Source organism: Agelaius tricolor, unplaced genomic scaffold (assembly GCF_023055355.1).
Source record: "Agelaius tricolor isolate 1412-34295 unplaced genomic scaffold, bAgeTri1.0.p SCAF_1, whole genome shotgun sequence".
NCBI classification, from domain to species: domain Eukaryota; kingdom Metazoa; phylum Chordata; class Aves; order Passeriformes; family Icteridae; genus Agelaius; species Agelaius tricolor.
In genome coordinates, this window is record NW_027269261.1 from 43,441,013 (window position 1) to 43,513,101 (window position 72,089).

General features: G+C 42.3%; 2 protein-coding genes across 2 annotated transcripts in view; one reads left to right on the plus strand and one right to left on the minus strand.

Annotated features, from left to right (window-relative positions):
* Positions 1 to 1,128: 1,128 nt before the first annotated feature.
* EGLN1 (egl-9 family hypoxia inducible factor 1) lies at positions 1,129 to 35,527 on the minus strand. The gene is made up of 5 exons (XM_071431746.1): positions 34,200 to 35,527; positions 9,275 to 9,394; positions 7,044 to 7,180; positions 5,637 to 5,704; positions 1,129 to 3,858 (listed from the first exon to the last, which is right to left on the minus strand). The coding sequence occupies exons 1-5, from the start codon at positions 35,118 to 35,120 to the stop codon at positions 3,794 to 3,796; spliced, it is 1,311 nt and encodes a 436-aa protein (XP_071287847.1). The 5' UTR covers positions 35,121 to 35,527; the 3' UTR covers positions 1,129 to 3,793.
* A 30,255-nt stretch (positions 35,528 to 65,782) lies between these two features.
* The window catches only part of TSNAX (translin associated factor X), a 23,735-nt gene continuing 17,428 nt past the window's right edge, over positions 65,783 to 72,089 (plus strand). Inside the window, exons 1-4 of the mRNA XM_071431759.1 lie at positions 65,783 to 65,866; positions 67,608 to 67,715; positions 69,766 to 69,880; positions 71,523 to 71,653. Of these exons, the coding sequence (XP_071287860.1) occupies positions 65,851 to 65,866; positions 67,608 to 67,715; positions 69,766 to 69,880; positions 71,523 to 71,653 (370 nt within the window). The 5' untranslated portion in view covers positions 65,783 to 65,850. The remainder of the gene's footprint in view (positions 65,867 to 67,607; positions 67,716 to 69,765; positions 69,881 to 71,522; positions 71,654 to 72,089) is intronic.

The window sequence follows — 72,089 nt, forward strand, 5'->3', positions numbered from 1 at the left end:
ACACTCAAGAGAAACACTTTATTTTCCCTGGTGCAGTGTTTAATTTACTATGCAAAACAACCCCCCTGCATATTGTGCTCAACCATGTGATAATTTAAAAAACAAAACAAAACCCAAACCAGGTCTACACAGGATGGTTGCAAGAAAGGCTTCTTCCTTGTTCAATGTAAAACTAGGATGGGGAAGAGGTACTTTCAAGAGAACTTGTAAGAAGTTATACAGCATTGAACATGAAAAAGCTTCAATGCACTTTGCCATCAGCTCAGTGCTGCTACATTTGTGTTTCAACCTAAGAAAATGCCAAGAACCATCACCTTAGAGCAGAAATGTGCACAACTGGCACCCAAGTGCCATGAAAGGTGCAGTAATGCTGGAGACTCATCTGAAGATGCAGGTAACTCTTTCTGAACTAGCTGAAGACAGACAAACACATGCAGGGGGCTTCACAAAAGCTAGAGTGATGTCAGAAGCCCAGCCAGACAGCTCCTTCCTCCACAACCACACAGCCAACACAAAGCTCATCAAAAGAGGAGGAATAGTGTGTGCTATCTTTTACAGTTCTGCACCTGCAGCCTCTACCATTCTTCGGTCCTCTCTCAAGGGCCTAAAATTAATTGGGAGCCATGTGAAACAGAGGACATCCCATTAAACCTTACACATCCTGTTTGAATGTGACTCATTCTGTACCTCACATACCTGTCAAAAATGGTGAAAAAACTAGAGCTGACTCTCCATCATAATCACTCTTCAGAAAGCCTAAAAAGGGTTCTGTTTTTGAGGGAGGAAATCATCAGGAAAATGGTGACCACACCCAGGTAACTGTAGGCAGTCTAAAGAAAAAAAAGTCCCAAATCCTTCTCCAGAGCACAAACAGCTCTGATTAAAAAAAAAAAAAAAAAAAACCAAAAAAACCAAACCAAACCAAAACACACCACCAAAAAAAAAAAAAAAAACAAACAAAACCCACCAAAAACAAAACAACAAAAAAAACCCAGTGCAAACAAAAATCCCAACCAAACACCCACAACAAAATAACCAAAATTCCACCTACCCCCTTTATCAGGAGGCATTCATAACTTTGTTGCTACAGAGTAGTTTTAAAAGTTAAAAAGATTACAAGTAACCACATAGTTTTCAAGAACCTTTATACATCATCTTTTTAATTAGATTAGCTTTACAAGCAACTTGAGGAGATGTTTCATAATGAACACTGCTTTTGAAATTACACAACTTTATAGGCAACCTGTAAATGAATCCTGAATTTCTTTGCCTGCTATAGATAAAGGTCTCATATTTCACAGCCAGCTAACATCATGAATAAAAATAGCATTATGAAGCTTTATTTTTAACCAGGACTAGACACATACAGATCATAAGACAGTTTAAAAAATAATTTTAAAACAAGGACCTGCTTGGTGATGCTCAAGACTGAATATTCAACCGACATGAAATGAACAGTTTCTAAAGGACATGGAAGAAATGGCTGACCTGATTTGTTGACCCTGTTGTAATGACTTACATGGAGTGAAAAATTAAGCACTTTTTAAACCTGTCTGGCAAGCACAAACCTACAGTGTGATTAGAATTTGATACGCTGTTTGACTGCAGCGGTTTGAATTACAGAGGGACTGAAATGAGTTTAAAGGCTTATGCTTACATTTCTAAAACAAAACCAAACTTCTGTTAAAGGAGTACTAATGAAGATGAAGTAGAAGAGGTGACTTTTTTGCTTGTTTCACTGGTAGCCTAAAAGCACTGCAGACCAGACAGTAATGAAGATTTGCACTCCTTGGCCAGGTTGGCAGAGGCACTTACAGTAAAGGTATCCTGTCTGTTTCTCTGGGAAGAAAAGAGGAAAGAGGAAGAGAACTGTACAGGGCAAGAACTTACTAAAAAAAGGAAAAGTGAAATCAAAACTAAGCTGGGATTTCTGTTGGTTCTCCTAAATGATATACCAATACTGAATTTTTCTCCCCTTCTGTCAGTTTGTTACTAAACAATTAGCTTTTTCATGTTTTACATGAACAATAGTAATGTTTTTAATAAAAAATTACTGAGCTTTCCATAGAAAGGGTCTTTAATTGAATACAAACTATACAGATGCTAAAATTGTCACAAGTTGTAATATATACAGAAATATTTCTGTACACTCACATTGTTTTGGCTAAGTAAGGAAATAAGGGACAGATAGAAAACTGCAGTGGGTAAGGTGAACAACCCCCAAACTCCTGTAAATATGAAAGCTGTCTTTGATAAGTTTGCTTTTGTTTTCTCAAGCTTTTAAAGCTCAGGAGAAAAAAAAGGAAAGAAGAAGAAGAAGAAAAAAAGTCTGTGTCCAAAACATCCATTTCTTAAAAATAAGAATATCACAGTTTCTGCATATCTCACTTTTATTCTGTGATATCCCATCTTCTGGATAAAACAAAAACAATGTAAAAGAAAGCAAATGTTTTCTTACTAAATATATACCTCACTATTGAACAAAAGGCAGTGCCTTTTTGGGGAAATCCTTCAGCAACAGTGAAAATTTAAAGATGTATTATTGCACAAGGAGCTTACAGAGTGATGCACTTCAGCTTCAGTGTGCTGACCACCTCCTTGATACTATATAATAGATCAAGGTGTCAACTTACAGACTGCATGGGACACCAACATTTGAAAAGGAAGTTTAAAAAAGTGAATTTTAGATATTCTATTAACTTATATACAAAGGAAAGGGGGGTGGCAAGTATCTTTTAGAAAACGGAGAAAGCTCAAAAATTTCTGTCAAGTAAGTAAGGAGGTTCTGGGTACCTCTAATAGCCTAGGAAAGCCCTTGTATATTCTTGTAACTCGATGGTATTTACTAGGTCCCCAAAGCCAATGACAGCAACTGATAGTGTCACGTTCACTTAGTGCCAGTCACTTAAAAAATAAAAAAAACAACCAAACATCCCCCCTCCAAAAATAAAAAAAAAAGAAACCAAAGAAAAAAGAAGAGAGACAGAAACTTCCCCTCTGTGGATTCAACATACAAAACCACAAACTGAATGTTACTAATAGCAAGATACTGATTTGCTTTTGTTAATAAGGTTCAAGAGAACACAGTCAAAAAAAAAAAAAAACCAATACAGCAGCAATCTTTAAAAGTTAAGATTAGTGTGAGATATGATATAAAACAATCAGATTTTTAGCTGGTAATTAAAGTGCTCCTTTTCTGAATTAAGTTGTAAAAAAAAATTAAAGTGATTATCAGTTACTGGCAACCCTTACATTAAATTAGGTCTTTCATGGCAGAGGAGAACAGTATGAACAGTTTTACAAAAATAGATCCATGTTATATTGGAGAATACTGTAATTTTTTTCCTTTTTATCAGTTTTTCATTTTTTTTAAGACTCAATTTTGATAAACTGTACCTGGTCATACAAAAATTACCCAAAATTCAAACTTTTACCATATAAAAAAAGGGAGAGATGAAATGGATTCAGCTGGATGACAGGTCTGGCAAAATATAAGGATGGACAAATTCTATGTAGGGCACTTATTTATGTCCAGATGCATATGGTGTTTCTTACTGATTGCTTATCTTCTTCACATAAGCAGTCACAGGCCTGGAGTCACAATCACATAGTACAATGCTTCAGCAGTCAAAGAACCTTCTTTTTGATGCAACATTGAAACACTGTTTGCTTCCGTATTAAGATGTTGGTTTGTTGTTGATTTTCCTTTATCTTGTTATTCACATTCAAAAGTTAATAGATAGCATCAAGATTTATCAGGGCGAACAGCAAGGGGAGTTGCTAAATCAAAGGCTTATAAAACATCTTTCCCAACTGAGTCAGAAGGTTTATTAAGTTCAACCCTCACACCTTTTTCACCTGCAGAAATATGAAAAGGAAAATGGTATTTTTCAGCATTTATCCAAGTACAGTCTAATAGTCTATATCACTTTCCAAAATAAAGTTTTACTATCAAAACACAATATCCCATAAGCAAGAAAAACTCACACATATTCTGCATGGCTTTACTTAGACTGACACTTATCCAAGAAATGAATAGGTTTCTATGTTATGACATTTCATTCTATAATTTCACGTATTATTGTCAGTAGAAAATAAATTGCATCTTGCACAATTCTTGCTGCAGATACAGAGCAAAGAACGCAATTTCAATTACAACTGGAAACTGAAACCAGAACAATATGGTAATTTAAACCCATTACAGAGAAAACCAATACTGAAGAAGGAAGAATTTCTTTATAGAAGGGGTGATTAAACATTGGACTGAGCTGCACAGGCAGGCAGTGGAGTCACCATCTCTGGCAGCACCATCTCAGTGCCATTGTCTAGTTCGTAGGGTGGTGTTCAGTCAGAGGTTGGATTTGATGACCTCAGAGGTCCGTTCCAACTTAAGTGGTTCTGTGATTCTGAGAAATTTAAGCAACTCAGCCTTCCTTCCTTAAGTGCCTGCAATGTGGGGACCCTGGAAAGGAAGGTGGGGAAGAAGGGGGAGCACCTTCCCTTCAGGCTTGAGCGCCCCCCAACCATTTCTCTGCAGTCCCTTTGAAAGGGCAGCAGCTGAAGCTGTGCAGAGGCTACAAAGCTCTGATCCAGCAAGGCTGACTCCAGGAGTTGCAGAGTTGCACACTTGTGACATGAAGGCTGGCTAAGAGATAGACAGGCTTCCTGGGGAGGCCAGGCAGGCTGACTGCCTGGGAAGTCACCTGTGCCTTGCCAGGAATGTGCCACCAAGCCCTGGGACAGCCTGCCTGGCTGGAGCTGAGGGGCTCCCTTGGAAAGCCAGGCAGGAGCTGCACTGCACTGCCCAAAATGCACGGTCACTGAGAGCACCAAGAGGGACTTGGCTGAACTGTACACAGCTCTGGGGCTGCTTAGGAGCTCCAGACAGCAATAAATGGAAGTCTCAGCTAGAAAGGACTGGCACACGTTTTCAACATCATTGGTTTCAGAGCTTTTGCCAAAGCCATGTTTGTGTGTGTGTGCACTTGCTGTACACCTGATTTTGGGTTACTTTTAAACTATTGTAATAAACACAAAATTGTGATGGCAATTACAAGCATGACAGAAGTCCTCGGCCATTTCTCCTTATAATGCTAATTTGAACAGGAAAATTAGATCAACTTCCTCTTGGGGGAGAAGCCAGAGAAGGAAAACAGATGCTAGATAGGTGAAATTGGAAATGAAGGAAGTAAGTCCATTCTTTAAATACAGATTTTAATTTTATGCTTCTGTTTTTCCAATATAAAAATTCTAGTCAAGTAAAGTTGTATTCACTTGTTGAATCCCTATATTCGATCGAAACTATTTCCAGAGCTCTCAGTTCTGCAGTGCCTTAGTCTCTGGTGTATTCATCCTCCACATATATTAGGGAGACAAGAGTAGGGAGAAACTGTATCCCCCATGTAAAAACACTGAGCAGCCTCAGGCCTCAGAGGAAGTATAAGCAGGACAGGCATTGACCTGGATTTCATGAATCACTGCCCAGGAGTTGAATCCCTGGGTCACCTTTCCTGTAAAACCTAACTCAAGTTATGCCACTTTCTCTCTCTTTTTGTGCAGAGGGTGGGCCAATGAGATGAGGCTACATTTAACTACTCTTCCACAAAAAAGTAACCATGATGTTAAGAAGAGCTTACCTGTTAGATATTTCACTTTAGCTCGTGCTCTTTCATCTGCATCAAAATACCACACTGTTATTGCGTACCTAAGGAAAGAGAAGAAAAAAGAACTCCTGAATTATGAAGCAAAATACCAGTGAAACACTTAACATGAAACACAATCTAAATTAGATGATACTTCCACAGTCTGACAGAGCAAAGTTTTCATAAACAAGCAGCAGGTTTGGGGTTTTTTACCTACTAGCAGGTATTATCTGAAAAGTCAGTGAAAGGGTGACACTGATACTCTAAGTTTATACTCTTTTTCCCAATCCTATTTATAGTTCTTGTCCAGAATAAAGTCTCTGCCCACATCACTTTGCCCTGTGACCTCATCTTTTTACTAGGTCAAGTTCATCACTGAGTCACACTGCAGTATCATTTTTTTTGGATATTTGCCACAAGGGACAATTAACTACCCCTTCTTACATGGCTCCTCTGGTTTTCCACTGCCCGTAGAGGTTTTAAATACAAAATGCCACCTATTGAGAAAAGACTTTAAGGAGCTTTAGTAAATGGCATTTCACCATGACTCTTCTGGGAGTAGAGAGGGGGAGGGGAAAGCGGTACAGCTTCTGGAAAAGCTGCAAGAGGATATGCTTCAAGTTTCAAGTTACTTCTTGCAAACCCAGCTGTGTTATCTCACAGCTCCAGTCAATGTTCAGTGCTCTGGCCATCCAAACATGTTAAAACATGGGCAACCGGAAGTCTGAATCAAATGATTTACCTATTGAGACTATCTGGAAATGTCACTTATCATGGGGGATGGGGGGAAGTCAGTGTGGGTACCTTTAGCATCAACCACTGCCCAGCACTGAGGGACAAAAGAGAGATCAAGTTCCCCCTGTGCTTCAGATTGGGAACAGCTCCTCTAATACTCCACAAAAATATTTGTGTATTGATGGTCGTTTCTGTTCCACAACCCTCACCTAATTCCCAAATTAGATATGGTAGCTCAGCTTGAAAATTATTATTTTCTCACAGCTCCCTGCCAACAAGAGGGAACATTAAACTGAAGCACCCAGTCAATCTTCCAGTAACACAGTAGGGTGGTAAGGACAAAGGCAAGTCAGAAGGGTATAAAGCCACTACAGAGAAATAATGAAGATGGCACCCTTTGGCTATGTTGGGGCCTGCTTATGGCTCTGTGTGCTCCCACAGAGTTCTGCCAAGCACATGCTCAGAAACTTCCCACCTACACACTCAGGAGGCTTTCTCCAAAATAAGAGATCAGGCAACACTACAAACTCAGCAACACAGTGGAAGCCTAATCACCCATTAGCAGAAACACTCTCCTTTTTGTCAGGAGCAACAATTCACAGTGTCCCTAATTTCTCACTTCTTGCTAAGAGAGGCACCATGCACTAGAGAGTCCATCACTCCTACCTTGTAGCAAATGCTGGCTGTACTTCATGAGGGTTGCGGCGGTCAGACCAGAAGAATAGCAGTCTATCAAATTTGGGTTCAATATCAGCAAATTGGGCTTTACCTTCTGGAAATATCCGAAGGATGCCTCCACTTACCTGCAAATGAAATATTTGCAAACAATGCTTGAGAGCCATGTCTCATTGTATTTAATAATTCTGAATATCACATTTGAAAATATCCCAGACACTTGGAACTGAAACAAAGGCATTTATCATGTTCTATAGAAATTATGAATCTATAGCTTTTCATTTAACAAAATGTTTAACACATTTTTCACTGTGATTTCAGAATGCTACACCCCTTCATGTTTAAGTAAAAGCTGTGAGTTAGATGGGGGGGGTTGATGCATTACTATTAGCAAAACAAAAATGGACAAGACTGATATTACAGATAATATTATACAGGTGGCTAAAAACACCCCAATATAGATGGGAGAAACATTTTATTTCACATCTGAGTTTCACCTTTCCCCATTAAAGAGATTATTTCTTTTAACTGCAGCACAAGTTTATGTGTAATTAAAATAAGGAAAGAGTAGGAAACTTCAAACTAAAGCTTGAATCTGTACTACTCATGGTCAATTTAGATCTCTTTCATGTTTTGAAAACAGTTGAACCTACCTATGTATGCCTAGAAATAAGCACAAGTAGGTGGGGTTAATTATATTTAAGTCACACTAACTTCTTCCTACTGATGGTGTGGATGTTGTTAAATCTAACTATAGATGGCCACCATAGACCCTCATGTCCTAACAGACATAACAATGCAAGTACTAACAAGGCAATTTGATATAAATGATGGGGCATCTGTGATCTAAGTCAGCAAACAAGTGACAATTTAGATCCATTTCTTCTCCTAAAAAAGTTTGAGATTCTTTTTTCAATAAACAATATACTTGGTAGTATATTAATTTGTAATTTGAAATAGACTTTGCAGGAAATAAATGCCTTTGTTCATAAATGAAATACCCGGCTCATAAATTTCTCACAATGATTGTGAAAATGCAATTTGCTTGACTCCTATACTCTGGCATGTATTCTTTTGGTTTGTTTTTTTTTTTTTCCAAGAGAGAAACCATAAATCAACTAAAAATCCCTAAAGCTGCACTTTAAGATGTTTAGTACAATCAATCCATTTACATGCAAAGATGCTATTATGGCAAAAAAATATTTTCTACCTGTAAGATTCAATTTGACATGTCAAAGAGCACATCAGAAACAGAAAGCTTAAAGTGCATCCATCTGACTCACCTTTCTGATCTATCAGTTTTATGCAATTATGTTATTAGGGAAAAAAGAAAAATAACTCTCATCTGCAATTTGTGTTATCCATATCTGGTGCATGCTATGCACAGAATCTGACTGCTCCCATTTACTCTTCCACATGCTACTCTCTTAGCACGATGAGGCATCAGTAATTTTATCCTGTTTTTTTTCCCCATATACTATAAGAATAAACTTGTCCATCATTAATGGCAGAGAAATCAAAGAATTAGCAAAGCTGTCTTTGCATTACTCTTTCATGATCTCAATACTGCCATTTAGCTACATCTGTTCTTCAAATCTATCTAGTCCCATCAAATCACTAGGAAAATCCTTATTAAAAATTCACTTTACTAGTAGCCACTAGTAGTAAATTTTTAGACTACTTGAACTGTGGTATAAATCTGTTGTACACCCTGTACCTACAGTGATACAAGATTTGTGCTGCTTTGAACTATACTGATGTAGCAATGACTGTACCACTTGGCTTATTTGAAAATGCTCCCAAGCTATAGCATCTTTCTTTTTAGAACCATACTCAAATAAGCAATCGACTTCCACAAAAAGCAAACTCAAGATTCAACAGGAATATAAGTAAAATTTAAAATAAGAATGTATGAAATTGCCTTTAATTTCTCTTTGTGTATAGGGAGGTATTTACCACTTTCCTCCATTCTTACTGTCAAGAAGATCCTGCTGACATCATGCAAAACCTTGAAAATAAATGGTTCATCTCTATCTGCTCTCACTAACAACAGAATTAGGGAGGCAAAGGACAACCACAGTTAACAAAACGTAAAACCACAACTAAGGCACAGAAATAAGGACATGAACAAAAACCTCAAGCAAAGGTGCAGTAACAAGTATATTTATATACATACATATATATGGAGGTAAAAAACATTTTAGAAAGAAATTATTGCATACCTTGGCATCCCAGTCCTTATTAAGATAGTATATACATGTAACACATCTTCCATCTCCATTTGGATTATCAACGTGGAGCACATAACCTGTTCCATTGCCTGGATAACAAGCCACCATAGCCTGGAGTCAAAGAATCAAATACAAGAATTACTTTTATCTCTGTGTGTGGGAAAAGTCTACATTTTATCTACATTAATTCTTAAGTAATTAATACATAAGCAATAGAAAAATTAAACAGAAGTAACGGTCAAAGAAATTTTTGGAATTTTTAGCTGTGCTTTCTTTCTAGTTAAAAACTGGTTTAGAACTCAAACAGAAGTTGACAACAAAGGCATGACAGACACTGAGAGGAACACTTGATTAAGGCATGGAAGGTGGGGCTACTCTCATGTTGTGACTAATCACTCAGACTTCCCTCCCCTGAATGACATGGAAGAGAGGAAGAATGTATTGTGTGTAATTTAATAGCTTCTCCTTGTGATAAGAAATCTTCCAGGCTCAAGTTCAGACAGCTATCTTTTCATCTTTTTTTTTTCCCCTGTGTTTCCAATGCAAAGAATTCCTTCTCAAAAAATGCTGTCAAACATCTATTTTTAGGAGACTTTTAGACAAAACCAGTAGCCCATGTTACTCGATCACTGCAAGAGCATTCTTGGGCTTGTGTTTTGTCCTGTACATAGGAGGTCTTTGAACCTTTGTTGAAACAAACCTACACGTACAACAAAAACATCCTTTTTAGACAAGAAGTGAGAAATGGAAAACAGACACCGAGCAGCAATCTGCAATAACCTTCTGACATCAAACGACTCCCAGTACAGCAGTGTATTAAACTTCCCATGCTGCACTTTGCTCACTGACTTGAAAGCCCCCTGGAAGGCGATTTCTGAGTCTTCAGACACACGGATGTGCGTGTGAAACAAAGTGGCCCTTGCTCCCAGATGGCCTGATTAGCTTGATTAGCTATCAGAGCACGTGGCTGGTTCGTTGCACAGCACATCTCTGTATCTTTATGCCTTTGCTAGAAATAATAATTATTTCACTTTTTTTGAAAGAGATCAGAACAAAGTTTTCCAAGTCAAGTCACCCACTGCCACGACAGTACTCACAGTGACAATATCCTACCTGCAAGAAATCGCAGCATGAATTAAAAAATTTAAAAAAACCAACCAAAATGTGAATTTCTACCAACAAACCAATATACTGCTAATCTCAATGACTGTCTGCTGTATGAAAAAAAGTAGAAAAAACTTATATAAACAAACATTCTTGTCTAGATTTAGCCTGGTTAAGTTAGAACTCCAAGTCAGAGCTCTGCACCGCAAACTCTTTCACCTCTAATGTAATACATAAAAAATATTTTTCCAATAAAGTGATTTTTTTGCTTTATACTGGTAAATTTAATTTCCTCCCCCTCCTTTTAAATGCTACAAATAAAGCTTTCCACGGTTTGTATTACTTGCAAGTGTTAAGGAATTCACTCAGTGCAGGTAACTGGATAAACTGTGCTTTGTGCAAACTGAGAAACAGTTTAAAGTACTTGCAGTTCAATCCATAAAATATTTGCATATCACATGTCAGCAGAATGGATTTTGCTATAGCAGCAGTCTTTTAAAAATCTTTATTTCCATATATACTCTACTAATGGAAGCAACAATTTTTAGTAGCTATATATAGGCAGAAATCAGAACACAGTACTTGCCAAGTTGTAAGCCTGTGATTTTAAAGAATCCTAAAAATAAAGCCAAACTTCATTCACATCATTTGGAAGTGATTACACTGCATGAAAAGTACTTAGAAATACAAAATCCTAATATATTTCTAATTTTCATTAGGCACTTCAGCTTCCTAGCCTCTTTACTGTAATCATAATGCCTTTATGATTACTGGCCTCATGTTATGAAAATGTTACACATATCAAGAATGTGATCTAATATTTGGCAAAGTCCTGACTTATCAGTTTTGCTTCAGGAAGATAAACCCACAGAAATCAAAACAGTGAGTTAAAGATACCAAATAATGTAATAGGGTTCTGTAATTTCCTTTCTTAGGAAAAAAAAAATAAAAGAAGAAGAAAACAAAAGCAAAGCTGGGCTGGAAGAGGAAGATATTTGGTTTTCACTGAAAGCCAACACTGTTGATAAAAAAGTCCCATGTACCACATAAACCGTACCAAGCTCTCATAGAGCATGAACAGTGCTGAAAGCAGATCCAGGTCCAACTCTGGAACAGTATTCCTAACAGCAGGAAAGTTTTAATTTAAGGAGCTTTGCTGAGACATATCATGCAAATTAAATCCTGACACTATCTGTTGCTCACTCTCTGTGTGAAAACAGCTACTAAAAATCTCTAAGAATGAGGTGAAATTTGAGATCAAGCAGCTGGAGCAATGTAAATTCTCACTTTGATAATTGGGAGTTAGACTCCAAGGCAACAAAGCAATATTTCCCACCGCACTGCTGAAGAAAAAGAGGACAAACAACACTTTTTGGAATGTCTGAGGAAACACCAGTTGTCACCAATTTCACATAAAGAGCAGCCATATTCATTTCATACAACCATTTGAGTCTAAAAATTTTTCAGTCTTTAAAAAGACCTCTTGTTTTTCACTTCAGAGTCTCAAACACCTCCTATCATCAACGCCAAGTGACAAGAAACAGTTTTGCTGCGATAACTTATCTAATATGTATTTGTTATAACACTGAGAATGAGTCAGCCCTCAGCAGCAAATTGGAAAGCAAATAAATTTGCAACTCAGCTGCTGTAGCATAATATACATTGCCCCTGCTGTGTCCTCAGTTAACCCATGATAAGGAAAGATACAAAATATAACAATTTATCAGGCATGGGACGTATATTGCTTTGTGCAACATTATGAAGTGAGTTCATGCCAAACTGTCATGTAGTGCAAAATTATCCATGTGGACAGGACAAAGAAGTGATCCACATAAATAGCAAAGCCTTTGTTGCCTTTTTTAACATTTTACAGTATAAATAAGAAAGCAAAGACATGTATATCACAAACTGAGAAAAATTTGTGTCTGTGGCAATTTTTTTTTTCCCAAACACTGTTAGTGGCAGTCAGTACAGCCAGGCATTTGAGACCTGAAAGTCCAAGATTCCCTAACATTTTGGGCTATGAACAATAAAGTTCCTAGCTTTCCAAAACAAAGAGACACCCAGTTGGGTGGCTCATCAGCTGTTCCATAGAAGCAATCAGTTAATTCAACTCAAGGTATTACTTGCATTTTCTTAACAGAAAAGGAGCCTCCTCTTTTGTCCTTTTTGGGCATTACTATTCTTAAGCATTCAGTGAACTTACTTTCTGCAAAAAAATGTACTTAAATCACACTGGATTTGTTCACTCGCAGGATTCATGTGCCAACACTTTTAATATTAACCTTCTTTAACCCAAGAGCATTCCATTTTAGGCTGAGCACTCGTGTCTAGCACATGAGCGCTGTCCTAAGATACCCCCTGGAATTCATGAGTAATCAAGAAAGCATGAAGGTGCCCTCCCCACACTGGAATCTGCCCAACTTATGTCTATCAAGTCTGAAGTACTCACATGCTAAAGGTCCTACTGATTCCTATTCGTATACAGATGTTCTGTGTGCAAATGTTCTAAGTCCGGAAAATAAGGCCATCAGCTCAAAAAGCAACATTAAGTTGTTAACAGAAGAACTAATTGAAACCACAGATTTTCTGCTAAGAATAGGCATCCTTAGTGTGTCAGGCATTATTCTAATTAACAATAAAATGCACAAAGGTAGCATCAGAGGGAATAAACCATAGTCCATATAGTTTTTTTACTATGTAAAGACATCAGCTAAGACAGCCTGGGAGGCACAGCATAACAGTGCAGCTGAAAACAGTGTTTTGTTTGGGACTAATCTCGGCCTCCTTTGACACGAATGTATGACAGCCTCTCCCATCTATAAAGAAGGAAGACTTGAAGGTAAACAAACTGAAGCTTTATCTTCTATCCTCTCCATTCCTCTCACTGCTGGATGCCTGAAAGCTTAGGTATCGCTCCTTAAAAAAAAAGGAAACATCAAAGCCAACTCTTAGGAAAGAGAGGAGAATACCAGTAACATGAGAACACAAAATTCTCTAAGGGGGGAAAACCCCCAAAACCACAAACATGTAATGGAGAGGATGTGTGTTCTATTAATTTATTAAAGAGATTAATATTTAAACTTTATTGTTAATCTCAGATTAAAGCTGCATCAGTCAAGGAGATGTCACTTTTGCTGTTCGCTGAAGGAACTGCAAATCTCAGTGAGCCAAACAAGATGTCTAAATGCAAGACCGATGACTTCCTACCAAAATTTATCAGATGTGCTTACAAAGACTTCACTGGAAATCCTTGGCATTGGACATATGACATATTATTCAAAGAAAAAAACTTCACACACCACTACAATGAAGAACCAAAGAAAAATAGAATTAAATTTAAAAATGACCCAACCCTGTTTGGCTTGTGATGTATTTCTATTTCAAAAATTTATTCATCCCTGACAAACAAGAGCTGTGAGGAAATATATTTCATTTTAAGCATGCATCAGGCTATGATTTTTCACAAGTTGAACAAAGAAACAGTCAAATCAAAAGAACAAAAGACTGGTTTAGTATCACTTTCTGTGAGGAGGATCAAGATTACTGACTTACGTATACTAGCATGGTACAACTTGGCTTGGATTCATAAGTGTCCTGGTTTAGGGCAAATTTAGGAGAGAAATCCTTCACAAGCATAGACAAAAAACTTGCAACTAGAAAGAAAATGTCAACAGGGAGAAATTCCTGTCAGCCTTACCCAAAATAGAGCAGTCTAAAAAAAGGTAAAATAAACCTGAGATACAGCTAATCTAAATATTTCTATACTAACTTCCATCCGAGTAAAATTTCCTGCTGTTATCCTCCATGGTTTAGTAAGCAATGCTAGAGAATCAAGTTTTCACACATGTCAAAAATGTGAAACTAGAAAAGCTGGAGAGAAATATCAGGCCCTGCAAAGATTTTTTATTAAAAATTCATGCCTTGCAGTCATCATCAACTGCAGAATATGCAAGGAAAAAGTAAACTGCTACTTAGCAGCTTAAAAATTAATCAAGGCATTACACATCCTCAAGAGAAGAGAGGAAACTCTAAGTTAGAAACTAAAATAAAGAAAAAAATTGACATGTTGCAGCAGCTTTGAATCACTGATCTTTAAGCCCTTTCTCCTAATATTGAATTACCACTACAGCTATTCAATTTGTCCATTAGCAAAGGAGTTAGGAATCATTCTTTTCTTCTGCATTTTTCTCTGCAGATATGGTAAACACCCAGCTGCAGAGTGAAGGCAAGAAAAACCCAAATACCGAAACAGAAACCAACAACCACCCAAACTAATAAGCCCTGACTGCAGCATACACCTGCTATTTGTGCCACCTTCTTGTAAGAACAGAGTAATCTGCTCTTTCAGGAAAAAACCCAAGCAACTGAAGGCAAGGATGACAAGCACAGGTCACCCTCTCTTGTATCCTGCCAAGTTTTAACAGCAAAGTTGGAAAGCTTGGCAAAGTGAAGGCAAACTGAACTCAGAACAGAGATGAAAAATGAACTCAGACAGGAAGGGAGAGAGGAAAAACTGAGAGTTGACATAGCTGCTTACACTATTAATAGAATCAGCACACAGCTATGTACATGGATTACATCTTCCATGACCTTCTAGGGAGTTCAGTAACCTGACCTACCCCCCTCCTTCCCAGGCTTTTCAATGCAGTGGCCAACACAAGATTTCTACTTGCTTTGGATAGAACCACATTTCATAAGCATACACAAGCAACATAACATACCATACCATCAAAAGTTTGGCACAACATATTAATACCTTTATACATTTCTTATTTCTAACTTGCCAATCAGATGCTGATTTCTCAGCCCAAATTTCAGAAAAAGCCTTGCCAACCAGCAGTTAATTCCTCTTCAAGTCATGGCCTTATTCCTGTCTTCATTCTTTTGTGACATTTACCTGCTCACGACATTCACTTCAAACATCCTAATAAAGTGACACAAGCCAGAAGGCAGCAGTTTCCATGCTGGTTCAGTGGCCACATTCAGCTGAGCTCTCTAGGGCCAGCAGAGCCACATGAAGTTTGGATCCAAACGGCTTGAATGTAACCATGGTGCCACGGAGAAAAAAACAGCTCGGGTATTTTTCCCTGTAGCAACAACTAGTTTGGTACTCTCCCTTTACCATTATATTCTAATTGTGCTCAACAGCAGGACCACACAAAGTTCATTTTCAAGTATCATTCCTTTAATCCATGCATGCCCATAGACTCCAAGAAATGCTCTTCAGCTCTTGAATTGCTGAAGAAACGTGCATACAAGTCTAGATGATTCATCAGTTCTTACACATGGCACAGGAAAAAACACAGAACTGCAGCAGCTTAAATCTGATATTCAGGAAATGACTGTGCACATGGGATGTGCTTAGGCTTTGATGAATACATCTAACAAATAAGAAATAGGATAGAGAAGCTTTTATGAAACTATCAAGCAAGAAGCACTAGCCAGGGAGAAATGCTATTGATTCTCAACATGGGGACAGCAGAAGGCATGTTCCTTGCATGGAGGCTTTGACTGAGCCCTGAGGAGAGTGTGGCAATTGGGGAAGCACATCTCCAAAGGTGAGCCCATGAGCAACTGAAACCAGTGCTAAAGACAGACATAACAGGAAGATCTAAAACACTTCCCAGCTGAAGTTCTGCAGCTCTCACTGCTACTAAACTGAGATAAAAGTGCATGAACATTAATGAGCTTTTCTGCTCTCCTATACCTCAGTTTGTAAAGCTGCAAGTCTCCAATCTCCAAAGGCAAAGAGAGGGCTGAGTCAGCTAACAAACAGCAAGGAAAAAGAAAGATTGTATCTTCTGTAACACAACACAGTGGCATTTTCCAGGCTGCTAGCCAGGTTAGGTGGGACGTGCCTATTCTCAAAATTGTGCCAGTTTAACAAAAAGGTGCTGTTTTAAAATTGAGTCAGTGAAGGCACTGCAAATACACCTGCAGTACTTCAATCTTATGAAGCCCTAGTTTCCATTAACTTAATCTAACTGCTTATCAGGAAAATAAAATGGAGTTCAAATCTAAAAATGTACACAGAGAGCTGTGCACTGACTTAAATAGAGTAATAATTAAAAAACCCAAAAGTTTCTCTAACATATCTCTAAATACAGACAATGTCATGAAGTCTAAACCACCTACATTCCCTAAAATAAAAAAAAAAAAAAAGAATCATTTATATAAGCACATCCAAGATATGTCAGAGCTTCAAAGCAGTAATAGCTTCCTCCTCTAAGGTTCAATATAACACAATCTGATAGTTTTGATATCAAAGTCTACTGCAAACTTAAAAAAAAAAAGGCCAACACAGAACACACAAACAAAAAAATCCCCCAGATATACTTAATTGAAGCTTCCCAAAGAAAGTAGATGAAAAGCACCGTCACCAGAGGCAGAAAGTTCTTTCTTAAAAGCTGAGGTGCAAACACAACACTTGGCTTTGCAGCTAGGAAGGGTCTAAAGCATACTTGATTTGTGTCGGTCTAAATCTGCCTAGAGTATGATTAAATAAGTTGACCAATACATTTCAGATTCAAACCACTGTTGAATAATATTAAATATGTTTGTAGAATTGGCAAGCCTCCATGGCTAATTCCCCGTTCTTTTCAAGAGAAGCAGACTCATGACTCACTGTTTTGGCGCTGTGTAAAAATTTGACAGAGAAGTAAGTCAGTCAACACAGATTTTAAGAGTCTGTTTTTAATTTAACACCATAATTGCTTTGACATGAATAAAACCATTTAGAAAATAAGTACTTTGAAACTTTTTTGCCCAACATGGGGCAGAGCTTTCTGCTCTCGCATAAGACTACTCAACTTCCTTGTTTCATCACTACCCATTCAAAAAGGGCACACAGCAACATCTTTAGGAACTAAAAATAACATATCACTAAAGCAAATTACAACAGTGCACTAAAACAGTATGAAGTTAAGTCTCATTCAGCTACATCACTTAAAATATATTCTGACAGCACTTTGTGCACACCAGATTTCCAGAGCCAACCAAGTGACATCAGCAGGCACACTGATGCACAGCACGCAAAAAAGCATGGTTACCTATTTTTAGATTATTACGTATTATCAGTGAATTTTTTCAGTTGTGTGAGATCTACTGGGTAAACAACAACTGGACTCAACCTTAAGGGGTCTTTTTCATCTTAATGATACTGTGACACACTACCTTAAAACTAAAGCGCACACATTAGCCTAAACACCAAGCCTGGGGACTTCTTAGCACCAGGAGAGGCTGGGAAAGAAGAAACACTAAGGATTAAGAGTGGGCAAGAGGTGGCTGCTTTTTGTTTTTCTTTTTGATCCAAACATTACTGTATTATCTGTGGAAGTAAATGGCTGAGAAATTTGCCATTTAAAGGACGTCACTCATCTCTGCCTTTCTCTCTTCAAAACTATACATACTGAGAAGCCTAGAATTTCTTTCCCCTAGAAGATAAACCATACACAATCATTTTGCTCACTGCTAGGAGGGAGATTCATTTCTTACTTAGAACTGCAATTTTGTTTCTGTTTTAGGGAATAAAATAGCCACATAAGTGAAATTTAGCTTGTAGGAAAAGTATCTTTATATAAATTTGAATGTTGCACAACTGCATGGGAACAGGATTGTGTGTTTAGTACTAAGCTCAGCCAGATACTTGGAAATATTTGTGCACTGCAAGTTCCTTAAGTTTAGCTAATGTTAATGTAGTTGCAGTAAAATGTCCAAATCTAGGCCTCAGGTACCTCTGGATTTTAACCACAGAAAGATTTACTGTCATAAACAGCATGCCGAGGAGAATGATTTTAAAGCAGGTTTTAAGGCTATTTTCAAGGGGATACACATGATTCAGCATGCCCAAACCTCACATTAAATGCTATAGCATTGACTCTTTAATATGAGAGTCCAGATAATCCTTTGAAATTATTTATATATTACAGAAAAAGAAGTAACTATGCACTGAAATGCTATTAGACATTTATTTATGGACAGATTTAATTTATATTAGTACTGCACAGAAGTCTGACTAAGGTTTAAAGCCAAACAGCAACAAGCAGCCTGTAATATGCTTTCAAGCCACCTACAATTTAAATGCAAGAAATGCTGACTCTGCCCATGCTACGTTTTATGGGTTTCACACATAAACTGTCTCCATCCAAGCTTTTCTTTACAATTCCACCACAGTCCAGTAATAGGGCCTCTTTCCCAGCTGGCATAAACAACACTTAGGGGTTTTGTTGTTTTAACCAGATCACCCAATGTATCCAGTTCAAATGCACGCAGGCATTAAACAAATCTACTGGTATTCCAGCTGTCTCAGCTCCCACCAGTCCTTGGGCAAAGCCTTGAGGAACAGCTGAGGCCACGCAGCACTACAGGCTGAACATAAACACCAGGAGCAGGACTGCTGATGTTGGCATGCCAAGTTGGAACAGTGACTCCCAAACCCAGTCCTTCTGTGTATGTCCCAGCAGAGCCAGCCGTGTCATTCCAGGTTATGGAGGCAATCTGCTGCAAACAGGGAGGCTGCACTGGCTCAGTGCAAGGAGAGCAGCTCAGGAATGCTATCTATTTGCTCTAAGAGCATGAGGCCTTGTGAGCATGGGAAAGATCTGAACGTACCCAACACTGACTCCAGGGAGGAAAAAACACCTGAGAAAACTGTCTGTGCTTGTCTGGCTGATACAAAAGCCCCACTGTCTTCTGCAATGCCAATTCAACTGACCATACAGTGAATTTATGTTCATGACAGCAACAAGATCATCTCTAGGTTAGGACCTCCTGCAGAGTTCCTTGGTGCTGCTTCAACAGGTTTTTTTCCCAGTTTCCCCATCAATCATAACCACTGGCCCAGGAGACCAATGTGATGGAAAAACACATCACTCTCATGCCTTGGAAAAAATAGAACATGCTGCATTATCAACAATAAATTGGTTAAAATGGACCCATCTGGTTTGTTCCAAGTCTGTTTATACTTGGCATTAGAAAGCTGCTATGAAGAAAACCAATCCAATAAAAAAATCTTTTCACCTTTGCCACTATTGCAGCAACAAAAATATTATTTATTAGTATATATATAAAATTATTCACCCTTCCTAAAAGGCAAGGCTTCTCCATAGATTAGTCCTTTCCTGTGAACAACAACTAAAAAGCCTGTTTATGTTAAGTGACAAGGCTTCTGTCAATCAAATTGGTTATGACTGTCTGTAACTCAACAAGTATTGTGGTTAGAAGTCACATGCTAACCTCAAACTCCACATTTGCCACTCTAAAAATCAGAAAGTGACAGAATCCAAGCTCCACACAAAGTGGTGATGTAAGCAAAAAGCCATAGTGTACAAAATCTGACAGGAACAAGAAAGCTTTGAAAGAAAAAGAACAACTTGTCACGGAGACTTCCCCCCCGCCCCCCCACCAAGGCATTCAGAAGAACACAGAACCAGGACCTCTCCCCTCAAATGCTCACAAAGAAAGTCAAAATTCTCAACATCAGCTGTTAGCATGCAGCCAGCACTTAGACACTCTTAAACCTTCTTAAAAACATTGTATTTAGTAAGAAAGAGAAATACACTATTCCACACCCCATCTAGAAATAACAGATTTCAAGACAGGATATGCACACCTCCTTTTTTTGTGTTTCTGCAGAAAGGTTTATCTGTATGTCCTTTAAAATCCAATCAGCAGAAACTTTCCTGGTAAACCAAAGGACAGCTAGGGCTTTGCAATCTACAGTACTCACTGGGGAGAGATTGTGGGGATTAGCAATAGTAGCCTAGATCAGAGGTGTCACGTCAGAACAAGAGGACTGTTCCACAGCACATATTTATGCAACCTACATGCAAGATCTGCAGAGCTTAAGTAAAGCCTGTTGCCAGCTTAATGTTGTGCCAATTAAAGAAGAAAAAAAAAGAGGCAAGAGCATAATGGATGACAAAGTGTTTGCCTCAGTCTGCAAATGACCCAAAACAACTCATACCCGAGGTATGAACTCATCATCAACTCAGGCAACAGCAGTGGAAATTACTGATGGACAGACAACATACAGTGACATGAAAGGAAGATGAAGGAAGCAGATACCAGAAGGACATCGTCAAAAGTCTGCATTATTGAAAGGGAGAAAGTAACACCAAGTACCACAAGAACTAAGGGAGGAACAGAAAAGCAGCCAATTCTAAAAATCTTAGATTCCAGATTTCTACACAGTCAACTTCCCCTTCAAGTCAGCAAGCAATCACTTCAGATTTCAGGATTGGCAGAAACAGTCTTTCAGGCAAAGACTGTATTTTGAAAGAAATTTTACACAAAATTGTTGAAAATAAATAACACATGTCCTAAATTTGTATCTAGTATTGCACACTAACACTGGGTAGCAGTTTCTAAATAGGAGACTGCACTTCAAGAAATTATCTGTGGGCAGCCAACTGATTTACTAATTTCTACAATGGGTAGTAAAGGGCCCTCTATCTTTATACCTAAGACACTACAGATGCCCAAACTTTTTTTTGTATTCTCTCAAAGTTACACTTGTCTGAAGATGGGCAATCAAGAGGAAAGCTGATTGTGAAGACAGAGAAAGGCTGTAGGGGAGAACAGGGAGGAAGGGGAGGAGTCGGCAAGGACCTGTGGACAGTGGATGCACTTGCCAACCTGTGCTGCAGTAACAAGGGGAGCAAGCCCCACAGCACGGGTTTTAATTGCCATTACCCTGCTACTAACCCCGCAAAATCAAGCTGCAAGCACTAAGGAATGAGATACCTCAGCAGGCCTCAGCTGTAATTGTTTTTGGGTGTCTTCCAGCCCCCTAATGAACCACACCACAAAACATCTTGGACATCGAAGGTTACTCTCAGCACAGAGATTTGCAACCAAAGATAAGAGAAAAGCTGCTGCTCCATGCACAGCACTGTGCTCACATCCACCCACTGTGTGCAGAAGGCTGCTCACAGCATCTGTACTCCAGGTAAAATGTTTGCATGGAGTGGCCTCACAAAAAGCTACTTACCTCTCTGAATGCCTGCTCTGCCCTCAAGCCTATTGATCAATTTATCCCCCCACTTGGAGCACATAAAAATCAGTAAAAAGATCGATATATTTTATTTCCAGGATCAATATAAGCAATGTGATATAGCTACCATGAAGACAACTGAGAGTTACTCCAGAAAACAAGAATTTACTTCCTCTGTAAAGACAACCCTTAATTAAGGGCTCCCAAACCAAGATAACCATTCCTTAAAAATGAAGGCTAGATGATGGGAAAAAAAGTGTACAGATTTTTCAAAGGAAAAAAAAATTCTCAAAGGGACTCCCTCTTCCTATCACTGGCAAATTCTGTTCCCTACTGAGCCCCTGAAGAATTCCATCACTCTCTCCAGAAAGCTGCTCCCAAAGGGAAGGGGTGCATTGGAATTTCTGCTCTTCAAAGGCAAGTTTTCTCTGGGGTTTTAATATGGAGCTATTCTAAGTTGAATTGCAGAACTCTAAGTCTCAATGGTGAGGAAGCATCATTTATTACTAGCTTTGTCTTTCAGTGGGTGTGTTCCTTCAAAGTAGCAGGATGTGAGTGTAGAAAGAGTAAAAGACACAGTAAAAACCAGAAATCTGCAAAATTCAAGTTGCTATATGAGACAATTAAACTGAAAATAAAGCTAGTCGATAGTATCTTCATCTACATTTCATGTCCTGCAGTGGAATATTATTTTCCATGTTTACAAGGTTCTTTATAAAGCTATAGGACTAAACAGGTAAAAATAATGTATGTTTATCTTATTACCTCTTACAATATAATTTTGGCATAGCCTTGGCTCATGAGTGAGACAACTCCCATTTTCTATTTTCACTAAGGAAAATGACAAAGTCAGGACTCCAGTATAGGAACTCCTGTGTTGTTCTTGAGTCTGTGCCAGGTGTTAGGAGGCCTTCAAGAGTCATTACATGTCATTTTGTCCAAGCTATAGCAGAGACTTAAAGCAAATTTACTCAACCCATTAATTTTAATGCAAACATTGAACATTTTTAAATATAAAGCACTTGAACCATGGATGTTACTTCCAAGGCATTTTGTAATAATGGAACAGGAAAAGTAAGACCAATAAAATAATGTAAATTCCAGTTGTAACTTCACTACCGCAAACTAGCCTCCTTTTAGTGAATAATGGGGTGTTACCAGAAGGATTCCCAGAGGACCTGTACTATTTCTATATGACCTGGGAAACAAGGGTGAAGGAGCAGAAGGATGGTGTTTACCTGTAATACCTAAATATACTGCAGTCCCTCCCAGCCCTGGCTGCAGAAAGGCACATGGAGGGGTCTAAAATGATACCAACTGCCTAAACAACAAAATGGGAGGTGAAATTCAGGAAAGATTCAGGAAAGCAAGTGCAAAGAAATACCCCTTGGGGGAAAAAAAAACCCTCAAACTTTCTTATACAGTGGTGTCTTCTAAACTGGATACCATCACTTTAGAAAAAAAATTCAGTAAATATAGGCTGTTCTCCCAAGAACTTCATGTCAGCACAGCAGAGGAAGCAACTTAAGTGTCATAAATCACTAAACAAGGAAAGGCAACACAGAATACATCACCCTGCCAGCATACAAAATCAGGATATATTTGTACATTGAATACTGTGCTTCTGCTTGCCTTACCTTGATCAGCATAACCAGAAAAGCTGCACAGAAGTGCAGCAGGAATAACTAGAATCATGAAACAGTACCAACTGGATAAACACAAAAAAAACTACAATTCTTCAATTTAGGAGGGAAAGCGTGTCAGCTGAAAAAAATGCATGCAAGCAAATGCCAGACTTTTTTTAAGAATATGACAAGTAAAACTTGTCATATTCTTAGTGAAATATACTGTGAGTATATTTCACTAAGAATAGTGAAGTGAGTTTTCACAATACAGTCTAGGAGACACTGAAATCACCGTCAGTGGGTTTTAAACAAAAGGAAGTTCCTTTTCCATCTAATCAAACTGCAGGACTCGCTGTTACAGGATGTTGCAGAGGCCAAAAGTACAAATGGCTTTTAAAACAAGATTACAAAAATTAATGGCAAATGTGTCCATCCATCTGCACGTATTACAGGCAGTGGCCTAGATACAACCTCTGTCTCAGAGCTCCTTGATTGCCAGAGGTAAGTGGTATATGAGAACATAATTTTATATATACTTTGAAGCTTTATATACAGAAGAATTATTGATTATTTACAACTACATAATAGTATAAACTAGATGGCAAATACTTGTGTGAAACAGACATTTGATAAGGGAGAACTCCCACTGAGCAAACACAAGAAGGCAGCCTGCTAGAACCTAAATCAAATTAGCCAGAATGCAAAAGTCTAAGTTTTGAGCAGGGTGGGTCTTCAGCATCTGAATGATAAGAACAAATGGCTTTAAATTTCAGGGTTTTTTTATAGTAAGACTGGGTAGTCCTCAAAAACACTTAGCTTTAACCTACAATTCATGACCTAGCATCTAGTTCATACAGAAGGTCACTTCAGATGAACACAACTCCATCTGGCTTCAATTTACCACTAGATAGGTGGTAGGGATGGCCAAGCTGACACTCCCGAGAGGCACATGGCTCTTATCTCCCTAACGCAGTCCTTGCGGAGGACAGGCCATTGACAGGGCGCCTGCAGCTGCTGTACCTGGCAGAGAGCAGCAACTGAGGCAAGCCTCGGCCTCTGCACCCTGCTGGGGCAGCCAGCCTCTCTCAGCACCTGCTCCTGCTCCCTCCCCTCTACCCCAACAGGACAGGAATGCACCACTGCACAACAAGGTCCCCAGGGAAGCACAGGCCGGATGGAAGCGGGCAGGAGCAGCAAGTTTGTGTGGGGAACACAGATGAAAGAAAATAACTAGAAAGTAGATGGAAGAGGTAAGGATCATTAACTTGAGAGCTGCAGGTTTTCTATTTATTCAACAGCCTGGCAAAATACATAAACCTGACTCTTACCAGTTTAAATGTTCCCTCCCCACACTTCTCTTTTTTAGTATGGAGTGGGTGGAATTTTTCATAAGTAAAATAAAACTGAAATGTACCAAAAATAATATTTGGCCAGATGTTTGTTACAAATAAAAAAAGTAAAAAAATGTGAAATATTAAAAGTAAAAGCACTTTCTGGTAGTTTGTGGCTTTCAAACAGTATATTTCATTTTTCTGTCTGTCTTGCAAGAAAAGGATAACTATGCATGCTGCACTATGCTCTCTCAGTACAGAAGAGGATTCAAGATCATATATAACTTTAAAATAGCTTAGGAGAGAAAGTATGAATCCCCTACAGGTAATTGACTTTCATTTCTTAAACATTTGCTTAAATCAGTCTCGTGGAGTGTACACATGCTTTGTATTAGCAAGCTTTGCTAGGAAAGGACTGTGCTATGAGCATGTGCACACATGAATGGAAAAACAGGCAACTTGGGAGATGAGAGGAAAGAGGCAGCAGCACAGACTTAGTACAAGTGACCACCTGGATGACCAAAAGGGATCCAAGGCAGGAATATTTCTAACAGTTACATTACTGGCATATTTGACCACAATGATCCTTTAGGGAGCAAATGACACTAGTAGGAAGACAGAGTCCTGGTAACTTCATTCAGAGATGCAATAAGCAGGACTTATACTGACAGTGCCATTGCTGGGAAAAAAAATTTTAACAGATTGCAAAATTTGGCTTGTTTTGTATCTTTTCCATTTCAAACTGCAGTATTTTTTTTCATGGGAGTGCTGAGGTTGGCAATCACCTCTGGGGATCACATGGTCCAGCCCACTGCTGAGAGGTGGGTCATCCAGAGCAAGCTGGGTGACCAGTAATCAGGTTTTGAGTATCTCCAAGGATAAAGACTCCACAACCTCTGTAGCAACCTGCTTCTTGATTCATCACAATGGAAAAACCATTTATTTCATTTTAATGGAATTTCTTGCATCTCAGCATACCCACTGCCTTGCCACTGAGCACTGCTGCCAGGAGTCTGGCTCCCTCTCCTTCACTCCTCCTCTCAAGTATCTGTAAACACTGGTACGGTCCCCTCACACCTTCTCTGCCACATAAACAGCCCCAGCTCTCTCAGCATCTCCCTGTATGACCTGAAAGACCAAATCCACCACTATGAACAGTGCTACTGCCTGGCTGATGCGCTGTCATAGAGGGGCTAAAGCACACACAAATAAAGTTAAGCCAAACAGAGGTACAATTCAGCCAGCATCTATTTCACTGGGCATCATCCAGTGTGCCAGCTGAAAAGGAGTCAGTTTAAGATGCCCTTATCAACTGGCCACAGTCTCCTTTCTCACAGCAGTAAGGCTGCATGCCAGCTGCCTGAACAACAATGCAGCAACCACTGAAACTGGAAGGGCCCAATGCCTTCAGCAGAGAACAGACCACACACTGTTCAAATACAGCAGAAGCTGTTGAGGGATCTTGGCACGCATGGCAAGGTTTAGCTGCTTGAACAGATGCTTGAACAGGACAGAGAGCGGCAACAAGAGAGATATGTTATTAGCCAATGATAAACTACTTTGGAAACCTTACACATGTTGCATCCCTGGACTTTTTCACAGTATGGAAAACTTAGGAGGATTGCTGCCTCAAAGTTGGGACATGTTTTTAATCTATAGCAATTTAAATTCCACATTATCACAACTGTCAGTTAAACTACTATTGAAACACTTTTGTTTCATTTGACTAGAATGTCAAGACTGTTATAAACTATATAACTGCAGCTGACTGACCTGCTCAAGCAGGAAGATAACAGACCCTGGCATACCAGAAGGGCAGCAAACCACAGCAAGACTATGCCCAGCAGAGAATCCTATAGCCTCTGCCAACTCACCAAGAATTTCAAGCTATCAACGGAACAAATTGATGTGAATTGATAATACAAGCTCTTCCTGGAAATGGATTTAAAATATCTTCATACAAAAAGACAAATCAAACAAAACAAACAAAACCCAGGAAAAATAAACCAAACCAAGCAAACACATATAAGGCCCTAATGTCTTCAGCATTTAGTACATTTTTTAACTTGACAGTCAATGCAACAATTCCTCTACCCTGCTAGGACCAAAAAAAAAAAAACAAAACCCAACAATTCCCTCACTGCATTCATCTTTGTATCATTTTCAACCTCATGTTTGTTTTTGCTGAAACAAAGCAAGGCAGTCTCAGGCTCTTCTCCTCAAAGGTGTGTATAATTTCTACAATGCAGAATGCCTTCACGATCAAACTGTGTGCTCTGAGCTGGTCTGAGCCTATATTAATGCACAAAATTAATCCTTGTGTATTAAATAACCTTTTTCTTTAGGCCTCATTAGCTACCCTACAGGTATGGACTTCATCTCTTTATCAGAGCACTACACACACAAGATATCGATAACCACCCTACCTCCACACACTACCTCTGCCCAGACGTGCAGGCACGCACATTTCTACCCCATTCCTATTTATAACATGTGCTAACAAAAATACTCTCAAGCAGTTTTAAGTGAAATACCAAAGAACAAGAAAGTCTTCAAGTGTAAGCAGCTGTTACGTGCATAAAAGCATTGCTCTATTTTTGACAGACACTGCCCTGGAACAGCGAGTGGATTTTGACCTGAAGCTTACAACTGCCACTTACCAGCTAATTCTGGCACAAGCCTGCACTGGAAATATGCCTGACCACCCATGTTAACCAACAACCTTCAGAACCTCAAAGGAGTTTACAAGGATTTCATCAGCACCAAATGACTTTCCCAAAAGCCTCAAAGACTAGCATTAGTCCTCCTTCTGAAGGGTCTAAGTAAGTCACAAATGTAGAAGACAAAAAGGGTACATAAATAACGATTATTTCACTCAGTAATAACTGCAAAGTCAAATAACTCTACTGTTCTATTCACTAAAAATACTGCTTTCAAAATACTGCTGTCTTAGTGGAGTGTAAAAAACATGCCAATGAATAAAGAACTTGAATTGATATAATCTGAATATGCTGATTTCCAAAAAACACTTGTACAGTCCTTGCATTGTCTGCAGTCACTCCCCCACTGCAAAGTAACAAAATACAGCTGCACAAGAGTCAGGGAACCCCACGAGTGTCCTACTGAAGAATTCACTAACCAACCCACTCACAACAGTCCCAAAATTAATTTATGAACTGAAAAAAGCGTTGCCTTTGTACAAGAGCTCTCTAAGGAGCCTAAAGAGAAACGATTTAGTCTCCGGATAGGCAAGAAGAAATTTTTGCTTTATATAGAGTATCCGTTTCCCTTTTATAACAAGTTTCCTTTCTGCAGCAGGAGAAAGCCTTCATTTAAATTCCAAGGACAGTATGTACATACCTAGAGGTACAAACATATGTGGTAGCACCCAGTACAGAACAACACAGAAGCGACTAGAAAGAGAGCATCCTGCAAAAGTCCAATAGCATCCTAGCCTGTTCAAGCCAAGAACCATCAGATATTAATCAAGACAGGCTATCCAACTGAATTACAAATCTAATGAACATGGTAAACAGTATAGAAGAGAATAATATGCTGCCAATTTATTTTTTCAGCAAATAGCCAGCAGCCTATTCAGAAATTAAGTACCATTTAGAAAAAAGGAAAACATCTCTCAACCAACCAGTCAAGGTTACTGATACAACTAACCCAGAGATCTGAGAATTGCTGTTCAGACAGTCCTATGACTTGGCAGGACATCACTTGCAAAGAATTTCAGTCCAAGAGGCCACAGGGAAGGGAAGACAGCTCTTCCTCTCAAGCTGTACAGCTATGATGAGAAGCATCCCACTTGATTCTTAGGCAATATTAAATGAGCCCATTCTGTGCAGAAGAGACAGCATAGAACATCAAAGTAGCAACACGGTCAAAAAGTCATTGATATCACTGACAGGAAAAAACTAATTATCCACAGGGTACCAAAATCACTGATGAGCACAAACTACAATGCCACAGGTTCCTCATCTCCAGAACAGTAACAAACAAAAACGTGAACTCTAGTTACAGACAAAAATGGCTTGGAAAAGCAAGAAGAACAAGCACTGGAGCTGGCACAAGGGGATGGGGCTGAGCAGGAACCCTCCTTACCAGCAGCAAACAGAAGCAAGCTGCAGCACACTATGGCAAATGACACCAATCCAGCTCTCTCTTGAAACAGAGGTCAAGAACATCTTTGATGCTAATAAAACTCTAGAATAAGGGATAGGAACAGCCAATAAAGCTTAAGAGCAGGTTGATTTTGAAGCTGGGAGCATGGGGGAAATCAGTTTTCATTTGGAGAAAATATATGTTTCCACTGTACATGCTATATGGGATCACCTGGTGGGTAGACGAGCAAAGTTTCTGTATAAAATTGTTGTAAGAAAGATTCTTGGAGGACAGAAGTATGTGTTTCTGATGGCAAGAACCAAGTCTCACACTGAACACAGAAGAGCAAAAAGAGAGAAGTTAAGAAAAAAAATACATAGCTAGCAAAGATTTCTTAAACTATGTTTGAATTTTCAAGGGCAAATTTTGGGAGAATCAGACTCAAGTTCTAAACTAAGGCTGTAGTTTTGGCAAACACTTTAAACTGGCATAAATTTGCATTGCTGCTGAAAGAAAGTCTCACCATCTGCCAGTCCTCTGTGCCAGCACAAACATCCGAACACTGAACCAGGAGCACTTCTTTTGCCAGTTTATTTTTCAGATGGATCAGTTCCCCAAATCAGTTCACAGGATGGCCATGTAAATACTTGTGCTGGCAAAGAAGAGTGACTACTCCAGCGCTGCCAGCCCAAAATGTTCATTGAACTACAGCCTAACACACAGGGGTGTGGAGAAGTCCTAGCAGTCATAGGTGGTGCTCCCCACCCTTGGACACACTATATTCATACCACACTTGGAAGCTGCAATCATCACACAGCTCCCCTCAGAAACCAGCCTATCTCTGTAATTTTCTCTAGTAGAAGAACCTGTCAGAATCTCAGCAATGCTAAAGTTGGCTGTAAACAAGAGTATTTTCTGGATGTTGCTGAGCTTCTCCATCAAAAGATCATTTGCAGGAGAAACCCCAGTCACTCTTCTGACCACCTCCTTCACCTGGGACCCAAAAGGCTTGTACATAAGGAACAAAAATCGAAAACTATAGTCATCACATGTCAGGGCTCTACTCCAACACGGATTTGAGTATCTCCAAGAACCATGTGTGGGCTGTTGTATATCCATGGATCACCACACAATCCTTTGCAGACAGCACAGTCATCTACAAGAAAACAACATCACCAACAGAAGTGCTGCTGTCAGGGAAACAACCAACAGATAAGGATGAGCATTGGTCATGTTCTGTATCAAGGTCAAGCAACACAAGTGAGTACTGGGAGACTGAGAGAGACCTATCCACACTTTCCCACAACTCAGTGGCAAATTCAAAGCCATACATGAGGTCATTCACTAGGAACCAATTAGATCGGTAAGCTTTCTACCAAGAAATACATTCAAGATGTGATAGTGAAACGATCTCCAGAATGACACAGGAGGATCAATGTAATCACACATGCCACAAGCAAAATGAAGGAAAGCCCCCCACTTTACAGACATTCCTAAGCCCAGATCTCCAGTCACAGCTCTTGGGTTCTTCAACCAGAGCAGGACTTACCTGATCTGCACACCTGCCCCTGTGATTGCTTTCCTTTCTTCTACCACAGTTTTGGTATCATCATCACTTTCCAGTCCTGCTTGGTTGCCAAGTTCTTATTCCCTCTTATTTTTCATTTGTCTTCTTATTGCCACACATGCTTACAGTTATATTTTGTAGAATAAGATACAGTGGAAAGAACACCCATAAATCTTACTTTTCCTTGGTAACATTAATCCAACATGTTTGTAGAAAATCTGCAACATAAATAAGTGGCAAGAGCAGAGAGCCTCTTCTGTCCAGTTTATAAAAAAGCTAACAGCAGGGTACAAGAAATCCACTCACTCTTGGAGAATTATTTTCTAAAGGAGCATTACTAACTTTGAAAGAATCTAATTTAATAGGGCACAGTCAGACAAGTCTGAATCTTAGGTCTTCAGAAAACTCCAGAATCTCCAGAGTAAGAAATAAGCAATTGCCATAAAAAGCAGAAAAGCAAGTTTACACAATATGTAACAAATAAAGCAATTTTTTAACCTACAAGTGGCTGAGAAGCAGTGGGTGTCACTAGCATACTAGTAGAGAGAGGAGAGCATTAAAATGCAGCAATTTGAACAGGATTGGTCTCCTGACAGGTTTCTGGAAGTAGGAATGAAGGAAAAACTAAAGGGATGCAAGAGGGCCTGTCAAACTGTCTATTTTAATGTCCTTCCTACAAAAGGCAGAGGGCAGGGTTCAGGAGATGGCTGACACTGGGTGTAATGGTGAGCAGAAAGAGGAACACCTGATGGATCAGATGTCTGCTTACATGGTGATTAATAGGAACCCAGTCCACAAAAATCACAGTATTACTCCAGGACCAGTAAATGATGTAAGCTTCAGATCAGAGAGTCCACAATACAGGAAAGAGAAAGCTAGCAAAAAAATCATAAACCTGACACCACCCCTAACCCCTTCTTCATGCTCCATATGGGGAAGGAGGAAAAACCATCTCAGCTGGGTGAGATTCAGGACGATTTCTTTTCCTGATTTTGATAAGCACGCTTCTACCTCCACTAGTCATGTAAGAACAGGACAGGCAAGAAACAGAAATACATGCATGTACAAATGCAGCAACTGATAAGACAAAGGAAAAAAAAAGAATGTATGAAAAGATGAAAGAAGCAAAAACTAGAAAATAACAGGAAGTAGGAGAAAGACACTAGAGCTCAAATATGCACGTATGTGCCACTGTCTGCTAGAGAAAAGAAGGAAGCAGAGTCTGGAAAGAAAGAGAACAAAAGCAAGGAATGCAGTAAGTCAGGCCTTCCAAGATGAGTAAATAGTTAGCCACTCTCTTATACTTGCTGCTGTCTCCACACACCTCAAAAGTACTTGGCTAGTTTATAACTAGTGCTGTACCTTTCAGGCTGGAGAGTAATTTGCTGACACTCAGGACTAGGTAGAACCACACCAGTTTAAGTAGATCAGTTCTAGGTGGCTCAGGTAACCTAGAGAAAACACATACCAGAGACTTCAAAATATAAAATCTCAGGTCACAATCAACACTTTACCTTATTTCACGTTCTTTGCCTTAGTGGACTGGCCCCAGTGAATGTAAATGTTTGAATGAGATCCTATTAACACAACATAGCTTTTCCCCTGACAGGCAGGTTTACAAGCCAAGAGATTCAGGATATATATATATCTACACACCTCAGACCAATTTCTTCTTTTGCTTATGCTTTTTCATACACTGCTTCTAGACAGCTGAAGTGCACTTCAACAGACACTTGCCACAGAAGAGATGGCAAGTTCAATGCCAAAACCACCAATGGGTTACAAGTTATATGGTTACAATACAAGTTATTTGAAGTGATACTGTGGGTATCATCCGTTTCTGTTTATTCAACTCTGAGGTAAATCTTTGACAGTGAATGACAGTTTTCATTCTGCTTTTGCTGGCATTTTAGAGAACTGAGCTTTTCTGCACACTAAAAGCACTGACTTTTGCAGGGAAATAAACAAGGGAAAGTGAGAAGACAAAGTAATGCATTTCTGTGCCACCAAGGAGTGAAGTATTGTCCTCTTACTGATCTGATCCCTACGCCTGTTCTGATCCCCCAACAGAGGGATTTCAAAAACCAAGTAGGAACATAAAATAGAGTGGGATCCAGGAATTACAGGCGTGATTGAGGATTACAACTCCAAAAGCCTTGGCACCTATTCTTTACAGAAGCATACCACTGCACAGAAAAACAGAAGCAGTATTCCCTTTTGCTGCATAAAACTGAAATCCAGCAAAACCACTGATAGTTTTAGAGTGTAAGTTTGAAGCCTTGAAGAGATTTAAGACTGCCTGAAAGATAAGTCGGCTTAGAAAAGTCCTGCAGGAATCTATGAGGACTCTACATCATGTTCCCATTGAAATGTTTTAGCACAGTACTGCTTCAACTGAAGAAATGCAAAGACAGCATTACAAAAAAAAATAATTCCCACCCTCTTTTCTTTATCATGGGAGTTTCCCGTGCCCTGAACAAATCCAGGGCTGTTTTTTGCCGTCCAGTTTCTCCCTTCCTCCCTCCCTCCCGCAGCTTCCTACCAGCTGAGATTCTGCAGCTGCAGCAACAACAGTCCATCTGTGACAGTGCAACCACCTCGGCAGGATGACTCCTACCACTTCACTGGCTTCCTTATGCTTTAACAGAGGTAGCAAAGTCTGAAGGGGCTTCACCCTTCTTCTTTTTTTTATTAAACTGGAAAGATACTGATGAATATTCATTACTAGTTCTCTACCAAGGGCATGAATCTTATTTAAAGGACTGGAAGGGAATCACAAATTAGGCTAATACAATAGGAGATTTTGACTCAGTTCTCTGGTCTCGAAATAGAGCTAAAGAGTAAGATTTTTGTGGAAAAGTGACTTAATGAGAGTAAAATTAAAACTCTACCCAAAACCACCCTGCTCCATGGCTGTGATTCCGCTACCTGCTACAACACCTCACTGTAACTCATGGGTTTATTGTGCCACCGGGGCACTCACTCACTGATGCGAGTCTCCTGACCACATTTTTAAGTCCTGCAGCTGGCAGGCCACATCCTGAGCCAAGGTTTACCAAAACCCGGCACATTCATGCTAGCCTACAAATGTTGTGCACAAGTGCTTCCACCCCCTTCAGCCAACGCCGCTGCCGGGACACCCCGCAGCTAGCTCCCTGCTTCCCACAGCTGGGCAGAGCTGTCTGACCAGCGTTTTTTGGGAGAACACGGAAGAACTCTCATTTCAATGCTCATCACCTAGACAGTAAGCTTCCAGGTCAAGGGGTTTTTAACAAAACGCAGACATATAAACAAGATCACATTTTTCACCTGCAAACAAACCCTTTCGCACCTTCCCAGCAGAGAGCGATCTCCAGGCTGCCCGCGGGACAGCAACCCGCCCGTCCAGGCTGCGGCCCAGGCCCGCTGGGGCTGGGGGTCCCGCCACGGCCGGGCGTGGGTCCCAGAATTGTGAGGGTTGGAAACGACCCCTGGACATCATCCAGTCCCACCCTCCTGCCCAGGCAGGGTCACCTCGAGCAGGTGACACAGGAAGGTGTCCAGGTGGGTTTTGAATGCTTCCAGATGGAGACTCCACGACTTCCCTGGGCAGCCTGTTCAGTGCTCTGCCAACCTCAACGTAAAGAAGTTCTTCCTCTTGCTGAGGTGGAACTTCTTGTGCTTTACTTTATGGCGACTGCTACTTGTCCTGTCACTGGGCAACACTGAAGAGTCTAGGACCATCTTTTTAACATCAACCTGAGATATTTACGTACATTAATGAGATTCTATCCTCTTTTCACTAGACTAAAAGAGCTCAGCTCCTGCAGTCTCTCTTCATGAGAGATGCTCCAAACCCCTAATCATCTTTGTGACCCTCTAGAGAAAGACAGGAACTTCTTTCTCTTACTGAGGAGCCCAGAACTGGACACGACCCGCAAGTATGAGTCGGCTCCGGGAAGCGGAGCGGCAGCGGGCGCACACGCACAGCACAGCCCCGCACAGACGGACAGACAGCCGGCCGGCCGGACGGACGTGCGCACACGCACGCAGCCCCGCAGACAGCCGCACACGTGCGCGCACACACGCCCGCACCGGAGAAGCGCCGGCTCCGCGGCCCCGCTCCCGCCCCCCCGCCACAACCCCCCCGGCAGCAGGAGCAGGGGGAGGCCGGGCACCGGGGGTCCCAGCTCCCTCCCTCACTCACTTTCGTCCTGCCGTTGATTTTGTAGTTGCCCAGCTTTCCATTACAGTGTCGGATGAGATCGTCCATGCTGTTCATGAGGAGCCGAATGGTCTGGCAGCCCGGCTCCTTGCCCTCCACCCAGGTGATCTTGTCGCCGCGAATGTCCTTAGAGGAGTCGCTCTTCTGGCTGACGAGCTGCCCGTCGGTGAAGCGGCCGGTGTGGTGGAGGGCCCGCACCTCCTCGGCCACCAGCCCGCCCAGCTCCTTGCCGAGGAAGTCGTCCACCACGCAGATGCCGTGCTTGTTCATGCAGGGCACGATGTACTCCAGTGCCAGCCGCTGCGGCACCAACGACTTGGTCTGCCCGTTGGGGCGCAGAGCGGCCGCACCGGGTCCCGCCTGCACGCCGCCCGGGTACAGGTTCGACTTGTCCCGGTACAGCAGCACTGCCTCCCCGGAGGGCGACGGGGACTGGGCTGCAGCCGATGCCTCCGCCTCACCGCCGGCAGCTGCACCGGCGGCGGCGACGTGATTGTTGGTCAGCGGGGCGGCCTCGGCGGGGGCCTCCGGGGACGGAGGCGCTGCGCCCTTCCCGACCCCCGCCCGGCTGCCGCTGCCCGCCGCGGCCCCGCCGTGGGCGCGGGGCGGCGGGGGGTGCCCGCTGTGGGGCTCGGTAGCGCCCCCTGCCGCTCCAGCCGCCGCAGCGCCGCCGCCGCCACGGCAGATCAGCTTGTGCTTCTTCCAGTCCTGGCGCTGGTGCTCCTTGCTGCAGTAGAAGGAGCTGCGGCAGCGCCCGCACCGCAGCAGGTTCTCCATCTTCCCGCACAGCTCGCAGTACTGCCGGTCCCGCTCGCTGCTGCTGCTGTTGCTGCTGCTGCTGCCGCCGCCGCCGCTCTCGCCCTGGCCACCCTGACCGGCGCCTCCGCCGCTGTCATTCGCCATGGCGCTGGTGGTGCCGCCGCAGCCCCGCTCCGCCGGGTCGTGTTATGTAAGGAGGCGGGCGGGAGCGGCGCTAACGCGGGCCCCCGCCCGGCCGCGCGGGGAGGGAGCGCTTACTGCATCATGGCCGCCCGGCTCCGGCTCCGCCGCGGCCCCCGCCGCCCTCCGCCTCCGCCGGCCCGCGGCCTCCTCCGGCGCGCGGGGGCCCGCGCCGCCCTCCCTGCGCCGCTAACGTTGCTTAGCGCCGCCTCATCGCCGCCCCACCGGCGGCGGAACGGCCGAGGGGGAGCGGAGCGGCGCGGTGCGGGGCTGCCTTCCGCTCCCCGCCGGCCTCTCTGCCCGGTGCAGCACGGGCCGGCGCGGCCGCCGCCTCTACCCACCGCGCCTCCGCCGCTCTGCTGAGGCGCGGAGGAGGAGGCGCCACTCCAGAGGCCCGCTGTGCACGTACGCCACTTCCAGCCCGCCAGCGCCGCCGGCGCGTCAGGCGGGCGTGGCCGGGCGGGCGGGGCCGGCTCGGAGCCGGCCGCGTCCTCCGCGCCGCTGCGTGAGGGGCTCGGCGGTGCCGCTCCAGTCCTGGGCGCACGGACGGGCCGCGGGCCGGACCGGGGCGGCCGCAGTGATCTCGTGGGGATGGCGCCCTTCTCCCGCTATGACGAGTGCGGCCTTCCCGGCAGAGACAGTGGGAAAATTGCTGGGGATGTCACTGGTCTGTGCTGCCGGCGCCGCCCCGTCGTCGCTGGGCAGGTCGCTAGTCTGAGGGTGCCCGTGACCCCGGTAGCGAGCTGCCCGCTGCCCCCGTGGGGTGTGGGCCTGCCGCAGGTGAGGCGGGGGCTCCGGGAGCGGCGGGTGACGTGGAAGCTGGGCACTGTGGCTTGGATGACAGGCAGGGTGACGGCGGCGGCACCTGGCTGCAGTGGAGAGCCAGGTTTTGTCACTCCCGTAGGCCCCAAAATACTCCCGCCGGATAGCTGGTAGAGCGGGAGAGACATGTGCTGTCTCCTTCATAAATAACATGTGGCTTGTGTCCCGCCTAAGGGAGTGGTAGTGAAGGCTGGAACTAGGCTGATTAACAAATGAAAAAGCAAAAAGCAGGAAGAAGGAGCCAGTTGATGTAGCTGACAAAACAAGGCGAGCCCAGGAGTTGGGGCCTGTGCTGTGATGAACGTGGCAAAGTCCCTGACAGGCAAAAGGAAGCTCGTTTGGCAGAGCAGTGCTGGTAGAGGGACAAAGGTCTCGGCTCAGTAACGTCCTTTGCCAAAAGCCACATGGGCATCTGGACTCCTCTGAGGTGATGTTTAAGCTTCCACTGATCCAATTAACCATGGCTTTGCTTGCTTGTGGGATAGTTTAGGAAAGTGGAGCTACAGCCCAACATGGTGGTTGGTGCTTCAGAGCCGTGTGGTAAGGCAGAGCAATTATTCCTCCTGGGCTGGATCTTCTCCCATCCATCTTCTCAGAGAACCATTTGGTGAACAGACAGCAAATAGCTGCTTTGTGGGCTGGGCTGGTGAGACACGATGGTCTGCATTGGTCTGCACTGCCTGTAAGTTAAGCAAATGCATTCTAAAGCCCAAGAAGTGTAAAATACATGACCCAATATATAAATCTTGAGGCAGAAAGGTGAAATGAACCCAGAGGCTGCCACAAGACTTCACATGACATTGGATAAGTGATTTGTTCTCTGCCACTGTAGAAGAGGAATACTAATGCTTTTGCTTCTCACAGGCTTTTGTGAGGTGTAACACTGCAATATACTTGTATTATAGTGACATGACTTTATGTATGCAATTAATAAAAAAATTGTTTTGTTCTTATCTCTCCTATAGAACTGGATTTAGGATTGATTGGCATAGTAATAGGAGTTCAAGAAATGTTAGGCACTGAATGTACTATATGAAGAATGCAGGAGAAACAAAGTGTACCAAGGCTACAAGTGCCTTGTGGTACATACATGAAAAATGAGAAGGAAAACCAGGGTGAATTATTAGAAAGGCAAAAGGAATACTGAGAGGACAAGGTCATGAAAGCCCAGTGGATAAAATTTCAAGGTGAATATGACTAGTGAGCTCCAAGGAAGAATTAAAAACAACAGCAACCACCAAAGGAAAAACAAGGTGGCAAATGAACTGGAAAAGATGGAAACTAAAACCAAAGTTCCAGATTAGTAATTTCTTTGTGGTAAGGGCAGAAGGAAGTGGACTAAAACCAAGTTTTAAATCCAGTGCATGAAGTGGACAGATTTTTATATATGTGTAATGAGAGTTTTTCCTTCAACTATAGGTGTATGAGGTATGTCAAAAATACTAGGTTTAGGCATTCCTCTAGCATGCCTTAAGAAGAGATTAATTCAGCTGATTTCCTTGGACTTGTAGCATTGTTAAACTGGGTTAAATGAGAGGAGAGTCAAGGCTGTTATTTTCAAAAACTTGAGAAATGCAAACAATGGTATTCTGCCAGATAGAAACTCAAGAGTTAAAGATCTTTTGCATTTGTTGTGTACTCCTTCAGCAAACACAATGGAGATGAAAGTCACAGACTTGAAACTCAATCATCCAACCATGAAAAACTAGGAAAAAGACCAAGGCACAAATATGGTGCCTGGCTAAAATCTAATGATAGTTATTCATTTACAGGCTAATTTGGCTTCAAAAGTCTTCTGTTCTTTCCCTCTCTTTTCCACATGTCTTTTGGGATATAATTAAAGGTGTTAGTTTTCACATTTGCTAATATGCTAAGCTACTTCAGGTTGTCTTGACATCATACTGTTTCACAGCATGGTTAACAGAAATACCAACTTCAACAAAATCCATCTTTGGGTGTATGAAGCATTTGCCTTATTATTGCAAAACTACACCAGTGACACAAAACTTAACGTAAAACTGTAAAACAAGTGACAAAGCTGTGTTGAGGAGCAGTGGTGGTAAAGAAACTCAGGAGGACAATGAGTATTTATATTACAATAGTGTTTGCAACATGCTAGAAATGTTTTCCAAGCATAGAAGACTCTATTCATTGCCAAAGAACTTGTGCCTTAAAAGACAGTGTAAGGACAAAGCACAACAAAAAGCAACATATGGTATACTAAGTAAAATGATCCATATGATGGTTGCCAGAACAGGAGGAAAGGACTTCCTCCTCTTTTTTTTTTTTTTTTTTCAGCTGGTTGGTCTTCACTTGGCCCCTAAAGTGGCCTTTCTAAGACAGCTAATTTCTTGTCTGTGTCAGTGAATGTTGGAAAAAAAGCTTTACTGGTAACTAGGTAACAATGAGACGTGCTGCTTTGCAGAGACTGCAATGAAAAGTCTTTAAAATTAAATACCAGTCATGATGAGGATATTATGGGATAAACTTAGTGCAAGGTCGTAGTTTTTTATCACCACTTAGATATGGATCTGATATGTTTATTAGAAAGGGAAAAAAAAGGTTTGGTCAATGAATAACTTTTTTTTATTAAGTAGTAATAATAGCTGCATTTATACCATGCTTTAGATAGCTTGTGTACTGCAGCACTGAGATTATATAAGCAACCAAAACAGAATCTTTGAAGCCCAGGGAGAAGGGGAATGCAGAGTAACAAGATTATAGAAGGTTACAAAGTCAGTTCAGAAATAAAGTTTAAATGAGAAGTAATCTCATGCTGAGATAGCTTCACTGTGAATGGGAAAAAAGTGCTTGGACTCCAGGCTAAGCTTTTCATTGCTGCCAGAAGGCCTCTTGGAAACTGTATGTGCTCCTGAGGTGGGTGGTAGCATCAGGCATCAGTGAGACAGATGCATGTCCACAACAGCATCATAATTAAAAGTCAGAACTTGGGGGCTTGTAGCATTTGCTCTCCTCCACCCAGACCACTCCACCACATTCTTCACCCTGACTGCTGCTATTCCACTTAAACCATTATTCACTGGTCTCAACATGCCATTTTTCAAGCTTGCTTTTCATACTAGCAAGTGAACTGTAACAGGTTTGCAGATTTTCCAAATTAAAGGACAGAACTGTTTGTCTGAGTTGGATTCTCTGTTAAGCTCACTTCCTTTCTAATCAGGACAAAGTGTACAGAGTACATCCACAAGGCTATGCAAGTGCTCCTTTGTTGAACGCATCCTCTTTTCCTGAGGTACTCAAAGGGTTAGCATGGTTTATTCATCTCCCAGATACCTCCCCTGGCCCCTGTTTCTGGAAAGCAAGGAAAGGGTCACCCAGTAGATGTGATCTGCAAGGTGTGGGATTATTGCCTGGCAGGACTAGTGCCAGCCATTACAGAGAAGTACAAGACCAAACACAGGCTCCCCTCAAGTCGCTTGGGCAGCATAACTAAAGGGGTCTCCGAACTTTTCAGATCCAGGCTTTGATATGCCAGAAACTTTGTGTTTTCCACAGTATGAAGTAGCATAGGGCCCTTGGGACAACAGAGAATTTGGCTTAGAGCTCTGAAAATAATCTTGCAGCACCCTGTACCATCTTTCATTCTGCTTAGTGCTTGTTGATGCCATTGTAGAGTTTCTCTAAAAGCTTTTGCTGAAATTAAAGTCATAGAATAAGTTGTTTATCACTGAATATCATAATGGTCTAATGTTTAAAAGAAAAAACCTGTCATTATAATCTGAGTTTATAAGTGTTGGACTAAATCATAAGGAGTATTCTCAATTACTTTATGTAAACTTGTGTTTAGTACTGTCTTTAATATTATGAGATTCCTCCAGGCTGTTTAACTAAAATTGGTTTTGCTGTCCCTGAATCTGTCTGAAATTATATGCAGTTTCATATCTGGGAATATAGCCTATTTCTATTACACCAAAATGTGGTTAGGGTTGATCCAGAGAGATTTATACATATTAAAATTTTTGTCTACTGTAATAATTTTATTAATGTTTAAGGAAAATTAATTATGCTAGTGAAATACAAAACAATGGGGTTTTTTTCTTTTTAGCTGAAAATTCTGCTTCCAGATGTCTGTATCTGTAAAGCTATGGAAATGCAGCATAGCTTAGAAAATCCTCAAGACCAACTCATTCCAGTTTTGTCCTCATTTTAAACTTTGTACCATGGAAAGTTCAAAAGCTTTTTTTCACATTGTTTAAGAGATTTCTCCAGAGGGAGTATTTCTGGCTCTGGTTAGAAAAGAACTCCCTGTCTTGCTAAAGATTGGCAATTATGTACATTTTTGGCCTCTAACTTAAGCAAGCCAGCAGGCCCTCAGGGTGCTTAAAGTCCAGTTAAGAACAGAAAATTACTTTTAAAGAACACTCTCTAAACCCATTTGAAATTCACTCACTGATAAAGTAATAAGCAGTTTTGGGGGCAAAAAAGAAGAGAGATTCCTGTTTTATCTGTATGTAGGTCAAATGTATCTGAACTGCTCCAGAATTTTTTCTTGATTTTTCTGCAGAGAAGTCTTCCAGAGTGAGAACAGAGGACTCCAACATAAAGAAAGCCCAGTACTTCATAGCAGCACAATCACAAAAAGACCTGTTCATTCTGCATCTGATATGTGCTTCCTGCCTCTCTGTCATCATGATTCAGCATGGTGACATGCTGAAAGATCATTAAGGTGGAAACAATGCCGAGCAGTGTTAGGATGATGTGACCTGCCACGATTATTTTGTGTGTACCTGATTTATTGCACATCATATTTTCTCTTTCCTTGTCTTTCGGCTGCCAGGCACGTAGTTCATACTTCTGCCAGTGCCTGGTCTTGTACTTGGAGAAGAGAACAGGGATGCCCTGGGGTGTAGGCAAGGACAGTTTGCCCTTGGTACCTTGGTTTGGGAAGCTTGAGAATACCTCAGTTCATGCCTTGCAATATATCGTGCTATTTAATGATTTACAAAGTCTCCACCTTTTTCATTTATTTTTCTGATTACCTATGAACAGTTACCCAGAGCTCAAGAGAGGAACTCAAGAAGTGTTCCTTAAAACTATGAAGACAAATTTGTTAAAAACCTGGACATTTTATCTTTGGGTGAAGATACAGTTTCTTTTCCCTGTCTCCAGATGACTAGCATAATTTCTGAAACCCCTAAGCTCTTTTTCTTATAGAGGCAGTTGTGCAAGTAGGGGAGATTCCAAGAAAATGGTAATCTTAAAAGATCTGCTGCTATGAAAGGAGAGACCTGTCTCAGTAATTTAAGAGAGGAAGGAAAAGATAATAGTGAGTGAGGTTTTGAGCTGATAAGACTGACTAGGTGGTATTCCTCAATAACACTTAGTGGTTTGATTTTTGTTCTTTCTTTTTTTGATGAGGCAGTTCCTTGAGAAGAATGGGGACAGGCTTCATTTTGTTTGTTTTTTGAGTGAACAATGGTGTCCTCCCTCTTTTCTTGAACAATGGGGATACAATATTACAGCTCAGGTTTTGTTAAAACTGTCAAAGTAGCACATCTGTCCCAAAGAGCTCACCTTTGCCAGAGCTGGCTACAGATGCACACAGACAAAAGCACTGTGAGCCTGAGCCCCAAAGAGCCACTGCAATCCAGGTGGCTCAGTACTGTGTTTTCTGTCACTAGCCATTCTTCCTTCTGCCAGGACAGCGCCTGTGTTCCCACGCCCCCCTCTGATGCATAACTCGATCCAGTGTCCTCTTGGTCTTCTGCCATTGCACCCTTCAGTGTCTATCCCATCCCAAGGGCTTTGTGATGTCGGTTTTTGCAAAGACACAGTGCCCTTACTCTATGCCTCTGTTTGCTTTCAGTGCTCCTCTCGTGCCCTTCCTCATGGCTTTCTTCACTTGTGGTTCGCTTAAGACACAGTGTTGAGTTGCTGCCACCAGAAGGGGTGGTTCTGCTCCCTCCAGAGCCTTTCTCCTTGGCATCGCTCTTGTCAAGCCCTTTGGTGAGTCAGTTCAAGAGAGTAGTTTTCTTTTGGATTAACAAGTTGGATCAGCTTACCAAAAGGTTTGATGTGGTGTAAGAGAGGGTGTGGACCAGCAGGGCCAGGAGTTTGGGAGGGAAAAGCAGGACCACCCAAGTCAGAATAGTAAGCTGACTTGGTCATGTCATGTAACTTCACTCTTATTTACTTCACATTATGTAACTTGACCCATTTCTACTTTCTCTTTTCTCTGATTGAAGAGAAGCTTTTAATTTTGAAACTGTATTGAGGCAATCAGCAGATGCAAAGGGCAGGGTATTTTGTACCAAGACAGGATAATGGCTAGTGTCACCTGATACTGCTATCTAAGGATGCAAGGAGAGGTGTTTCAGGCAAACAGCATGCCAGGGACTCCAATTTTGTAAGTTTTTGTTTGTTTCTTTGTTTTTCTTTTCAGGTTTTAGTAGTTGAAAGGTTCTGGCTGTTGATGATAATAGTTATTGATATTTTAGAACTGAACTCATATGGTATTAAAACTTGTGATATTGATGCACACTCATTATGATGGTGTTCTCTGTCTTATTCTTCCTATCCTCTGTGCAAATACTCTTTGACTAATACCAGAGTAAGGTATTTCATCATGTTTTAAAGTACATCCCAAGCAACTTATACCAAGGACAGATACTTACAAACCAGGAATGCTAGTAGTGGATATACAATAATTTAAATTCCCATATTACGAAAATTGTTGTCTCCTCCCTGCATGATCTAAACTGACACTACTCATTTTATCTCTTTCAGTGGGCATTCAGATGGCACAATGCTGTTCATGAATCCACTGAAACATAATGTTGGAATTGTACATTGGAGAGCTTTTACAAAGCAGTAGTGAAATATTAAGTCCTGAAAAATTAAGCTTACAAGGATTTTGTGCAAGTGCACAGCTAAATTTGTATTATTAACATCCTTGTTTTGTGTTCACAGTGATAAGTATGTGCTACAGAGCTGTAATTAATGCTGGGTTGTGATTGAGTCTTGCTGTCATTCTGCATCAGCTTGTCACTGTTTGAGTCACCTGAACCTGTTCCTTGCTCCTCCAGTCAGCTAATTAGTGACTTAGAGAAAAGGCGGCATTTTATTGGTACTAGAAGAAATGGCCTTTCTTTTTTATGCAGAAGCAAAAAACAGGTCAAGAAGCAACTCACTCCTTCTTCATCCACTTAGAGTACAAGGGAAGATGATAATGTTTATCTTGTCAGGAGGTGGATTTCACTTTTTTCCATTTCTGTTGCATTAGGTTATATTTTCTCCCTGGAATTATTCTCTTTTTTGTTGTTGTTTTGGGTGTATATTGTTGTTTGTTCATTTGTTTGTATCAGGGTGTATGTGTCTACCCTCAGATTGTTGGTAATGCTAGGACCATGTTCAGGAGTTTTCATTAAAAAGCAGATTCCTAAAAAGTATTTCTCCTTTAGTTTAGAGATTCCTCACTGTGTGATTGACTTCTGACTGGAGGGGACAGGCAGACAAGAGATGAAGACTCTGTACTCATCTATTTACCGAATTGTTCCAATGGTTGTTGAAATTTGTGTAGGAGGCAACACTCCTCCCTTTGTGCAAACACATCCTCCAATAAAAGCCATGTGTTGTGGGCAGAAGTAGTCAAAGACTTGCTGCCTTTTTCTTTTTTTTAATAAACAGCAACTTATCAGTTTCAGAGGTTGAACGTGGCTTGCTCATATATGTGCAGACTGTGTTTGTGGATTTGCCCCCCTGTGAACCCAGCCTGACTTCTACTTTATTTTAGCTACAGCTACAGCCATTTATCCACTATTTTAAAGCATATTCTGTATTTAAATAGTGACATGAGTAAAAAAATGCTGAATCACATCTTTGTGGAGCAACATGCAGCAGTGCATTTGTTAATGGAACCTTATTTTTGATTTTAAAATATCAGCCTCAATATTTTAAGGAAAAACTGCAGCACAAAGCTAAAAACAGTTTTTCTTCTCTGTTATCTTAAGACAGCTCTGAATCACAGAGCTAGGACAAAAATCAATTGAGAATATGGGTTCCTGGTAGAGAATCTGCCCCAAGCATGTCAGGAAGAAAAGTTTTCAGAGGTTCATAAATGCCAATGTATAACATCAAACACATGCCTGGTGTACTACATACTGTACTGCAAAGGTTCAGTGATTGTTAGAGCCGGGCAAAGCTCTAAAGCAAGGCGGAAGCTTGTTTCCCTTTGTAAGCCTTCAGAGCAGCTACATGTGAGCTCTTCCAGAAAACTCCCTGGAAACTTTCATCTAGCCTCAGTGCTCTATAAATAGAGGAGGTCTTCATCCCTGAGGAGGTTTTGCAATGTTGTGTGGGGGAGTGCTGAGCTCTAATGGAGGCAGAGGGAGCAGAGTTGTGGAGCAGTGTGGTGGAACCAGGAAGGGGAACAGGATCTCCTTCATTGTGAGATGAGGTGTGAGGACAGGTTGAGAGGAGAATAATTAAGATGTAAGGCTCTTCCGAAAAATGTGTTTGGAGGGAGAAATTCCCTTAGATGCTATACAGAAAGTACTGCTAGCAGTGTGGAAAATGAAGCCACAGTGACCGTCAGCTGGAAATGACAAAAGAAGATACCTGCCTCAATCAGTCAAGAAACACTCCTGAAGAGGGGGTCTTTCCCTCCCCACCACAAATGGAGAAATGGTTTCACTGGGACCAGTGAATACAGCAATACATGCTGTAAGAAATGCTGTAGTTCACCATGTAGAAATTATTCAATTTTTCTGATGGACTGTTAGGAGTGTGGTAATATATGAGAGAGTAATCACAAACATAACTCCAGACTAAGCCCCAAGGGCAAAACACTTGGAATTTTGTTTCTAAAAAATATGTAAATATAGAAGGAAACCAGGTGACTGTTACAGAAACCAGAAGAGTCTGACCTAACACTCTCCCTTTTCATTAATATAGGTTCCTTGATTGTGATGGCAGATTAAAAAGCACTGTCTTCCAGAATTTAGCTACACTGTATTTTCCAAGATTTAGCTACAGTTTAAATATGGGGGAGAAGTTGTGTTTGGGTAAAGTTTCATGTATTATTTTCTAAAGAAATAACTTTAAAAAATTGTATTGAAAAACGAAAATTTTGCTCTGACTTCTGATAGCTCAGCCTCATGGCAATATCAAAGTCTTGTATATTATACATTTGAAAGAGGCATACTCCATTACTTGTTTGGTTACTTTTGGGGGGAAAAAAATCTGAAAATATAAAAAAGAGGCTTAATTTTGGCTAAGCTCACTAATTTGGAGTGAACAAGGCTAATTTTGGAGGCAATATTCTGTCTACAGAAGAATGAAAAAATGAAAGCAAACTATTTCCTGCTTACAGACTGCATGTTGAACGGTGGTCTATAGATAAGTTATTGTTTGATCTCGAAGACTTTTGTATGCAATCTTTAAATGTTTTTCTTCCTGCCAGCAGAGTTTCAGAGTTAAGAGAAACCTTAATTTTGTTGATGTAAAAACAATATGGAAATAATAATAATATAGCAAAACTGAGCCACTGCCATACAAGGCTATCATTCCTCTGCCTTCCTGAAAGTATCATCCAGCTACAATTTCTTTAAAAAAGCTTACAATTTCTTAATCTCTTTAAAGGTGAGGGAGATGTGTTTTCTGTACCAGAACAGTGTTTACTTCTATCAGTGTGCTGAGGTTTTATGGTGGAATTTTAAGACCAGCCCTTTAAATGGGCTAGAATGTATGATACAAAGTGCTAATTGTAAGGTAAATTACAAGGAGAAAAACCTCACAAAACCAAAACTGATGACAAATCACTTTGTCATGCTTGTCTTCTAAGTAATCGGGACAAAATGTACAAATGGGAGGGGATTTCTAACAGTGTCATGCATTAACTCCCAAAAACTTCCCTTTGCTTTTTTATTCCAGTGAGCATGGTCATTCTCACATATCCCAGGCTGCTGCAACTGAATCGGCTACTGCAATCTCAAAGGCCCCAATAGAAAGAGTTTCTTCATGTAAACACGCCTGTTCACACACACACAAGAGAGAAGTAGTCACTCCAGTGTTGGTGTAATCTCTCTGAGCAGCTTCTCAGACACCCTAAGGCTGTGCTCTTGAAGTTGTGCGCCCATAGCTGACGTGTGCAGTGGTTTTAAGAATATTTTGTTAACATTTTGCTAACTACTGAAATACATTGTTCATAAATTAGTCTGGCTGCATGCTGTGTTGCTGTGAGAGTGTCTGAGAAAGAAGGGAGAGGCTAGAAGTTGTTTTCAAGTGGTTTATTGACTATGAAACTCATAGCTAGAGTAAATGCAGCAGCAAATAACCTGATCTTTGTGTTACAACAGTGCACAGTCTCACCTTCTCCCTTCTTGCATCGTATTTCCTATCTAGGTCACTGTGCAGTGCAAGGCTGTTGATTTACCAGATAATGTTTCCACACATTGCCCTAGACATGGTGATGACAGGCAGGTTTTCAGACTGTTTATGCAAATCTCTAGTGTCTTGAGCCTACTCCTGGCAAAATTTTACCTTCCTCCTTGCTGGTTTGGTGCCTGGTATGGCTTGCCCAGCCTTATGGATGGCACTGGCTATACTGACATCTAAGCAGTTTTGTAGATAAAGCCATCTTGCTGTCAGCCTGTTAAACATAGATTCCGTCACTACCCTGCAACTGCTGTGTAATTAAATGTTCTGCTAGGCATACTCTGGCTTAATGAGTTTTATGAGTCATAGTGCCAAAGAGAAAGGAGAGTCCCCGAAAACAAGAATGGGCACAAACACTCTCTTGATAATTATCTTATTTAGAGAGTAAGGTTCTTGTTTGTACAGAGAAGTCAACACCAGGTCTCCTTGGATCCCTTGTCAGAGAATCTCACACTGATGCCTGCTAAGCTACCAGAGAAAGTGATTTTGCAGTTCTGAATTACATAAAACAGTAGTACAGGCACTTGCAAGAAAGTGGTTTGTTTGTGGCATCTTGATTTGAGAGGCTTGAGAAGGAAGGAAGGAAGAGGTGAGAACTTGCAAATTCTGTGCTCTCATAAGCTCAACCCCAAACCCATCCACACCACAGGACATGTATTACACCTAGGAGGAGAGCATTGCTAGGCCCCAGTAGTCAAGATCTGAGCATTTAAAGCATCACCAAAACCATGTGTCACTATCTGCAAGCAACTAGGGGCATGAAAACTGCTGGTGTGAGAAGGCAGCTCAGCAGCATCATGCTCTTGTGTGCTGAGGCAGAGGGACTGCACCCTGCATGGCCAGGACCATCCACACCCTCTGCTTTCACAACCTGTTGTTCCAGGAGGGAGGGACTGTGCCCCTGGCAGTGTGTGCAGCATGGTGTGGCTCTGCTCGACCCCAGCTGGACCTCAATGGAACCTTCTCCTTGACTGCCAGTGGGGGGAAGAGGCAGTCAAGGAGAATGTAGGGATGAAAAAGTGTTGGGCACATCTGGAGTTCCTCTGACCAGACTCACCCTCTTGGCATAGCTTGCACTGAACACAAGCCAAAGGCAGCTCCTGGGTGCATGGGGCAGAGCAGCACGGGGGTGCCTGTCACTGTGTAAACTCCAGGTCTGCAGGCTGAGGAGATTACTGCTCACCCAGCTCTCAGACACACACACCCACACCCTGCCAGCTTTCCTTGACCTATTTACTAGCATTGAACTAGATATAGGCAGACCTTGTGTTTCAGCTGCCTGAGCTAGCACAGCTCACTTTGATACCAGAGGAGCAGGGGAAGCATACAAACAGTTTTGCTGACAAATCTGGGAGGGTAGTGATGGTTAGGAGGAGAATTGTAACAGCCAGGGTAGGATTGGATGGAGGTACTGACACTTCAACCACAGCTGGAAGCTTGAGTCTCCAGCCTGGCTGGAGGTTGCAGTCCATATGGCTGTGGTTGCAGACAGGCTATGACTGCACAAGCAGGGCTTTGAGTAGAGCTGTTCCCTCCCTTCCTTTCCCCATGCTGCCCCAGCAGCCTGCCTGCCTCTCCCGTGGCTCTCCTGTCTCTCCTTGTCTCACCTAAGCCTGGTGTGCTCATGTAGAGACTGCTCATGCTGAGCCAGCTCGTGTCCAGTGCTTGCAGCAGCACACGGCACAAATGACAGGGCTCTGTGTATTCCCCAGATGGGACAAGAATCAGCCTCTGCTGCAGCCCCTCTGCTTAGCTTGTATTTTCACCTTAAGCTGTTCATCTATCTGGGTCCTGTCGCAAGTGCTGAACTAAACCCTTAATACCCCTGAGCAGGGATGGAGAGTTAAATCAGATGAAAGATTAGAGTATCTTAGCAGGATATATGCTTAACCAAGGGTCCTGGGTCTGTAACTAAAGTTTAAAATGTCCCTGGGCAGCTGGCTACACCCCTGGTGGTGCCAAGACTTTCTAAGGAGCAGCCTGTGTGAGCTGCTGCTCCCTATTCAGTCAGATCTGCTGCTGTCTCTTCAAGACCAGGACACCAGCTTTGTTTGGTGGGCATCCTAACCCATGGGTAAGAGAAGGTGGCATGTGAAATACTTTGCAAAACCCTGCAAACTTGAGACAGATGTCTAACCTGCAGAGTGGGATTCACACAGCCTGTTCCTCCAGACACAGACAGTTTCTTTCTTCTCACCTTTTCAGTCCTCCAGGCACTTTTTGAGGTAGCCACCAAAGCACATGCTTGAGGTGGTGGCAGAAGAGAAAGGCCTGTGCAAGCAGGAAACATGGTCTGTATATGAGAAACACGGGAGGTCTGGCATACAGCACCTTCAGTTTGTACATCCCAGAAAAAATGAAAGAACAGTAAAAAAAGCTGTCTGCTTGTTTTGGCTCTGGTGATTGAAACTAGGTAGTGTGAATTAGTATAATTTAATTTTCATCACTCTCTTTTATAAGCTCTAAAGTTCTGCATCTCATATGACTTACAACCTTTATGGGCTTCATTTTTGATCTCTTTTTAGATGTTGATATATCCATGCTATTTTTAGTCTTGCAGTCTATTTTTGAGTAATAGCTACAAGATACAGTATTTTTTTTTTAGCCAGCCTGGTGGCCCAAACTGTGCCAAACTCTCCTTCTTTTATACTGATTGCTGCAACATCCTTTCTCTAGTTGTGAGACACACACTCATTGACCCTGCAGCTGCATACACATTCATAGGGCTGCTACAAAATTTGTTTTCTTTGCTTGCTGTTTTGTCACTCCTTTCCACTGATCTCCTTACCTCAGTAAGAGAAAAATTCAACCCAACTTATACAAGTCCATTTATATTGTGGCTGATGGTATTTTTCTGTACGTGCAGATGGGCTTTGCTGTGCACAATGGGTGGAGCAACTTTGCTCCATGTACCATACATGGGGAAATACTGTAAAGCTGCTCTCTACAAGCACAGATTGAGTTTCACTGATTTTAAACCATCAAACACACCTGCTTATCTTTGCTTTAATAACCTTCCAAGCCTATCTCCATTCTTTCCAGGACAAAATACAAGCTGAAATCCCTCCTTCAAGGTGATGCTGTATTTCCCCGTGCTTAGATTTTTACCCCTGCAACTTTGTTCTCTTTATCATGCTCCCTTTCGCTTCCAGGAGATGCACCAGGGAACATCTGCTTCCCAGAAGTTCCTTAGATCATCTGCAGTCAAACTGGCAATGGCAAATCTGTGGGTGTCCCACTACCCCTTGGGCTGGCCAGGCAGTGATACTGCAGGGCTACTGCATTTCTAAGTGGGGATGACATAAAGTGGTATCACATCCTGCTCAAGTTCTTTGCATGCTGCAAACAAGATTGACTTGGATCTTAGAAATGAAAATAGACATATACAGGCTATAAGTTCATGCAGATGTTTATAGAGATTGCTTAGGAAATAAAGATCCTAATCATGATAAAAATAATGAAAGAAAATAATCTAGATTATTTTGGTAAATTCTGTTCTCTTACTGTCACACAGAATTTATCTTGCAGGCTATTGTAGGTCATCAATCTATTATTTTGTTTTAAGATAGTAGTTTCTTTCTTCCCCAACCATATCCTAATATTTGCATTATAAAAAATAAAATAGTTTAGACATTTTAGTTTGTCTATGCTAGAAAAGGGTACTGTTACAACAATGCAGAAGTAATCATTCATACCTATTGTGCAGACAGCATAAAAACAGAACAGAACAGCAACTCCAAAGTAAAAACTGGAAGAAATTAAGTGATGTAAGTCACCTCTCTATCATCCAAAGAAGGGATTTTGCCAGCATAAACGAGTTTGATTACAAAACCTCACAGTTCTTACTGCAATTATTGTACAAGGAAAACTTGTAGATCCAGACTGCTTACAAAAACATGACTGCAGCAGCCACCAATATCCCAAGGACTTGTTACACTGAAGTCAGTCCAGTTACAACTCTTGATTTCACTGAAAGTTATTCCAGGAATGATTTTCTCCCACTGGACTGGATTCCCTTTCATAACAGGAGCATAAAATGCTCTTCTAGTACAATCACATATTCCAGGAAATATGTAAAAGGAATTTTTTTTTAATGTGGGGGAGGGACCGTGCTGTGAAGATGAATCATTTCTGTATTGGAATTCTTCCACTCCAGTAAATATCCAACCTCCCACCAGCATGCTTGCCCTCCTTATTTTGCTGGCTTGTGAGATTTTTACAGCTCCAGGTGGCCTCTTTTTCCCTCCTAGATAGTGCAACTCAGCCTCACAGCCAACACAACAGCTAACCAGAACTTTTTTTAGCTTGATAAATATATCTGTGTGAAGGCATTGTGTGGTGTGTGTGAATCCAAGTGGGGCCAAGGTGCGAGCTGGGCAGCACGCAGCCCAGGGCTGAGGCAGCTCTGCGCCAGGCAGGAGGAATTCTGTCCCTCCCAGCACATAAGCAGGGGGAGCTTTCAGCACATAGGGCACGGCCATGTAAATCCCTCTCAGCTACACGACTTCCCAGCCCCACATTTTAGTTTCCACCCAGTGCTCAGGTGCCTTGTGCTGGGCATGCTGGGTTTCCTGCAAATGGATGGCTCGGGTGCCTGGCCCCATACTCAGCCTGTGCTCTTCTCCTTTATCTGGGCTCTCCTATCTAAGCCTGACAGAGAAATAAAAGCACCATCTTACCTCCACCAGGAGAAATGAAGTTTCTGGGCTTTGAGGCAGGAAGACATGAGGAACGATCACTTAAGTTGGCTGTCACTGGTGGCAAAGTAAGCAGCTGAAATGGTGGTGGCTTTCCTAGGTATTTTAGAGCAGAGCTTGGGAAGCTGGAATGGGAGGATACAAAGTACTGCCCTGCTCCCACCTCTGCTATTTCTGCCTCCTGTGATGGTGTTATAGCATATCCAGCTCTCCAAGATCTTCTGGCAGCTCCCTGTAACAGCTTGACCATTTCTATGTTCTCTTGAGTGGTAAGAGCCAGTCCCAGTCCTGGTCTTTTATCCTTGGAGTGGCAAAAGTCAACTTTGCCAGTTCAGCTGGGGAGCCAAGAGAAACAGCTTTGGCCAGTCAGATGCAACCAGGGGCCCTGAAGTGCAACATTCCCTGGGTCTGCTCTACCAAGCACCGCACAAGGGGTTGACATGTTTTGGTACCTTCACTTATGATCAACACAGACCTGTTTCATTTTATGTTGCAGCAGTCTAGGAAAGTGCAGATAGTCAGTGACTGGACCTCATCTTAGAACTCATTTAATTCAGGCCTTTGCACTGGCCAGTCAGCAGTTTTGCATGGAGCCAAGTGATGCTCAGACATCATAAGTGATATGGCCTGCCTATGTAGTTTCATGTGGTTCTAGCATTTGACTGTTGTTTTTCATTGTTGTTTTTGCTTATGTTTGGGATGCTTTCCAGAGATGGTGCTTCATTGCCAGCATGTGTGTAGCTCCATAAGATGAGTGGTGAGGAAAGCCTGTTTTACAGGCTGCCTTCTAGCAGGCGTTCACATGCGGTCGGCTCAGACCTGACTTTGCGCTGAATGTGACTCAGAGTGTGTCCCTCACTGCATGGGGCAGGGTGGAGGCATGTGCATCTGGGCAAAGCAGGTGCAAACCACTGTGTCTTGGGGTTTCCTGACCATTCATATATGCAAATGGCCCTCCTCAGACACCAGGGGATGTGGTGTCACTCAAGGTGTTTTACCTCCCTGAAGAATCATGCCTTGGGCTTCCTTTCACTCCCCTGCTTGGGTAAGGGGAGTTTGCTTTAACATGTCAGGTTGAAAACTTCAAGTGGTTTAAGAGTTGCTTCACATGCGGCTCAGCTGTCACAGCTCAGCAGTAGCTGCCTCCAGAGGAAGGAGAGAGTGGGAAGTGAAGCACAGACACCCTACAGCTGGAGGACTCTACCTGTGCGGCTCTGCCTTTGGCTGTTTTTGTAAAACAGTGCAAAGTTTGTGCATTTCAGTATCTGCCCTGTGCACATATTCCTGATTTGTTAAAAGCCTGCCAGTTATTCTCCTTCATCTATTGCATGCCACTGCAGTTTATCCTAATTTGGTGTTTGGAAAAATCTTGTCACTCAAATTACACTAGCAGAAGGTGAAAGTAAGCAAGGAGGAAACAAGGACAACTGCATATATTCCATGTGGGTAGATTACTTGTTCTTTTCCTGTGGAACAACTGTGGATGTTTTTCTTACTTAAAAAAAACCAAAAAATGAAAATAAGGCAAAAAAACCCCAACCACCAACCAAGCCCCGACCTCTGGCTCATTACCAGCTTCAGCTACACCAGACATACCCAGCTATATGCACTAGCTGAGTGATGCCCTCCCAGAGCAGGGCACATTCCAGGAACTTGGCTCTTTGGGATTAACTGTCTCTTTCATCAGCTTGGCTTGGACTACTGTTGCTGTTAATTCTGCAATGCAAATCTTCCTGAGAAAGACTCTCACGCTATTGATTACAAAACACTGCCATTTTGACAACCACCACAGAGGATCCAGCCCTCGGTGTTTTGGGCTGTTGTTACCAGAGATAGGAGCTGTGTTATTGATCACAGCCAAAAATGAAAATATGCATGCTTTGCACTACACAATGTTGAATATCTAGTGAAGCAAGATGAAAGTTATCATTTATGTCACTTGGGGGAAAGGGCTCTGCCAGAACGTGGGTGGATGTATTTTATCTAACATCCTATCCAACATTAGTGGCTGAGAGCAGCAAGCAGGAGAATTACAACACTTCTGCTTGTGAAACATCATGCGAGAAGCAGAAGGGTGTGGATTTGTCCACACCTCATTTTAGGTGTCTAAATGAAGCACCAATGTCAGGAGCAAAGTTGTCCTGGGTACTTCCTCAGAGAGAGACATGGTTAAGATTTTAGAAGGGATAAATTGCTTTCTGCAGGCACCTCCCTCTCTCTTGACCACCGAAGACCACAGAGAACTGCACTGCTCACCTCCTCACTGGCTGCAGCAAGGTAGCTGGGTGGCAGAAGTACTGCCTGAAGGGGAGATACTGGTACTTGTTCGGGGCCTCTCTTAAGGAAGGGAAGAGGGAAATGCTAAATGATTGGCTCAGAATTCCTCTGGTGGGGGGACAGCCACAGCCAGCAGTAGTTAGCATGTACAGCAAATCCTGTTATCTCCTGCCCAGAGGTGTGCTCCAGAGGAAGGTTGTGCTGGAACAGTCCCCATGAGGTAAGAACCTACTGTAATGCCAACCCTGAAGCTCTGCTGATTTACAATAGGATGAAAATAGCCCTCAGAGGTTTCACACCCTGCAGGTACCCATTACTTCATCTGGCTGCAGAAAGCCCCTGCCAGCAAGGAGAGGGAGCAGAGGTGGGGTGGCTTCAAGCAGTATTTGGAAAAGTTCCAGGTCTTACAAGGCCAGTAAAATGCTGAATAAAAAAGGTGGGTGGTTTAGTAAACCTGGCATGGCTAGCAATGACAAAGTGACAAAGGGCATTTTCCTCGTGGTCAGCCTCAAGGTTGGGAAGGAGGGGCAGGTGCAGCTGCATGTCAGAGCAGGTGGTGAAAGTGTGCATCGCTATGATCACACAGAATAGCAGTCCCCAGGGGCTGATAATGGCTTTGGGGGATCTAACGTGCTCCAGATGAGTTGGCACAATTGACAGAGCTTACAGTCCTATTGCCTGACCCTCACTCTCCTCTGCCCTTTCTTCCATGAAGGAGGTTTTGAAGTCCAAAAATATGAAAGAGCACTTCTGTGTTGTTCTTTAGCATCTGACTGTCTGCCATAGTTAACATGCTGTTTTTAAAGTAGTTGGGTCCAGAAAAGATAAAGTTAAACCTTTCAAAATACACATTTCTTTTCCTTTATGGGGAAAGGCCCTATGGATCTGTAGCCATAACATGGATGATCAATAACATTTGTGTGCCTCCCCTTCCTTCTCCTCTCCCCAGGAGCCTGTGTGCCCCTCTCTTTCAAGTGCAGTAGTGTGTGTGTTTTGGACAGAGCAGGTGCTGGCTCAGGCAGGTCCCCACAGACACTTGTGAGGGGCAGGGCACAGAGCAGGGCACACTGCAGTGCTGGAACAGGGGCAGAAACACCACACAGGGGCTCAGTAACCTGCCTGCCTCAGAGTCTGCTTGCTTCCTGTCCCGTGTTGGAGGAAGCACCTGGGCTGGAGAAATGAGCTGTTCAACTGCTGCCAAAGATAAAAATGAAGAACGCCTCTGGGAAACTGGCAGCTGGAGAAATAGAAGAGGATTTTGTATTTTGAACACCACTGTGAGAAAAGGGAGTGACCTTCCCTGAGGGCTGGGAGACAGAGGTTCAAAGATTTGCCTCTCAAATCTGTGCAACCAGTGAAACTCCTGCTTGTGTAAGACCAGAGTTGAGGAACACCTTCCTGGGACACCACCAGCAACTGCTGTGAGGACAGGGGCAGGAACAGGGATTGATTTCTTGGAGCACTTGCCTGAGTCACTGCAGGCAGCCACGTAGCAGAGGTTCTTTGGAAACTAGAGATCTCATATCGAAAAGCAGCAATGTTTGCTGCTGCCTTCCTCTGTGAGTAGTCTTTTTGGTCATGCCTCTGGTAACTAGGAACTTTGCTCTCATTTCAAGACTTTGTCTGCTGATGACCAGCTTGCAATCAAGTATTTTTTGAGTCAGATTGTGCTTCAAGTTGAACAGTTTTACTTTTTCCCTCCTGTCCCCCCACAGTTTATGGTGAGAAATCATAAGATCTCTCATCCTTTGCTTTTCTGAAGTTCTTCCAATGTCTTATAGAACGGGCTGTTTATTCCCTGTAATGTTCCTGGATATCCTGGATATATCTTCACAGCACCTGTTCCAGTTTGAGAGCTTTCTGAAAATAGATCTAACTGGAATAGTATACAATATTCCAGATGAAGTTTCTCTAGTGTCTTTTCAACAATGTTATTAGAAAAATTTCTACTGCTTTTCTGTCTGATTTTTACTACACCATTTGACTGTATTTGTATAATTTCATCTCTGAGAGATTTCTGCCTGTGATATCCATGACTTTTTGAGTACCAGCAACACCCTCCAGCTGTCTGCTGTTGACAGATTTCATCACAGATCAGTCATGTTTCACAACACCCCTGGTTTTTTGGTGTTGTGGTTTGTTTTTTTTTTTTTTTTAATATCTGAACTGTCAGTAAAAACATTGAAAGTCCTAAGACTGGTACTTGTGGAACCCCCTCATGCCAGCACAGCACCTGTCCAATGCAACTTGTATTCTTCCCTTAAGGCAGTTCCTCACTGCTTTACAGTTTGCTGACTAATCTTCATCTTCTCCAGTTTGCCTTTTAATCACCAAAGTTGTGGCACTGAATCGAATGCTTTGTTGAAGTCCAATAGCTGAGACAGACTATGTTACCTCTGCCTAAAGAAGGACTGAGTTAATCACATCTAAGAAAGGTAATTGCTTAGTTTGGCATGATGTAGTTTTAAAAGACTCATCTTGCATCTTATCCTGTTTCCCAGCTACTCATTACATACAATTTGTAGTTATTCATTCTCTAAATTTGTTCTAAAGCTCTTGATATGCAGCTGGTGGATAATCTGGTGAGGACATGCTTTATACACTTGCTTGTAAATCAGATGCAGGATTACTGTGTGGCAGATTAATATGCTGTATCCTCTTGTGCTTTCATCAACTTTTAACGTGGTCTGGTTTTAACTCTTATTAGTCAGGTGAGCGCTTGCTCATGAAGGTGTAGGCAGATTCCCTGACCTTATTCAGGACTGTCCATACGGGCTTTATGTGTTTTCATGCATTTTATGCTTTAGTTCTCAGGTTGTGCCCTGTGTGAATGCTTTGTGCCTTCAGGCTCTTGGGAGAATGGGTTGTAAAATTTGTAAAGAGTTGCTTGGCTGACTGTAGAATATAAAATTAGTGTTTGAAAAGGGAGAGCAAAACAGCCAGGGTAAATGCAGTTTCTCCTTGGAGTCACTCAAGTTTTTTGACAGCTGCAGTGTTGCAGGAGAAACTCAATGTCATGGGAACAAGGGAATTTGTTTTCATCAGAGAGTTGCTTTCCCTGCCAAGCTGGCAGCAGCTATAGATGAAGCCTTAACAGGGAAACACTTTCATACTGCCTGTGCTAGGAGGGGAGTTCTCCAGAAATGACTAAGTGACAGGATAGTGACCTTCACCTTCTGATCTTCTTCCATCTTCTCACTGTCCTTGTTCTGTTTTTAGGTTTGTTTTTTTGTTTTTTGTTTTTTTATTTTCTTCTTAACAAGATACTGGATGGCAGTGAACACAGGGATGCCTACAGATTTGCACATTGCAAGGGCAGAATTCAAAAGATGAGAAAAACAAGTATTGTGTAATGCTCAGTCCTCCAGCTCAAACAAAGCTAAAGTTTCATTCAAACCTCAAGCTGTTTCTTACAACCATTCTGAGGATCATCCCCACAGCCTGCTCCCAGGTGTGGGATATTCTGGAAGAAGTTAGTTTTTAGCTTTGATCCTGAATCAAGCCTCTGTCATTTATGGGCCAAACATCTCTATGAGTTAGGTGATCCACTGTGTTTTGTCCACCACAGGGAGGGGAGAGAGATTCCTTGAGGTTAAGCGTGTAACTTAACAACCCTAGAGGGACACAGCCCAAGATAAGAGTTAGAGGGGACCCTGATGGCCAGCCCAGTGATAGTGTTTGTTTTTGCAAGTGTTAGAGGGTGTGTTCCCCAGACATGTGAAGAAACAGCAAGGAAAATACCTGTTTGCAAGGGTGAAAGGGAGGTCAGTGAGATGAGCATTACAATTATTTGCTAGTATGGGCCTCCTCAATGTTCTCTCTATACTGTAGGATATAGGCACTAATAAGTTGGAAAAAGATAGCCACAACTCTGTGGATTTAGAAATACACTGAAGCACTCTCTGCTTTTTAAATTCTATTTCAAAATTCTTGCAAACAGACTAAAATTTCTCTGCCATGGATATTTCTGGGATGGTCAAAGCACAGTAATTAATGTTTTGAGTGTGCTGTCTGCTGTACTTGAGATGCTGCTGTCATACATCTAGTTTAATCCACTTCTGATGCTGCCAGCTACCTAAGGCAGATCTCTGTCATCACTGACCAGTTTTGTCCCAGACCAGTCCCTGGAAGATGTTCAAGCTGCTGACTTGCCATGTTGCTGCTTTAGTCATTATTGGGTTTCCTCCTCTTCCTCAGGGTCACCGTCTCTTCTTTCCTCTTCATGTTGAAACAGGGCTTGTTGAAGGACCTGGTTATCAGGCACTCTCAAAACATGGCCAAGGTCAGTCTGTTTTCTCCACTGTACTGTTTGTACAGCTGTGGGTAATCACACAGGCTCTGAAATCTCAGCATTCCTTTGGCTCTCTGGCTGCTTTATGATCACTGTCCCCCTGCAGGCATCTGCGTTGAAGCACTTTGATTTCTGGGGAATAGACATGTCCTTCCAAGACTTCAGCTTGTACAGGTGTATGTGTAATGTGTATTTAATAAGAGTGGCTCAAAAGGGCTTACAGGGAAGCTTAGCATTGATACTGATGACTTCCATATGGGATGTATTCTTGTCATGGGAACAAAAGAAGTATTTCACCCATTTTGAGATCATATTCTTGGACCAGTGAGTGGAGATATGCATATCATCTATAGGTATCCTCATAAGACCTGTGCTCCAAGCTTACCCTAATTTGTTCATTACCCTTACATAGCCTGTGATAAACTTAGAAACCACTAATAGAGGCATTTAAAATTAGGATTAATGTTTCAGTTATTACAGTTTTCTAAACAGGTGTTGATTCTTTGGGATTTGTTGGAATAGGTGGATTTTCCTGGAGGACAGGAAATAAAAATTTCATGATGACTTTTTAAAGGTGATTTTTAAAATATAAATGCTTATAAAACCTTCATTGATTTGCACTCTGGGGCCTTCACACTGTGACAGAACTATAAAATGTTCAGTCTGTAATGAGCACAGTTTTAACACGATTGCATTTTTTCAGGTCAGAGCTGATCATACAGCACAGCACTCAGGAATAGCTGGGCCTGAGTTTTGGAGACACCTTCAGAGGTAACAGCCTGTGACCAAGTCACAGCTTTGGCATACATATGAAAGTTTCTGTGAGGAGGTTTACAGCTCTCAGTGTCCTCAAGGTCATCACCCATGCCACAAAATTACATTGTTAGACTACTACCTCTTCTCCAGCTCATTTTGAATGGACAAAGATCTGTAACACAAGAATACTCCCTCTACTCATCTTGAATTCTTTGTTTTGATGTAGCTGTGTCAAAACCCTCCCCTGAGACCAAGCATAAAAATTCTGGCTTCTGTGCCTGGACCAACACAGATTTACCTTTCTGCAGAGTATGAGAAGACTCACAAGCCCCCTGTGGCACAGGGACAACAGACAAAGCCTATGAGTATGATGACAAAACATTATTCCAGAGTACCTGGGCATAAAAAGGCAGAATTAACTCTGTGTTAGCATTTAAACAACCAGGTGAAACCTGTCAGTACTGGTCACTGTGACCCACTTGAGCAGAAGAAACTTGGATGAAAGCAGCCACTAGGTGTGGGAAGGTAAAAAGCTACGTAGGGAACTAGATGGAAAAGCACCACCCTGAAGCAAAGGCTTCTTCAATACAAATCTGTAAGTGGCACCCCCTGCTCTTGACCCCTCATAATATGGCTAGCTTAAGCAATGCCAGTTCAAAAGGCAAAAGGCCATTCTCTGTGACCAAACTGGTCATGGATCAGTCTCCTTCCCCTTCCTCATCAGGTCTGGAAGGTCCCATGCTCCAGACAGAATTCTTCTCCCTGTTCCCTATCAGCCTCAAGGTTCCTGGGCCCTGGGCTTCCTTCCTTACCAGCCTTGAAGGTCCCAGGCACTCAGGCTGTGATGATACCATCACAAAACAGGGAGGTGTGGCAGAACACAGAGCACTGTCTATAAAATCAAGCACTTATGAGACCACAGGGGGACTTGGACCACAGTTGCCACTGGACAGCAGAACCCATGATCTCCCAGTGGTAGGAATACTTTCACCATCATCTGCTTCCCCAGAGTTCTGAGTGATTCATATCTTTCCACGTTTTTATTCTATATTATGATTATTATATTGATACTGCAAGCCAAGTTTAAGATTTGACCCATTCTGCAGAGCATCCAGGTCATTAGGAACTGTAAGCCAACCTGTGATACAAATTTTGAGCTAGGCTACTTAGAAACTTATGATATGCTGATTCTAATGAGAAAAATCGTGTTTGATTCTGGTCACAGAATTGTATGCTATGCCAATCATAAAATTCTGTTTAAAAAAATAAAGCTTTAATTATAATTACAACTTCATGTCATCATCCTTCCACCCCATAGTGTTGGGTGACAAAACAGCTTTCATGTAAAATGTTTTCTGGCCCAACGGGGAATAAAGCACTTAGAAGAAGCTGCATACAAATACCTGGTGCAGATGTAGCTATTTTTTTCAGCAAGAGAATATATTTATTCTGGTGTAAGTATATCAAATAGCTCATTCTCCAGTGTAATAAAAAGCAACAGATGGCTCTTCAGCTCTGCATTATGGAAGGAGTCTACTAAGTGGAGTGGCCAACCACAGAAAAAACAGTCTGATGAAGTCACAGAGACCAGCAGTACCAACAGAGCCTATGCTCAGGGGGCACTTAATCTCCATTTCCCCCTATAATCACCATAGACTCTCCACATGCACCAGCTGCTAATGTTAGTGCTCCAAAAGCCAGAGGGTTTTGCACTGGAGCATGTAGGAGGTGTTTGGTTTGTTTCTTTATCCTGCAGAGCAAGGGGAGCTTCTTGTTGGGGTTTGGAGTCTGTCGCTGGGAGTGGTTAATGTGAGGTGTGCAGGATAGCTTATGCAGGGAAGGTTCCCCTAACCTGTCATTTCTTGTGTGGGTGTGTTTTGCCCTGGAGCAACTTTAACTGCTTTTTTAACAGAACTTTTTGGTGGGAATTCTTAGGAAAGCATTTCTCTAACTACCTAAGCCTTGCTGTGTTTTTTTGGCCCTACCTAAACCGCAGCATAAAATATTCTGTACATTGGGAATTCTCAAGAATTGATAGTCATCTCAATGGCACCCAATAATTATTCCTGATTTACATAGGCGTGAATAAGGGCTTTCCATATATAATATAATATATTGCCTCTCTCAGATGTAGACACAAAGGCAATTCTCAGATTCCTTCTTATAGAGAGTTAAGTGCAGATGAATCAGATTAACTCCTTTGCCAAGAGCCATTACTTCCAAGCTGCAGCACTGGAGAGGACCAAGAGGGTGAAGGAGAATATGTATTTGGCACTGCAGTGCAGGGGCAGCAGGGGGTCCTGAGGGCTGTAGGAACTGAAAAGCATCTGAGATTCTTTAAGGTTCATATGGTTCAGATATGAGAGACCTAGACACGCATACCAAAAATAAACAAACAAAAAAACCCCAAGCAAATTCTGCTGTTATGTAATTGGATTTACCTTTTCTGATGAGCGCCATACCCTCAGGTTCCCTCACTTTCCTGACTCCCAAAGCTGAAGGAAACATTTTAGGTTTTCTTCGTTTGCAGCTCTTACTCCACCAACATCTTTTCCAAAACTACAACACATTATAACTTTAGCTCTTACATTTTCTGTGTCCTGCCTCCACGCTGTGGCAGAAAAGCCCAGCATTTAGCAATCAAGCCAATCTGGAGCATTTCTACATTTTCCTTCTAGAAATACAAAGGATCATATCATTTCAGTTAGACTTTGCAAGGGGCTCAGACACAGAGCAGGGCATGGGAGAGATGAAGGAGAAAGGTTAATTTCTGCATTTCACTTCTACTGCATTAAGGGTGTTGGTGTTGATGAGAAATAAAGATATTCTCACCTTGAATTCCTCCAAAGCAATTCTTTTATGTGGTTGCCTCAGTAGAATGAAATCTTTATGAAATAGCCAGCACACCCACCCAGACATAAGCCAGGCACTAACTGTTCATGTTTAGAAACAAACTTTCCCCATGGGTACATTATTCACAGCCGGTCACTTGCCAGTTTTCCCTTGGAAGATATAAACTGAACATTAGGAGTAAAGACGATGCATAGTTTGGGCTCTCTTTTTTTTTTTTTTCAGATGGATGTTGCAGCAAATCTGTGGGTTCTCTCTGTCCTTTTTTCCACTCACTCGTTTACAAGTCAGCTAAATTGACAGTGCATTCCTAAAGTCTTCCTGCTGATCCACTCAAAGGCTGCACCATGGTGTATTAACACTTGTATCCTGAATCTCAAATTCTACCAGCAGTAAAATATTCACAGCTTTCAAACCTTATTCCAGGAAATGAGGAAATCATCCTCCTGATCCATCCTGCCACTGCTGTGGGCATCTCTGTTGCCTGAGAAACATAACAGGTTGTTGTTATAACAGCTAGAGACCAGCTGACCTCCCCCTTCCTTTCATCAACCAGCTGCGAAACTCCTCGCTCATGGAACAGTCTCAAAGTGAACATCTGACCCCAGTTTATGCAATTCCCCTGTGACCGTTTCATAAGCTTTTTGTCACTTCAGTTCACTCAATTGTTTGTGGAAAGCTTTCACGGTCACCCTGGCTAATGGGAACGTTTCGGTGTGACAGCTTGCCCCGTGGCTAAGCCCTCCATCTCCAAGGCAACCTCACAATCTTGCTCTAGGAGTACTGTGCCATGTCATGAGATAAAATGAAACCCAAAAGGATACGCCGGGATAATTCCAGCTCTAACTATCCATAGTGCTATTCTGCTTTAGCAGGAACTTTAGGAAACATTCCCAAGCTGGTTATTTAAACATGGGAGGGCACCACAAAGATAGCATTTGTCTCTAAAGATACACAGACCATACAGGGGCATGAAGAGCTACACCATGAGCTCTGCCAGGGATCCCAGAGATCTTAAACAGTTTCCACGGAGCTACATCAAAATGATTGAGGGCAGAAAGAAATGGTAATTTCATGTGTCTGACAAATCACCTGGGTCCTACCTCTGGGCAGCTCCATTACTTGAAGCTGTAGGTGTTGAAGCAGCCTCACTAGTGTGGTTCTTGAGCTGGACCCACCAAACTCCTCTGTCTGCCCTTCACAGAGTTCAGCTGAGTCAGTGTTAAACTTGGGCTTTTACAGGAAAGGAAGGATTCCTTTCCTGCTCCCTTGAGTGTCATGTCAAGGTAGTCTCTGCTGATAGTACTGCAGAGGACCAGAAGCCTCACTGAAGGACATTTTGTAGGAGTGTTGCTGAAGCAGGTCATTGCTCAAAGCAGCAGACTTCAGGGATAAAATAAATGAAGAAGTTCCAACCTCCTACAGTGGCTGTTTTCAGTTGGTTTCCCCACTCAGAAAGGCACAGACCCTGTCTGATCTATGCACTCATGCACTGTCCTCACAGCCCTGAGTCTTGGAAAACACTTCTTTCCCATGTGAAAGCTGAGTTACCAACCTTGTCTTAGGATCTGGAGCACAGTTGTGTGCAACTCATATACAACATCTTAGTGTGACCTTAAGTCTCTGAGAAAACCTTGTTGGTTTGTTGTTACCTTGTTTGGGTTTTGGGATTTAGGGTTTTGCTCTACCCTAAATCCTAACAACTCCTTTCTCCTACCAATTCCTCCTTCAAAATGTTGCTATTCCACCTTCACACTTGGGAAGGTGCAGGTGCCATTCTCTTCAGGCATAAAGAACATAAAACTGTAAGGGGAAGGGAAAAGGTTTAAATACCAGCTAGAAGAAAATGAAAAATACTGCAACTAACCTGTTACCAAAGTGGTTTAACACTGCCACATTTAAGTGGATTGTTTCAGAAGAAAACCTTCAGCCAGTTCTTTTTCACAACAGCATCCTGTTGAAGTCAAACAAGTTGAGTATCTCAGTGCACGTGCAAAGTGTCACTAAATCCAACAAAAATCAGCTGAAGACCTGACCTTCACTCCCTACAATTGGCTGAAAATTCTCTGCTGCTGGGAAGCATTCAAAAGCAGGCACTCTTTCCACTCTCCTGCAACATCGAAATAACCAAAACAACTCTGCTTTTTGTACAAAGAGCTGCCAAGAACAGGGAAATAGCACAGTTAAAAAAAAAAAAAAAAGGTATGTGTTTCCAAAAGCAGTTTTGTAGATCTTCTAAAACAAAAGGCTGTGCCTGAATGTGTGCAGTGATAACACCGACACAAATCATTTCATGTCCTGATTTTGCCCCATAGAAAGCAGAAATCTCCTGTGCAGCTGGTAGGGCAGCAATCAAGCTGTTGCACAACTCAATATGCAGATCAGGCCTGAGGAAGTTCTGCCGGGATCCTCTTTGTCCTCTGTTTTTCAAGAGTGATTGAAATCTGTTTTCTCAGATTAGGAAAATGGAGACAGGTTTTATGTTACACTTTTGAATAATTTTGAACACTGCATGACAGTCACGTGTTCTCAACAGTTGAAAATATCAGGTTTGAGCGACTCCTCCTTGGCTGCCTGGAGACTTTAAAGCTCACTGTCCAAGTTTTACTCCTCTGCTATCTGAGTGAGGTGATTTACTGTCCTCCTGAATCTGTTGATGGATTCACCTGATATTCAAGTTTGTCAAAAGCTGTCTTTGTTTGTTTGTTAAACTCAAAAGACCTGATACTGGGCTGATGTCCCTGCTCTTCCAGAACTCCCACAGGCTGGGCTCTGCTAACTTTCCACTCTGAAGCATTTGCATTTCACAGCTGGGCTTATCTGATTTCTAGTAAGGTGCAAGTTCCACCCAAAAATTTTTCCTTACTCAGGATGTTTATAATCACTCCTGGAGGCTCTTTCCCTCTGTCAAATCAGATCGACCAGTTGACCAACAGATTAAAAAATTATTAAGGGTGGGGAGGAAGGACAGGCACACATGCACACCCACACACAAAGGCTGCAAGCACTCTGCCTTTGTGCTCATATGAGCTTTGTTTCCTTGGGAATCCAGCTACTAAAACAGGCAACAGCTGTGACAAGAATGAGATCTAGCAGCAGAGCATCAAGACTGATGATTTGCAAACCTTTTGATTTAGGGATTTGCAAGACCCATCCCTTTTTTAAACATGTCGGAGGAATCCATCAGGGTGCATGTGTAGGGAAGTATGAATCTAGTGGGCAAGCAGACTTTTCGTAGCTTATCATCATAAGAAGTGAAGCATCATCGAGTGCCCTCTGTGCTGGGAAATATTTACAGTGTGCATCCATCTCCTTCGTGCTCAGTCCTGCAGTGTGTCCTGAGAACACTCACCCTAAGTCTCCAGTAGAGGAAACATAATTTTTACCAGGCTTGACTAAACATAGGATGCAAATAACCTGAGTTAGGGCATTTGTCTCCCCTGTACCAGCAGCTACATCTGCTGCTTCTCAGATTTCTTTTCCTGCTATCAGGTGGCTTCACGATCAGATCTTTTCGGTGTACAGTTAGCGTCTCCAGTTTCCAGCCCCTGTCTCAGTGTCAGTTTGCCATCCCCCCTGGCCTCCTTGCCCTGGCACACCACGTGGATGGGCACTAAGGGGAGCAACGTGGCCCCTGGTGCTGTGCTGTCACCTTGCCTGGAAGGAGAGCACCTGGATCCTGATGGGGAGGGAAGGGGCACTAAGCACACAGGAGTGGACAGGCAGTAAGCAGAGGACACAGTCTCAAGCTGTGCCAGGGAAGGTTTAGGCTGGACGTGAGGAGGAATTTCTTCACAGAAAGAATGTCACAGCTGGACATTGGGATGGGTTCTCCGGGAAGGTGGTGGAGTCACCAGCCCTGGAAGTGCTTCATTGTTTTACGTGTCCCTAGACGTGGCACTCAGTGCCATGGTCTGGTTCACACGGTGGTGGTGTTCGGCCACAGGTTGGACTCGATGATGTCAGAGGTCCTTTTTAACCCAACTGATTCTGTGATTCTCTGGAAGCACCGTAGTCCTGATGTGCCGGGGAAGGGAAGGGCAGTAAGGAGTCAGTCGGGGGGTGAAGGGAAGGCGACATGACAGCTGCTTTGTGCGGGTCTGGGCTGAGGAATGGCGCTGGATTTCGGCGGGTCCAAGCCGAGGACCACCGTTGCCCCGGTGGCGGAACACGCCAGCCACCAGCGGCACGACGGGCACACAACCCCGGAGCTCCGCGGCTCCACTCCGACCGCGGCGCCGTCCCGCCTGGCACTACAAGTCCCGTCATACCGCGGGCGCTGAGGCCCCACGACGGGGTCGCACACTAGCTGCCCACGGAGTCGCCTTCTCGGAGGCACGGCCCGGCCTCGGCGCTGTCCCGATTTCGCGGGCAGCAACGTCCGGATCACGCTCCGCGCCCCTACCGCTCCGCACCGCGCCTCCCGCACCGCGGGCGGCGGGCCGGGCTCCTGCCGCCTGTGCGGCGTTTCGCCGTCAGGCAGCCGCGGGCGCCCCTCCATGGCGCCGGCTGGGCGGGGGCGGCGGGCGACGCGGCGAGGTCCTGGCGGCGCGCGGGGCGGCTGCGGTTGCTGGGGGGGCCGCGGCGCGGCGGCGGCGGCTCCGGGATGAGCAGCAAGGAAGGTGATGTCCCCTTCCCTCCCCACCCCACCCCACCCTCAGGAGACCGCGGCGTGAGGAGCTGGAGCCGGCGGAAGCGGGGGGAGGCCCCGCGGCTCGAAGGGGACGGGGGTGCGGGGCCTCTGCCGTGCCCAGCGGTGCCCTGTGCTGTGGAACTCGCTCTGCTAGAGGCCGCTCCTTCACGGGTGTCATCGGCCTTTCCTTCGTGGGTGCCCGGCCTTCCCGCTGGGGCTGCGCGGGTGCGCCATAGAACCTGGCTGTAGGGGTCTGTCTGTGTCCCTGGGGGTGGAAAAGCAGATGCCACAGAGGGAAGCTGAGTGTGTGAGGCCTGTAAACCACTTGTGCTAACTGTTCACTACAGTGTGTGTGTATATATATATATATATATATATATATATAATATTATGCATATAGCATAATATATATGTGAAATATATATTTTTCCCAGCTTGCTCTGCCACCTGTGTGTTGGTTTAGCCCTGGCAGTCACAGAATCAGTCACAGAACGGGTCAGGTTGGAAGGGACTACAGTGGGTTAGTCCAACCTCCCTGCTCAGGCAGGGTCATCCTAGAGCATGTGGCACAGGGTTGTGTCCAGTGGGGGAGACTCCACAACTTCTCAGGACAATCTGCTCCAGTGCTCGGTCACCTGCACAGTGAAATTCTCCCTCATAGTGGAGGGAGATTGGAACTTCCTGTGCATTGGTGTCTGCCTGTTGCCTCTTGTTCTATTGCCTGGCACCACCGAGAATCACACAGACCTCCCTTCAGCACTCTTTCAGGGGGTGCATTTAATGTTTTCAACTGCTATAGGAAAACAAACCCCTGAACTCATGTCCAACGTAATAGAAAAAATTATTTGCACTTTCCTCTTTAAGAAAGTAGCTACGCCCACTTCTTGTTTTGGTTTGGGATAATAAACAATTAAGCGGAAACGTTTTAAAATCCAGTGTTCCCTTGGTTCTTCTTTTAAGGAAATTGAGAGAACTCCACGTATTCAAAAGGTATGCCTGTATTCTAGTTTGCCAAATTTTTGGCTCTGGAAAGGAGGAACAGTGTCCAGCTGTTACCAAAAGGAGGGAGAGGAATGGTTGACACATGGGTGACACAATGAGTTAGTCCAAGGTGAAGGAAGGATAAAAGGAAGAAACAATACAAGGTGTAAATTGGGAGTAAAACGTAGTCCAAACGAGATGAGTTCTGGGTGTGGGTGTGAAAAGGAGGGTTAAGGAAGAGGCGCACGAAGAAGCTGAAGTGAGCAGCTACATTCAGAGAAGAAACTGGGTAATGGGCAGAGTGTAAGGGCCTGAGAAGCTACACTGCAGGAGCTAAACCTGTATACCTGAATAGGGGTAGTCTGCTTAAATTGTGCCTTACTTCTTCTCTGTGTTAGAGAATATCCGTGACATAAATCACAGATTTCCATGCAACCGTTCGCTTACAGCAAGAAAACATAAAAGGGTGTGAAGACCCAGACACCTTACAAAAAAAGGCTTAGGTTCCTGCCATGCTCATCCATTGAAATGGATTTTATTTTTTCTAATTTTCACTAGCAATGTGGTAGAAGAAGTAACATGATAATGTGAAGCTGGCATCAGTTGATAATAAGGTTCATCCAGTTACCTTATTCTGTCCTGTAGAATATGATTGCTGTCAGGAATGCTCTGAAGACAGCATTCTGGTGCTCCTTATGCTCTGGCAAAACTATTTTAATTTTTTTTTTTTGGTGTCTACTATTTAATAGGATCGGGTGGGTTCAGAAAACGAAAGCATGATAATTTTCCACATGGTCAAAGAAGAGAAGAAAAAGAGAATCTTAATCCACCTTCAGCTTTGATGAAGTCTTTTAAATGTAAGTAAGCATTTGGAAAACCAGATTTTAAAAATGTGGTGTAGAAAGTGATAGGAAGTTATTAGTGAAATAAACCAGCTCTCTCTGAGGGAGAAACTTGAAACTAATTTGACTCATACTCCATACCTCTAGAGCTTAGTGTTCTGTATTTTGTGCAGTGAAGTCCTGGGAGTGGGGTTTTGCACAGCTCTGCCTGGTTCATGACTTGCTCCTGTTTCCATCCCACCTGCTGTTCCCCCTGCCCTCCTCATTTGTGCTGACCTGATGCTGAGCAAATTCCACAAATTGCACGAGTGTTCAGCCAGGCAAAGGTGACCGGGCCCTTTGGTGGCAGAAAACTGTAGGATCTGCAGAGGTGTAATACAAAATCTGAGCCACAGGGACAACAGGAGGAGATGGTGACCTTTGGGAAACTGAGGAGGTGCTGACCTTGGCTGTGATTCACAAATGACTAAGCCACTGAAATGTAAATCTGGATGCATTGTTTCAGTAGTTGGTAGTTGTTTATACTTGCACTTTTTAAAGAACTTCAGATAAATATTACTATTTAAAAGGCATTCAAAGTCAATAAAGTGACTACATGAAGGTCTATATTAGTTAGTTGAAGTCTTTTTTTTTAAAAAAGCTCAGGTATAAACTTCCCTTCAGCCAAATTGTTTTTATAGGATTTTTCACCAAACCAGATTTAAACTCTAGTAAATTTAACTTTCTCATTAGACAACCCCTAACAAAGCAAAGCTGACCTTCAGAAATGAGAAGCCTTGACTGAAGAAAGAAGGAGATTTGAGATGGGAAATAGTTTAATTCTTGTTGTAAACCTTTCCCCATACCACATATTTTTATGACACTAAGAAGGGTAAAATATGAGCTGGCTGGCAGCTTTAGATGGTTAATGTGTACTTCAGTGTCATATAACTTCCTGGCTTTTTTAAAAATGGGTGTTTATATTTTTCTGTGTAAATCACCTTGGCAGATGATTAACCATGACCCCTGAACTTTGCCTAGAGAAGCTGTGGCTGCCCCATCTCTGGAAGTGTTCAAGGCCGGGTTGGAGGGGGCTTTGAGCAACCTGATCTAGTGGAAAGTGTCCTTTTGGACTAGGTGATCTTTAAGGCTTTTTTCAACCAAACCACTCTATCATTTATATTGAGTATTGTAGATACACTTGCTCTTGAATTGAGTAGAGCAACTGTACTTTCTACTTTAATTTTTCACTCTTGTGAATATCAGTTTGTCAAAAGTTGCTACTACTTCCACTTCAAAAGAGTTGTTTCCCTCCCTTCTCATGAGATCCATTCATCTGTGTTTGGTTAATTTCAGAAAGAATTTAAGGGACATGGTTTCTTCAAAGGGACATGGTTCTTCAAAGATCCACTCTTTGTAAACATTCATAATGTTTGACTGTCAAAACCAGATATGCTTCCTCTCTTCTCTGTATTTGTTGTAGTTAGAGATAGCTAATATCAGCAAGTCAGAAATCTTAAATAATTGATCTCACCTTTCTTTAGTACTTCTAAAATACTCAACTTTTAGTCAAGTCTAGCTGGGATGTAAAATGCAAACTTTCTTTTAACTAAATGGTGCATTTTGAACAGTATATGTGCCTTAGCCAGATGCTTTTATTTGATTGGTTTAGGCACTGTTGAATCTCATTAACAAATGATTGTAGGGTTTTATTTTTTGATTTGTCTTGCTGAATTGGGGTGAAATTTTCAGTCCGTTTCCAGAGCAGCAGTACTGTGGAATAGATTTTATTAGCAAAACCAAATATTTTACCTTAAGAATTGTTTAGACTGCTTTAAGGCATCATCAGGATTGATATCTACTTAACCTGATTTATTAAACAAAGGTAATATTAATGATGAATTTTGCAGCTGTGACAGGTGACAGGCAATGGTGGCATCTGCAGGGACAACCCACCTTGGGGAAAGGTGCCCAGGGGCAAGGCTGGTGGGGTCTGTCAGGAGTTAGTGCAGCACAGGTGCTTTTCTCTTCCCCTGCACTGTGTTTGTGTGACAATTGAGTTTTTCTGTAACGATTGACTCTGCAGCCTTCCAGCTGGAGCTTGACACCAGGCACGATAAATACGAGCGGCTCGTGAAGCTCAGTCGGGATATAACGATTGAAAGCAAAAGAACAATATTTCTGCTCCACAGGTTCACCAGGTGAGTCACACTGAGCGTGAAAATGTTCATAGAAACCTCCAGTCTGCCTTGCAGTGTTGTCTGTCAGTAATGGCTGCAGTGTTCTGTTCAGAGGCATTTAATTTACTTCTCATAAACATCCTTTAAGGTGGGTGTGAGCTAATGAATGCACACTCCAGCTAGAGAGTTAAGAGATGCTGGTTCAGGTTTCTGAGTTGGTTTTATTGGTTTATTAAACCAGTGTAAAGCAGTAGAGTGAGCAGCAGATGAGAGCCTTCCAGCTTTCAGCAAGCTGTGAGAGAGGAGTTATGCACCTTTCCTTCAGGTTACTTGCCCGGGCAGTTCCATCACCATTTTGGTTGTTGCACCCCCACCCGAGGTCATCAATGCAAATAGGAGGTGACCTGGGGTCTGTTTATGTAAATACTACAGCTGGATAGGCTTCTGTGTGAAGTTTTGAGCTTCCAAATGTTTTGTGTTCTCATGAGCCTTCAAGCAATCTTTGGAAGCCAGAGACAAACTAGAAGAGCAACAGGAAAATTTGATGCTTTGCATAGCCTGCTGTATAAAGTGTTTGCTGTACGTGACAAACACTGGTCTTGCATGTTATAACAGCTCTCCCTGTTACTTTTCTTTGTACTTTGATTTATCTTAATTTGCATTTTGTTACCTATTGATATATTTATGTTGAAGTAGTAACTATTTATAGTTGCAGTTACGAATGGAGGTTATGAAGTTGCCTGCTCTTTAACTTGGTTTTCTTCTGCAGAGAGGTACTGTGATAGTTCCAGTAACATCTACAGCCTTGACTGTAAATAACTACTCCCACTGCAGGGGCTTGGTAGCTGGGAACTTGTGGAGGGAAGAACAACAAAGAACTCATTACTCTGAATTTAGATTCCTGTTTTATATGGCATTCCTGGTTTTGTGAGAACAGAAGTTTTCCATGCTGTATTTTGTATTTCCTTCTTCATCGTTTTTCACAATTATTGTGGCTTTAATTTCAGTAAATTTTACTGTTTGCTTTTAAATGTTTTCCCAAGATCAATTAATCAGTAGTTCCTTAAAGAGACTGTAAACTAATATACTATGTGATTATTTGGGCTCAAGGGAGGAGAAAGTTTAAAGGAAATTAGACAAACGAAACTTTAAATGCCAAGTATATGTTGTGGTTGTGAATCAGATATTTCAGCTGTTCCTGAACAGCACAATCCGTAACTACTTCCTTAAAAAAAAAAATCACATGTAGAAGTACATAATGTATTGTATTTTGCAATACTGTCAAGTATTGCAAAATATTAATTTTTTTTAAGAAGTTGACGGACTTCTGTAAATACTGCTAGTTTCCTGGAATATTTTTTGAAGCCTTTGTATGTGTTTCTCCTTTTTTTTTATTTAAACAATAATCATGACTGTAGTCTGGAATAAGCATCATGCTACCAGGACCCTGACTGGTTGATTATTTTCTTGGTAAGAATCTACAGAATTTTAGAATCTGCAATAGGTATCTGTGAAAGTTAAACTGTTTCTCATTCTAGTATCAGTTTTGCTTTTTCTTGAAGCTAGTAAAAATGTATTGATTAGTAAAAGAAAAAGTGTAATGTTTTTTAACTGTTTGTTCATGCTGGAAACTGCTCTTTCAGTTTCTGTTTTATGATTGCAGTGCTCCCAATGGGGAAGAAATACTAAGTGAATCTGAAGTCAAGCTAGATGCTGTCCGACAGAAGATCAAGCAGGTTGCCCAAGAACTGATTGGAGAAGACATGTATCAGTTCCACAGAGCTATATCTCCAGGTAAATAATTTAAAATGAGGAAAGGTGTGCAGTTTTGAACTAAGCTTATTTTTTCTTTATGTAGCAATACTTCATACTGCAGGTTTGAATTTGTTACATTTCTGTGGTTATAAATCAGGACTCAGGTTAATCTTTGTTACTAGCAAAGTTAGCTCTGGTATTAGAGAAGCTATTGTCCTACAGTTTCATTGCACTTTAAAGGAAGAGTAATGGGAGTCTACAACTGGAACAATTTGGACCCTGCCCTAAACTGAAGTTGGGAGTATTTTTCACAAATGTACTGGCTGTTGTTCTCTGACTGAGAGAAATATATGTAGCACACTCATTTGCCCCTCCTGAAGGGTTGCAATTTCAAAGAGGAGTGTGGGAGCAACTGTCTTGTGAAATTATCCATTTTGAGTGATAAAGTGATTTCGAGTTGATAAAGTTAATAAAT

Coding starts and splice junctions, on each gene's coding strand:
- EGLN1 (XM_071431746.1), bottom strand. CDS start 35,120: ATGGCGAATGACAGCGGCGGAGGCGCCGGTCAGGGTGGCCAGGGCGAG. Junction 5,705..7,043: donor CAGCCAGCATTTGCTACAAG/GTAGGAGTGATG, acceptor CTCTTTCCTTAG/GTACGCAATAACAGTGTGGT. Junction 3,859..5,636: donor TAAAGTGAAATATCTAACAG/GTAAGCTCTTCT, acceptor ATATTTCTGCAG/GTGAAAAAGGTGTGAGGGTT.